Raw genomic sequence first — 72,089 nt, forward strand, 5'->3', positions numbered from 1 at the left:
CAGAGAACATCTTAAAGGACAGCTGTCATCCCGCCCATTCCCTGTTCTATCTCCTCCCATCCAAAAAACGTTACCAGAGCATCAAATCTCACACCACCCGTTTCAGTAATAGTTTTTATGCTCAAGCAATCAGGATGCTTAACGAAGAGATGGAAGCGAGACGTAGGTAGTCATGTGCAATATACGCAGTTTTTAAACTGTACACTGTTACACTGTATGGTTGTTTTGTTGTTTTTGGGTTGTCCTGGGTGACCTGTTGTTGTCTTGTTTTTTTGTGTGTAATAAGGCTGAGAGTGCTCTTGGCACAAGCATTTCATTGTATGTCTATACCTGTATGGATATGCATTTGACTAATAAACCTGAACCTGAACCTGATAAGACAAAAAAAAAAAGTATAAGACAAGGGTCTTCAACAGGGCGTCCGGGACCCCTAGGGGGTCCTTGGAGTTACTGCAGGGCGTCTTCCAAATCTTTGTGTAAAATCTCCTTTTTAGCCAGATTCTTAACCAGATTCTGAGAAGAACGTTCGCCGAAAATAGCAGATCTATAAGCACACAACGCCTCGCAGTGAGCTTGTAGATCGGCTATTTTCAGCAAAGAGGTTTGGTATAGAGGGGAGAAGTATTGACGAGTGGTTAAATATCTGAAAACACAAATTGACAAGAATCCAAAATACACTGATGACTGTGCTGTCAAACAATGAAACGATATAAAATCTATGACTAAGGTTGTGGGGTGGGGGTCCCTGCTTCATCTCTCTCTCAGCTAAGGGGTCCTTGGCCTGAAAACATTGAAGAACCATGGTATAAGAGAAAGAGACTCACTTTTTCAAGTGTCATGCCTGAAGAGGCTTTATTAAGCTCTAACATTACACCTAGACAACATGATACCTCTCCTCCGTCACCAGGTACAATACAAGCCCTGCAGCGCCCTCCGCTGGACCACTGTGAAACAACAGGCGGCCGCACAAGAGTGCATGTAAAGATTTTTGTAAACACATATAATACATCCATAAATGGCACATATTACACCAGCAACAGGTGGAACGCGAGTAGGTATAGCAGCCATTTTGGGGTTTGGGGATGGGGAGATGGGGGGGGGGGGAAGGTTCATGAGCCAGAAAGGTCGAGATCCACAAATCCACTGGTTCTCAACTTCAGGTCCAGGTATTCCAGCAGACTACCTTTACTGGTCTATAACTCTGAGTGTACAAATGGAGCCAAATAAAATGAAATAAGCACTGAGTATTTTATAGTGTGGATTGAGGTCTAGTATAAGTTAGGGCATTCACGAATAGTGATATTTAGTAGTATTCGAATAGTCGAATATTCTAAAGGACTGGCCAAACTGTCAAATTTTAAGTAAGCAAGAGGCGAACATTGTGAAAATAGCAGATCTACATGCTCACAACACCTCGCATTGCGAGGCGTTGTGAGCATGTAGATCTGCTATTTTCACAATATTTATTTGCAGAACCCCGAGTCACATTAAATGTAATACCTACAATTCCAAGTGCTTGTCAGGGTGGGGGTCCCCAATTCAAATATGTTTATTTTGGGGGTCACAGCCTAAAAAGGTTTGAGAACCTCTGGTATAGAGCATTAACAAATTCATCCACCAGGGCCATTGACAACTCATTCTTATGACTTCCTATCTAGCCAAGCCTTAAAAACTAAAAAAAATAAGCTAATATTCGACTTCGGTGAACAACGTTGAATAGTGACTTTGATATTCTAATATTTGGTGAATGCCCTAGTATAATTTCATTGATTCTCCACCTTTTTGAGCGGTGCTAGCTGCTCCCATACGAGACTTTGTGCGTGCCGTGTGTCCATTTTCCCTTTTCTGATTGGTCAATATAATGGATTAGAGGATTGGTCAAGCTTCACCTGACATCACAATATATATATATATAATTAAATATAAATACTGTAGGTAAACCGGAACTCTTCGGGAACAGTACGTTCTAGTGTGACGTGAGCACCGCTCACTTCACATTGGTGTGATTTTCTATTTCAGTTTAATATGTATTATAGGTCCATGGATCCCCATTTGATACCATATTTTAACTAATTTAATTGAGTGTGTACAAACAGAACCAAATGGTACCCTTGGTTGTATTTCTATATCTACACTCTCAAGTAGGGCTGTCACAATTATTACATAATCGTCTAATCGCAATTATTTGACGCAATCGCAATTATTTTGTCATAATTGTCATAATCGTTTCCATGTTGAAAAATTATCATATTTTCAAATATTTTCAAAAATAGTGGAAATAGCAGATCTACAAGCTCACAACACGTCGCATCGCTACGCGTTGTGAGCTTGTAGATCAGCTATTTCCACTATCAATGTTCTTTTTCAAGTATAAAGTTGTCAAATATGTCAGTCATTTCTTTGTATAATAGGTTATGTGTCATATCTACCAGCAACTTCAAAGCCTACAAGCCAAACAGAAATGTAATTGTCAACGACAAAAACACAATTAAATTGTTAATCGCAATTATTTGAGTGACAATTAATCGTCATGTAAAATGTCATTATCGCGACAGCCCTACTCTCAAGAGTTACAGACCTGTAAGGGTCCATTTGGAACACCTGGTGGGTCCCCAGACCCGCTTGTTGAGAACCCCTGCACTAATAATCCAACCAAGGAAATAGGAGGTAGGGACATCACGTGACAACGGGGATACGCCATGTCCAGCCATGAAGCTCACCATGGGTGCCAGTATCGCGAGACTATCCACCGTTTCCTGTCTGTGAACCAAATCTCGCGATACTTCGGAGACAGAAACGATTATTATTTACTGTTATTATTATTATTTAATTATGCACTGTGCACATCGAAAAGCAAGTGATTGTAAAAATACCTTTGATATATTTTCTTTTATATTCCTGAACAGATTATATGACAAAGGTCTCAGTCGTTCATAAATAGTGTTTCTTCCAGGTTTGTTCATGAGCTGATCTAGCCGGCTCCATCATTCTGGCACCCATAGGAGCGTCATGGCCGGTCCCGGCGGTCACGTGGTTTCCCTTCCTTATATTTTAACTTCCTTGAATTCAACGGTTCCTCACGAGTCAACGGTTCCTCACGAGTCCAGCGAGGGGACAAGGTGTTGGAGGACCCCTCCCACCAGATACAGACTCCCAGTCACCAGGACGGAGATGTGCGGCGCGGCGCTCACAGCCTTGGCCCAGTCTGTGGAGGAGTGCTCTGATGGGATCCCAGGAGCCAGGAGGACCGGGTCTCTTCCCTGGCCGATCCACTGGAGGGCGCTGAGGATGCACGGAAAGACCAGGCTGCGAGTCCTGGAGTTGGCCACCGGATGGCGCTGATGGTGATGACGATGGTTGGGTTGGTCTATTAGCTGAGGAGCTTCTTCTGGCCCATTCAGACTCTGCCAGCTGTTCTGGTTGTCGAGGCAACGGGCTAACACTTGCTCCGCGGGCGTGCTCGAGTTGCTCTGAACTGTGGGAGAGCTCGCTAATGAGGGAAGGGCATGAGAAACACGTGAGACGTCGCTCTCGTTGTCGTTGGAACAGCAGTTAACCCATTTAGGCCTATTATTGAATGCTTTAACCAGTGAAAAATAGCAGATATACAAGCTCACAGCGCGGCACCGAGTGCCGCGCTGCGAGCTTGTAGATCTGCTATTTTTGAAAAAGAAATTGTGTGCAAATCTTTGAATATATGCATTTTCAAAGCAAACGTTTGTAACTTAAATTTTGCTTCTGGGTGGTCCCTGGAACTAAATATTTTGAGATGGGTGTCCGTGGCCAAATAAATATCATTTTGGGGGTCCTTCACATGAAAAGGTTTGAGAACCACTGACATAGTAGTCTCTCAAGAACAGATTAACTGAGCTCCAGTTAAGTGAAAAGGACCTTTTCTTTGACGATGGCTAGCCAGATTGCTGACATAGAAACATAGGGTTTTCAAAAAATCTTAGAAGGATTCAAAAGACACTTATAGAATCGGGTCAAGATTCAAATTTTCACGATTTTTCAAAAATAGCAGATCTACAAGCTCGCAGCGCGGCACTCGGTGCCGTGCTGTGAGCTTGTATATCTGCTATTTTTCAATAGTTAAAGCATAAAATAATGATACACAATAATGTGTACCCGTTCTGTTAAAAATGGCACTTTTCATTGCTGTTCCATTTGCACGAGTTGTTTCTACGTCAAATTTTTATTGTTGTAATTGTAATTCAGTCAAGGACAAAGAATGAAAGTGTTGGTTTATTTATTTTTCCAATGTCTTTAACCATTTGAAAGCTAGCAGCCCCTATTCTGGGGGGGGAACATAGGCCAGAAATAGCTGATCTACAAGGTCACAACAAGTTGCGGTAAGGATGCGTTGTGAGCTTGTAGATCAGCCATTTCTGGTGCAGAGATTTGGTATAGAAGGAAACAATAGCAGACCAAGTAATGAATACAGAGCCAACTAAGTTCCGTTTTACTAAGCATATAGGGTTTAAGTGGTTAAACAATGATGTAAAGAAAATAAATTCTACTTTAAGTTCTACTTTAATAGCAGATCTACAAGCTCATTAAGGTATCAAAATGCAATGCATTGTTAGGCGTGTAGATTGTTTTCACTATTCATCATCATATGACGAAGTTTTGTAGGGTCCATTTTTAGCCCAAGGAATGTTTTTTCATGCAAAACAAATGCTTTCAATGGATTCAGAATCATCAAAAACCCCTAGATAGACCCCTCACATGCTACTTAAGGAAGATTTTTTGGGGGGTCTTTTTTCCCTGTATGGTAAGTGAATTAGAGCCACCAGATCCCATGGGAAAAGTGCTTGGATCCGTCAATTGTTGAATTCAGCGAACAAAAATACCCCTAGGTGCAAATTTTCACGCTTTCTGCCGGAAGTGAACACATTATCCTATTTTTGTTACATATTTCTCCCACTATTTGGTTGCTCTCAGGTGTTGCCTGCTGAAAATAGCCGATATACAAGCTCATAACGCGTCAACGCGTTGTGAGCTTGTAGATCTGCTATTTTCAGCACACAATCAAGTGTAAAATCAGTCATTACGATGCCATCAAGGCCTGCCAAAATACAAGTATATAAGTTTTAGGGCTGTGAAAATGTGCCAAAAATAGCATTCGAATATTCGGCCGAAAATCCACCGTTGATTCGAATAAATTCGAATATTCGAAAATATCGAATAATTCGAAGCATTCGCAATTCGAAGCTGTTTATTCTAATCTTTTTTTTTTCTTTTTTTTTTAAGAAACCTTTTTCTTTAATTATTTATTTTATTTGCATTGTTATATTGCTGTTGGTGTACTGACATATTAACGTGTTTATTATTGTGATGTGCTATCTGCTTATTGTAAATCGCTTTGGATTAAAAGCATCTGCTAAAATGCCTAAACTGTAAACTGTAGAGACAGTCGCGGTCGTGCAGCCAGGTCCGCGTTGGTCAGGGACGTGCCGTGCAAAGAATGTTAAGAGAGGCAGGGGCTGACATTTCTAAAAGGGCATTTTGGCGGACAATTCTCTCTTAAAAGGGCAGGGGCTCAAGCCCCGTTTGATGTCTGTGTGCACGCAGCTGCCAGCATAGCATCGTCGTTGCGAAGCGTCACACTCACACTCACAGCAGCAGCCTGTGATGGAGTTGGAACAGCCACGACATGAAACGAGCAATTATAATCACACCAATGGAGTATGTTTTGGTTTGAACCAAATTAGGTAGTCTACAACTTCTACAAGAGTGTGACGGAGGGAGTTTTACCGTGGCTGCGTGCGGGGAGAATAACTCGTGAGAGAAGAAATCCATGCTTTGTGTTTTTCGGTGGAGAAGTCTCGTTGTCCGGCTTCCCGTCACTACCAAATGCGTCGCCCGTTTCAGATAGACTCGTTAATCATTCTGAATCAAGTTTAAAAGCACTGCAAGGCGAGTGCATCTCTCCACCGTCGACGGAATGGAGAGAGCTCCCCTCCCCTGCGCGGAGCGGACGACGGCCATGCAGTGACAGTGTGAATGGAAAGTTAAGCAGCTGGAGGTTTATTCTTCGCCGTATGACGGTGTTGCTAAATAGGCACCCTTAATGTACAAGCCCACAGCGTATTGGATCAGCGACGCATTGTGGACTTGTAGATCAGCCCACTTTTGCAGCAGCTAATGGAGACTTCTGCCTTGCGAGACCAGGGACCTTTTAACGTTCCATGCGCCCAGAATCTCGCGAGAAGTGCGGTAGATTTTTTTTAATTAAATATAAATTAATTCGAAGCTCAAGATTTTACTTTCGAATATTCTTTTATTGTTAACATTCGAACGAATATTCGAATAAAGAATATTCTTTCACACCCCTAATAAGTTTAAGTGGTTAACATGACCTTACCTGTGATGTTTGTATTCTGTTCAGTTATATTGGGGCAGAAAACGGCATAGTCAAACTGGCAAGGCTGCAACATACAGAAAAACAGACAGATTTTGTAAAACAAATTATTGTCAAACATAAAAAAACACTATTACATTTTACCTTCAGCAGAAGGTAGAGAAGATGGAATATACTGTGTGTGTGTGTGTGTGTGTGTGTGTGTGTGTGTGTGTGTGTGTGTGTGTTCAGCTGTACAATGTATCAGCTAGTACAATACCGATACAGATTTTGCTTCCACTTCTCTGGTCATTCAACCTACTACTACTCTCTCCAAAGGCGTATTCACCAAGCCATCTTTGTTCCTTCACTGATGTCTTTATTCACGTGTGTTGTTGTTGTGTTATATCTGCCTTGAGGCAAAACTACATGTCCTATTGACCATATTCTGTTGTGAGCCATCAGACTTGGTTATGGCCGCTGTGAGACTGTGGTCAATTAGTGATCATACATTCATTGATTGACATATGCTGAACTTGAACGCTCACCACTAGAAGTTTGAGCAAGGCAGCGGAGTCCCTGTCTCCTGTTGTGTTGAACAGCAGAACTCTAATACCACCACTCCTGTTTGAGAGAGAATGAGAGAGAGAGAGAGAGAGAGAGAGAGAGAGAGAGACAAGGTGAATGAGTGAGAGAGAGAGACAAGGTGAATGAGTGAGTGAGGGACGTTTGATTTCGTCAACTAAAACTATGACGAAAAATGTTAGTCGACTGTGTTTTTTTCACTGACGAAAACTAAATAAAAACGAAATAAAAACTAAGCTGTGATGACTAAAGTTAAGAATAAATATATTGACACTTTCATAAATAAAATAAAAACTAGACTAAAACGTTAGGGAGGGACTAGTGGAGAAGAGAGTCATTTTATGTTTGGTTGCTCTCAGCACACAACCAAGTGTAAAATCAGTCATTATGATGCCATCAAGGCCTGCCAAAATACATTTTAGTTGACTAAATCATTCTGTAACTAAATGCACTGCGACGCGTTATGAGCTTGTAGATCTGCTATTTTCAGCACACAACCAAGTGTAAAATCAGTCATTTTTTATTTATTTTGCCATCAAGGCCTGCCAAAATACATTTCAGTTGACCAAATCAACTGTAGATTTAGTCGCCTAAAAACGTATGATATTTAGTCGACTAAAATTAGACTAAAACTAAAACTTTTCAGTTGACTAAATTATGACTAAAATTAAATTAAAATGTTATTCAAAAGACTATAAAACGAAATCAAAATTTGCTGTCAAAAACAACATCGGTGAGGGAGAGGAAGAGGGGAGATAGAACTCAAAAGAAAAGACATGAAAAGATATGCATTGTCATTGTCATCAGATAATTAGCATATTTGAGTCAATATGCTAATTATCTCGTTAATTATGCACAATACAAACATTTACATGGCAGAAATGGATTCTACAGGACAAAATACATTAGAATCAACTGAGAAAAGTTTGGTATACCCTTTTATCGAAAGATTGTAGGGTTAGACCTGTCTAATACACATTAAAACATAATGTAAGGTAATGTTAACGGCATCAGCTTACAACTGGGCAAAAAATAATTATAATGACTTTGTCAAAACTAGATGTTTGTCTTTGTGGAATGAAATCTCATAATAAGTTTGAGTCATCGTTGTCTTGACATCCAACCGTTAATATAATGAGAAGGTTGTATAATCGCAAACAATAAACTGTTGGCTTGTGCTATACCATAAGATATTATTCAATGACCACAGCTCACCAGTGTCAATCCTCAAGATATAGTATAAGCTCACATATATTATTGCTGAATTAAATGTATCCAAAAAGAGGACTAAAGAAGCGGGGCATGGAGTGGACAATCAAATTGTTACAGTTGAGCAAGCAAGAAAAATAAACTTTACATTGATTTATCCTGAAAGTGCCTGAATCTATTTATAATGTCTTGCTTGATTCAGTATAGGAAGGGGGCGTGTGTGATACAATTTACTGAATCAATCAACTTAAAATTGTCTGGGGTGCTCCCAAAAGCCAGAGTAGACATTAACCCATTTAGGCCTAGAATTATTGAATGCTTGTAGATCTGCTATTTTTGAAAAAGTCGTGAAAATGTGTGCAAATCTTTGAATATATGTATTTTCAAAGCGAACGTTTGTAACTCAAATTTTGCTTCTTGGTGGTCCCTGGAACTAAATATTTTGAGATGGGGGTCCGTGGCCAAATAAGTATCATTTTGAGGGTCCTTCACATGAAAAGGTTTGAGAACCACTGACATAGTAGTCTCTCAAGAACAGACTAACTGAGCTCCAGTTAAGTGAAAAGGACCTTTTCTTTGACGATGTCTGGCCAGATTGCTGACATAGAAACATAGCTTTTTCAAAAAGTCTTAGAAGGATTCAAAAGACACTAGAATCTGGTCAAAATTCAAATTTTCACGATTTTTCAAAAATAGCAGATATACAAGCTCACAGTGCGGCACCGATAGTTAAAACATAAAATAATTATACACTATACAGTGTACCCGTTCTAAATGGGTAAATGACCCCAAACATGTTTGAAAGTGGTGAACACACTGTATGGACTACAGGTGATAGCCAGCAGATGGCGATGTTCTGCACCTGAATGAGAGGAAATAACTTTTGTTTTTCTCAATACCAGAATGCAAAGAATGACTTGCATCCTTGGAAAGAATGTTAAAAATGAAATGAATATAAAATATCGAAATACTGAATCAAGCAACAAACCGTCCGGTGTGCTCACAAAAGCCTGAATAGACGTTGAAATGTCCCCAAACAAAGTGAAATATCCCTTTAAAGGTGATACACCATGAAATTTCACTTTTCCTATTTTAAAACCTTTTTTTGGGGTCCCACTAGCACCTTCTATCCTCACAAAGTCCCATTTCTGACTGTTGTGTCTTTCTCTGGTTTTGAGAAGGCAAAGGTTAAAAGTATCCCACGGGTTCTTAAAACAGGCTGTCCAGATTTGCTGCCGATTGTGACGTCATCATCGGCCGTTTTTGAAGATTTTTTTTTTTTTTCAAAAAAAAGTTTTTTTTCAAAAGATTTTTTTTTTTTCAAAAAAAAATTTTTTTTTCAAAAAGATTTTGGGAGGGTGGCGCAGTTCAGGCCAAAGGTGTTACTGCAGCTGAAATGCTCTGAGAGCCATTCAAAAATGAGAGAGGCTCTCTATTCAGGAGTGGTAATTTAGCCTCAAACCTTTTGAAAAACGTTTTTGGGACATAAACAATATGACATATACTTTTTAAATGCATGGTGTATCACCTTTAAGACCAAAAAAAGGACAATCAGACTTCTGTAAACTAGGGTGTGTGTCTCTGCACATATACAGTATGAAACAGAGCTGTTACCTTTAAATGCATTTTGAGAAAATATAATGCTGTTATTTGTTCCAAAAGCTTTATACCCTGTATATATATAAAATGTCACAATGCGACATAGCTCTGTTTACACAATGCTGTACCCTCTCCTAATGTATATATGTTCCCCATTTTCAACAGTTTTTATTTTATTTGTGACACTTGCTTTGGCAATGTAAACGTATGTTTTCTCATGCCAATAAACAGGGTTCCCACACATTTTTACCAATTCATTTCCAAACCTTTTCCAGAATATTTAACCCAATTTCCAGGACTATATAACAATAATTCAGCTCAATAACAGGTCGCTTACTCCTATGCGCAATGCCCAAAGACAGGTAGTGTAGTGTTTTCAGGCCGTGACCCCCGAAATAACCATGTTTTAACTGGGGACCCGGCACCCTGACGAGCACTAAGAGTTGAGGAATTATTTATAACACGGTTCTATTGTGAAAATTGCGTTGCGAGGCGTTGTGAGCATGTAGACCTGCTATTTTCACAATTTCTGTCTCTAATATTTGACAATTTGGCCCATGTTTAATTTGTCATTTCAGAGGTATTAACAAAATCAATAACCAAAGACAATGCATAGCTATTTTTCCCAGGACCTTCCAGGACCCTTGATACATTCCAAAACGTTTCCAGTACTGGAAAAATATTTTTCTAATTTCAAAATATTTCCGGGAATTCCATGACCGTGGGAACCCTGCAATAAAGCTCCTTTGAATTGAAATTGTGTCTCACCTCGACAGGTCCCCCCGCTGCGTCTCCTGTGTGAACCACCGGGCACAGGCCTGGATACTGTCTGTGGTGTGAGCCCCGTCTATGTAGTAGGTCACGGGGCCGTGCCTCACCGTCTGACTCCGGCCAAGCCACTCTGTCTCCTGCAGTCCTTGGAGAGGAGGAGAGAGGAGATCATGAACAGAGGGGAACGACGTCATAAAAAGGGGAGAGAGGAGCAATACAGCAGGGGTAACATGCCAGGATAGCGGGAATGTATGCAGGTAAGGTGGGCAGAGGGGAGAAAGGATGAAATTAGAAGAGGAAGAGTAAGAAGGATAAGAAAAATCACACCCAATGTGAAGTGAGCGTGGTCGTGCTTGCATAACGTCTTCAATTGGTAATTGTCTCCACCAGGCCCGAAGGCATGGGGGAGAGTATGTTTTCCCCTTCGTCCGTCCGTCCGTCCGTCCGTCCGTGCGTGCGTCCGTCCGTCCGTGTGTCCTCGCAGTTTGTGTGCACCTAATCTCAGTCGCCGTTGGCCCGGTCGCTGCCAAAGTGAACACACACATTCCCTGGATGCCAATCTAGAACCTCTGCCCTAAATTTTTCAAATGGGCCTTTTCTAGCGCAACCTAGTGCACATTTCTGTGCACTACTCTTACAGATTTTGTCCAAAAATCTTACAAATCGGAAGGCAGTATCTCGACATCTCGATCAGTCCGATTTCGCATATTCCATCCTGATTGGCTAAGATTGGCTTCCAAAGTTTGTAGGATTGAGCCGTTTTGAACAAAATGCCTCAAATCCCAAACGCAAAGTGCAATTATCATGAAATCGCGCACACACGTTCCCACTAGGTCGAGGAAGAAATGCCACTTCAAATTTTTTAAATCAGCCTCATGGTGGCGCTATAACAGGCCGATTTGTGGTTTTACCTATAACTCCACCGATCAGTTTTAAACTTTGTAAGCGCACTCCTTAGAGGCCAAAGAAACACCCTTTCCCTGCATTTTTCACATCAGCCTTTTATAGCGCCACCAGGAGGCCAACTTATGTAAAACACAATTTTTCCTATTATTCCTTGAGATTTTATCCAAAAATCATGCAAATCGGTACACAGTATCTCTATAGTCATGTGATCAAGTCCGATCTGTCTGATATTTCATATTCCATCCTAATTGGCTAATATTGGCTTCCAAAGTTTGCAGGATTGCTCCGTTTTTGAACAAAATGCTTCAAATCATCAACTCAGCTTGCGATTACCGTGAAATTTGCCACACATATTCCCACTATGTCAAGGAACAAATGCTACCCTTTTCACGTTGGCCTGTTATAGCGCCACCAGCAGGTAGACTTTAGCAAAACACATTTTTGGAACACAATGCCTCAAATCATGCATGCAGTGTCCGATTGCCATGAAAGGTCTAAGGTAAAGAACATATGCCAGCCTTTTTACATTGGCCTATTATACAGTAGCACCACCAGGACGCCTGGCCTGGTGGAGACCTGTGCTCGGAAGAGCACTGCTTCTAGTTGGTGATGTGATACAGGCTACACACACACGCATATTGCTATGGCAAAACGCTGAGGAAAACACATTGCTATGGCAAAGCGCTGAGGAAAAAGACTAGGATATAAGTCTAGGATGTAATTGGTGATGTAATATGGCTACACACACACACACACACACACACACATATTGCTATGGCAAAACGCTGAGGAAAACACATTGCTATGGCAAAACAGTGAGGAAAAGTGGCTACAGATAATGGCTACAGATAATTGGTGATGTAATATGATGTAATTTGGCTACGCACACACACATATTGCTATGGCAAAACGCTGAGGAAAACACATTGCTAAGGCATAACGCTGAAGAAAGGTGGCTACAGACACACGCACAGCCACTCTTAGGAGCGGTTTACCACCGCTCAAAAAGGTGAGGAGGGGGCATAAGGAAGGAAAGAACTGAAAAAGATTGACAGAGGAGAGAGAAGGGAGAGTGGAGAGACACTTTAATCAGGTACTTTTTTTATCCACAGTGGTTTTACCAGCTGTGTTCCCCCCGCCTTAGGACACAGTTATGTATGGCTGCTAGTATTTTCCATGGCAAACAGTAAACTCTGAATGGAGACATGTGCCAGGTTATAAAGCTCCTATTCACCTTTCTGCATCGTCGAGCTGAGCTGGAACGCAGTTGCCTGGGAGCCCAGTCTCTGCTCTGGTGTTGGTGGCGAGTATAATCCTTCTGCAAGGAACAGAATCGGTGAGCCTGAGCATCTCAACTATTAATATTTATAGTACCTTTTATAAAAATATCGCAAATGTATCAAAATACACGACTATGAGATCAATATGTAAAACCATTCACAAGCAACCTAAAAGGGCAACCAAGGAGCGCATAGGGAATATTAAATTATCAAGATGTTTTCAACAACATGCCATTCAAACAAAGCTCTAAACATTACACAACTAAATAAAAGGTTTCCCTGAAAGTCATGCGCTGTATTAATACAGCAGGATGTCAAGCAGCAGCGATAGCACTTCAATTGTTTCAGACCTGTATATCGTCGTTGTCGGGCGGAAACCTCGTATCTCCAAGTTTCAAATTTGTACGTTCTTTCGCAAAGTAAAGCCCTGCTTCATCATACAAGGCCGTTGCACTAAAGTAGTGAAAACAGCAGATCTACAAGCACACAACGCCGTTGTGTGCTTGTAGATCGTCTGTTTTTACTAGTTTAAATAATTTTTTAAATGATAAACGCAAAACGAACGGTTTTGGACATAAAAGGTTTTCACCCGACAATGATGATATACTAAGTCAGCTAATTATATCTTTGTATTGATATTATATAGATATGATACTATATATTATGTATTGATAAAAATAAATAAATGCTGCTATTTGTTCCAAAAGCTTCATACCTTGTATATACTGTACTCTGTTTACGCAATGCTGTACCCCCTCCAACTCTAAATATGTTCCCCATTTTCAACTGTTTTTATTATGCTTTGACACTTGCTTTGGCAATGTAAATGTATGTTTTCCCATGCCAATAAAGCAACTTTGAATTGATATAGTCGCTGTATTTGGCATTTTGCCAAGGGGTGATTCAAGGTCACACTAGGGCTGTCACAATTATTACAAAATCGTCTAATCGTGATTATTTTACATAATCGTGATTATCTTTCATAATCGTCATAATCGTTTCCATGTCAAAAATAGTGGAAATAGCAGATCTACAAGCTCACAACGCGTCGCGATGCGACGCGTTGTGAGCTTGTAGATCGGCTATTTCCACTATCAATGTTCTTTTTTAAGTATAAAGTTGTCAAATATGTCAGTAATTTCTTTGTATATTTAGGTTATGTGTCATATCTGCCATGTGTAACTTCAAAGCCTAAAAGCCAAACAGGAATGTAATTGTCAACGTCAAAAACACAATTAAATCGTTAAATCGCCAATTATTTGAGTGACAATTAATCGTCATGTAAAATGTCACATGGTGACAGCCTTGACTCCACCTCTCTGCTCCGCCTCCTGGCGCAGTAACCAGCTGTGGCTGAGCTGCAGGGCCAGTGAAGCGTTCCCGTGCTGGTGCTGTCCGGCCAGGCCCAGACAGAGAGGCGGGCCTTTAGATTCATATTCCTCCAGCTCTGGACACACCCACAGAGGACACTACAAACACATAGAAAAAGCAAACAACGCGTTTGTTAGTTACGAATTAAGAGATTAGCTTTAGGCAGCCCATAAACTGGAACTGCAGGTTCTTACATCGCTGATGGAATTAGGTGTGAGAATGCGTTGTCTAGAGTTTATGGTTATCGTACACATAATTGTCAGGTAGTTTTGCTTGTCTTGTGTTAAGACTGTACATATTCTCCACAGTTGTAGTTTGCTGTATGGTTATTGTTTAGTGCAGTGTTTCTTAAATGGGGGTACGTGTACCCCTAGGGGTACGCAGGGATACTGCAGGGCGTACAGTATGTGAGAAAAACTAGAAAATGGGAATAATCATGTGTTTTACTTTTATGGTTAATGATAAAACATTGACAGAGTTTGTTTGAACTGTACATTTCTAAACCAAATTACATCAATAACTTGACCAGTATTAACTGTTGGAACTGGATGGAAAGCAATGTTTATTTGCCATGCTGTTTAATTTTGAACATTGGCATTGGAACTGGATCTTTGATGTCAATTTTGCTGTAGTCAGGGGAAGGGGTACTTGGCTTCGGAAATCAGTATAAGGGTAGCCTAGTTCCAGACCCTGAATCGCTAGCCACACCCCTTTAAATTTTTTGTTTTAACGAAATGTCAATTCAGGCTGAGTGTCAGGCTAGTGTAAGGGGGTACTGCAGCCAAAAAAGATTGAGAACCACTGGTTTAGTGGATGTTCTGGTCATGTGTGTCAAAGCAAGCCTCAGTTCTCTATATTTGTATGGCCAAAGGTTATGATCTCTGATGTCTGTTACCGTTTGCATTTTAAATTTCAATTAAATGTAATGACAGTCATATCCATAGCTCACGACGCAAATGAGAACAGCCTCTTTATCCATAAAACAATGAATGAACTGGAGTTCTTTCAGTTCATATATACACAGTACAGACAGGCTTGCTGGAGCTCAACAGCCTTGCTGAAATCAAGAGTGAAGACATCTCACCCCGATCTCTTGAGCCCTGTCCTGCAGAACACTCAGAGGGCTTGATGGCTGCCTGACAGTGAAGGCTGGGACACCAGGCTAGAGACACAGACAGGGTATCAGAAGAAATATTCTATTTTCTATCAAATATTTTAGAAAAGTTGACAAAATGATTCTATATATGTTATCATATCTCTGCTGTCGGGCCGAAACCTCCAAACTCCAAAATGTTCATTTTCGGGAAAATGAGCTCAAGTGGAGTTAGGAGGTTTTGTTTTTTACTACTTTTCATTGGTTGAATATTATTTTAACCAACACACAGACGTAAAGGGTGTTCAATAGCACATATTTATGAAAAAAAGAGAGGGCCAATCGGGTGGAGTTAGCTGGTTTAGCAGAAAGTGTGGAGTTAGGAGGTTTTGTCCCAAGCACTTTTTACTACTTTCCATTGGTTCGATATTATTTCAACCAACACTCAGATGTAAAGGGTGTTCAATAGCCCTGATTCATGCCAAAAAATCTAAAACCTCCAAAATGGAGTTAAGAGGTTTTGGCCAGACAGTGACGATATACTTTAGAAAAGTGGGGGAAAAGAATATTCCATATTTTGAATCACGTACTTTGAATATGCCAGCCTTCTGCCAAGCGATCTTCTCCACGGTGTGTCCAAGCAAACCGGCGTGGTCGATGCCTAGAGACGAGATGCCACACACCCAGGGCTTCCTGTGAACCAAGGACATTGTTGACCGACCTTCAGAAGGCCTACGGATCCCATCCTCCAAATGCATTTCAATGGCCGCCAAGTCCTACCTGACAATGTTTGTGCAGTCATACTGGCCTCCGATCCCCACTTCAATGACCGCTAAATCCACCTGTCACACAGAGGCATGTCAGTGAGTGGGGTTCGGCCCCTCGGGGCGGAGGGCTCCGTCGTTGTAGCGATACGATATGTTGGTACACGGCTGTGGGAGGTATGCGTGGTATGCTGCTGCACGGGGCAGTGGTTCTCAAACATTTTCATTTCAAGGACCCTTTCTTGATGAAGGTCCGAGTGACCGAAATACATTTTTTGTTAAGTGAAAACAATGTGCGGGACACCCCCTTTTTTCTGCTATTCAATTTCAAGGACCCCCAAATACTGTATATGTATTAGGCCACAGAGCCCCATTTGAAAGGATTTTGCGCCAGAGAGCCCCCATAAAAGAGGATTTGTCAATATTTGTCAACAATCTTTAAAAATACCCGATCTATAAATTCACATATTGCAACGCGATGTGAGCTTGGCTTGTAGTTCGACTATTATCAAACAGCCAAAGAAATAAAATAGAGGTTAAGGGTTTAAATTGTCCCTGTTTTTGCCGGTGGCACCCAAGCAGGACCCCTCCAATTTGAAAACCAGTCGTTTAGGGACAGTGGAGTGTTTGTTGAGTGCATGCGTGCGTGTGTGTGTGTGTGCGTGCAACTGAATCCTCACCCTTTCCAGGAGAAAAACGTGGAAGGCCAACAACGTGAGGAACTGGAAATAGAAAGGCATGCTTCCTCCATGGTCCTCCTGTTGAACCATAGCAACACTGGTTAACCACCTTTAACCGGCAGCAGTTCCCTTTTGGGGGCATTATAGGCTAAAAACATTTTTCATAACTCTTCCCAAATAGTGAAAATAGACGATCTACAAGCAAATCTGCCAAAGCAAAAAGAAAAAGAAAAAAAAGATAAGAACAAAAGAAACGAAAACCAAATAGCTTTGGGCAGGCTAGTTATGCTCAATATCTCAAAAATACACTACCGGTATATGCAGATGGAAACTTGTAAATTGATTGATTGATTGAAGAATTTATTAGAAGTTTGCAATAGAAAACAAGTACAGTTTCATGACAATACAAATCACTGGTACAAGGTCAACTAAAAGGAGATCCTAGAAAGCCGAGGCTTATTTCCACAGGAACCACACAAGGTCAACTAAAAGGAGATCCTAGAAAGCTGAGACTTTACTTATTTCCACAGGAACCACACTTTAAGTATCTCATATAACAGTGAAAGACAGACTGAGATTAGCTGCTGCTGGGGGGATAGGAAAATACACATAAGTATTGCATAACATCTTGATAACATAAATTGACAGTAGATAACAGATATTAAAGTGAGTGGATCAACTCTACTGTGAACCATGGCTGTATAATGCTGTACAGTACGTACAGTATAGCCTACCGTATTGTAAGGCTTGGACTGTCTTTTGACTCATACAGTACGTGTATGTGATGTCTTGCATTCTATCTGCCTGTACGTGCATGTGTGCAATGGTTATGTGTAAATGTTTTCAACGTTTTTGTCCCTAAATAAAAAGATTCCTGTACATTCACAGCACTGGATAAATACAGTAAATCATGATTTTGATAACTGGTGTCTATAAAACCTACCTTTGTCACAGCTAACTGCTCATAGACTTCCCAGAAGTATTTGGTGAAAAGGTCTTGGCTGATCGGCTGTCCATTTATGCGTATTCTCTCTCTGACATGAACCAGGTGTGGAGAGCTGTGGGATAAACAGATCTGGGTTAAACAGTGTTTACAAATGTTTCCTAGCGTTAATACTCTTCCAGATGTAGTGCAGTCCAATCCATATCAGCAAGTTTAACCCATTTAGAACGGGTACACATTTTGTGTATCATTATTTTATGATTTAACTATTGAAAAATAGCAGATATACAAGCTCACAGCGCGGCACCGAGTGCAGCGCTGCGAGCTTGTAGATCTGCTATTTTTGAAAAATTGTGAAAATTAGAATTTTTACCCGATTCTATAAGTGTCTTTTGAATCCTTCTAAGTTTTTTTGAAAACCTATGTTTCCATGTCAGCAATCTGGCCAGCCATCGTCAAAGAAAAGGTCCTTTTCACTAAACTGGAGCTCAGTTAAGCTGGCAATACACTACAAGATAATCGGGCCCGACTGAATCGGGTAGAATTAAACACTACAGGATCATTTTTTCAGATTATTTTACCAGATAATCTAAACGGGCTCAGACTAGCCGTTTTGAACAGTCGGGCGCTCCGCACGCTACAGGAGGATTCTATCCCGATTGAGTCGGGCTCGAACATAGCAATAATAAATAATATAATGAATACAAGATGCCACGGGGGCTGTTCTGAGAGCTGTGCTTTGCAACACGCACGCACACGCACATACAAACACATGACGTTATCCACTGACTCAACACACAACACCGCCTCACGCAACGGAAAGAAAAAAGCTTCAATATGGAAGTTGTGTCCTATTTTGATGATACTATGAGTTCACTTTGACACGTTTCATGTACATCCAACTCTGACATCCCCTCTCCTGCGTTAAAGTGCTGCTCCGTCCTTCTCATGGTGCCTGATTTATGATTAGTCGTATGACTGTGTAGCGCACCCAGAACAAGATCTCCAAGACCAAATTGTGTCTGTTCCGTGTAACGTTGTAGGTTTGTAGATCAGGATGAGCGTGTACTTCTTTGACGGGATTTATGGTTCTTTGAAGTCGAGCCGGATCTCTGGGATCCGTTCCTTTCAAAGAGCCGTTCAAAAGACTGGCTCATTAGTTACTTTGTAGATTTTGATTATAATTACAAATAACTTCAACCCTATATAGGTCTACATTTATTTCTGCCATATAGGTAGGCCTACATACCTGCCATTTGAAAATTGCTCACAATGCACGCATTGTGAGCTTGTAGATCGGCTATTTTCAAAAGATTTTTCTACATTTTGTTCATTGGGAAATCTGTGAAACAGGACATTCTGCCTAATTTCTACTATTGCCTATTGGTACTCTCTGTAGGCTACTTTAATTAAATGTTGAATGATACCAATACGTTTGTACTTTTCCTCAAGTATATTAACATTCCAAAAACCTCTACTTGTGGCAGAGTATTTCCACATTGATTGCAGTAGGCTATTTTCCCACCACTGTTCATTAGAAAGGAACGGCTCCCTACTGCGAACCGGATCCCATCGTTCATTTCAAAGAGCCGTTCAAAATACTCGATTCGTTCGCGAACGTCCCACCTACTTGCAAGGGATGTGTGCTGGTCGCAGTCTTTCTTCTCTTTGTTTGATATGCGCTGCCGTTGAGTTTTAATTTAAATCCTAATCATTCATGATACAACCTGATGGACGGACGGACGCTATGAAAAGTGTGTCTGTGTGCGGGCGCGCGTGTGTGTGTGTGAGTGAGTGAGTGAGAGGCAGAGGGAGAGGTGGAGAGAAAAAAAAAAGAGATGGATCTGTCACTCAGTCAGATGTATGCTCAGAGACTTGCGTCTATCAGCGGCTGCTGTACCTATTTTCTCTCAGTCCCCTGCTGCTCTTCCAGTCTTCCAGACCAGTACTGGTCCAGGAAAATATCAAACATGTTTGAAAAGAGTCGGGCTACCCCCGATCGTCCTCCGAGCCACTCGGCTGGGCTCCGAGTGGATCTGTGAGACCTCACGCTAGACGACGTTCATGCCCGATTGTCGGGCCCGTTTCAGTCGGTGGCAGCCCGATTGTCGGGAGGGTAATTAAATAGCCCGATTATCGGCTAGTGTGCGGCCAGCTTTAGTCTGTACTTGAGAGACTACTATGTCAGTGGTGCTCAAACCTTTTCATGTGAAGGACCCCCAAAATGATATGTATTTGGCCACGGACCTCCATCTCAAAATATCTAGTTCCCGGGACCCCCCAGAAGCAAAATTTTAGTTACAAACGTTTGCTTTGAAAATACATATATTCACAGATTTGCACACATTTTCATGACTTTTTCAAAAATAGCAGATCTACAAGCTCGCAGCGCGGCACTCGGTGCCGCGCTGTGAGCTTGTATATCTGCTATTTTTCACTAGTTAAAGCATTCAATAATTCTAGGCCTAAATGGGTTAAACAATGACAGGAAGATTATTAGTTCATTTAGCGGCAATCTGGCAAGCCATCATCAAAGGAAGGGGAACGCCCACTTGGGTTGTCCCTCTTCCTTTCCTAGAAGCCCAAGCTATCATGACTCTGTCTCGAGAGAATGATTTAGCAGTAGCACACTTTCCAGAATTGCCTGGATGCTGGAAACTCAATACATCTGGACAAATGCTTAAGAAGATGTAAAGAAGAGAGTACACTTGTCAAACAATAGAACAGTGGTCCCTTAGTTCATTTCCAGCGCCAACCTAGACAATTCAAACCATTTCATTTTTTTTAAATGAGCATGGGGAATAATTTGATGCAGGTGAACAATAACCTGTTGCACGAGGTCGTTTCACACACTAAACAATGTCAGCCGAGCGTGCCAGTTTACCATCCTCTAATACAGGGGTCTTCAACAGGGGGTCCGGGACCCCTAGGGGGTCCCCAGAGTTACTACAGGGGGTCCTCCAAATCTTTGAGTGATAGAAACATTTTTTTCCTCCTTTTTTATATTAACCACTTGAAACCTAGCATCCATATTCTGAGAACTTTAGCCAAAAATAGCAGATCTACAAGCTCACAACGCCTCGCAGCGCGAGGCGTTGTGAGCTTGTAGATCGGCTAAGAGCAGATCGGCTAAGAGCAGACTAAGTACAGAGTGAAAGCTCAAGTTTATATGTATTGACAAGTGGTTAAATATCTGAAAACACAAATTGACATGAATCCAAAATACACTGATGATTGTGCTGTCAAAAGATGAAACAATATGGAATCTATGAAAAGGTTGTGGGGGTCCCTGCTTCATCTCTCTCTCAACTAAGGGGTCCTTGGCCTGAAAACGTTGAACACCCCTGCTCTAATATGTATTGTAGAGGATCAGGTCTGACTAATGCAGGAATTGGTACAAAGTGGCCAGACAGGCAATCAGGCATTTTATAAAGCGTTTTTTGTATCTCTGAGGGATAAAGTTAAAAGAAATCTGTGGAAATGGTGGAACATTTGTGCACAATCCCAATGCAAACTCAACACTCTGCTTTCTTCATTCTAGAAGTCTTGGCTGAGAAACACATTTGTGTAATAACACACCCTCTATATTCACATGACTTTGGCCCAAGCAATGCTTTCCCGGTTTTAATGGTTAAAAACAAATGTTTGCACAAAGTGGACATCAGATTGGTGTAATATTACCAGCCTCTCAGAGCATACAGATAAACTCTTGCCATGTGATTATCTTTACAATAGTCCATGTGACTCCACAAACAACAACAGAGGTTAATCATTGACATACTGTATACAGACAGCCAATGCCAAGTGGGGCAAAGTGCGACATCATAACAGGTTGAAGCCGTTTGCTCTAAATTGTCACAAACCTTGTGTTTATTAATCTGCATTATGATTGACATTTTATGGATGTATAATTATTAATAAGAAACACGAAATAAAACTGCTTGCACATCGGGCTGCCGTTTTTAAAAATATTGAATGCAACCAGTGAGTGTGTCCTGGTGACGTTTTCAGACACATGGATGTTTATACATGGTTGTATAATAAGTCTTGGGAGAACTATCATGTTGAAACAGAATCAACGTTTTGAACTGAATTAGCACATTTCAAAAGGGAATTATTTTATTATAACAATACCTGTAAAATCCAGTTCGAAGCCCATGATTCCTGAGGATTCTCTCCGTGAATGCACAGGTTGATCCCTGGAAGAAGAAGAAGAAGAAAGCATACTTAAATGATATATAGGTAGGTATAAAAAATATTTAAACCTTTGGTAATCTCACCTGTAATTTAGATCATTTAAAAAGGAAAGGTGGTGGAAAGATACTTTTACTTTACTGGAGTATTTTCCAATTATCAGTATTTTTACTTCCACTCCACAACATCTCAGAGACAAATATTGCACTTTTTACTCCATTAAAATTATTTGAAAACTTTAATTACTCTGTAGATTTTGATTATTATTATTACAAAACATACATTAACCACTTAATCCCTCTATTCATTCAGCCATTTGAAAATGTTCAAAAGATTGCTATACATTTGAAAACTTGAAATGGGTATTTTTACTTTTGGTACTTTAAGTACATTTTGATGCCAATACTTTTGTACTTTTACTCAAGTAAATTTTAAATTCCACACTTTTACAGAGGATTTCTACATTGCATTATTGAGTATTGATACCTTTACTTGAAGTCAAACATTTGAGTACTTTTGCCACTACTGGTTATATGAAAGACACCACATCTTTCTAAATGAGGGCCTTCTGGCTGATAATGTGATAACCAGCTGTCCTACTGTAGAGCCTACCTTCCCTTTGGTTCCTGTCACGTGGATTATGTTTAGCTTGTCCAGCTCCTGCACCTACAATGGTAAAGATATATATTAATAGCCAGGCTATATCAGTTTGTTTTGACATAAACACTTCCAATGGTAGAAAATCAAAATAATAACAGAAATCTCATCATCACTACTAACTCTGTACAGGATTTAAAGTTTAATTCGGGTCAAGGGAAGGGGCGGGGAAAAGAGATTCTGATTCGTGGCTGTAACTGTAACCAACTTCGCGTGCTTGTCATCGCGTGCATGTTTCACATATCTGTTGTAGCCTACTGTACACAAACACATACTCACTTTGAGGCCTGTTCGAGAGAGAAACGTGTACATATCCAGGAGCTGGCATTCTGGACTGTCTTGTTTTCTACGCAAACGTTCCAAAACATTACTCTGCAAGGAGTTCAGGACCCGAAGAGCTCCCTGCAGTGACAGACATAAACAGAAATACACGCACACGTAGCCTACAATATCATCAACCCAAATAACAAGCATGTGAAACTGTTTCCCCTCCCATATCCTCGACCACAAATGTAACACTGCAACATATAAAGCCTGTTAGCACGTTTGGATGTGTCATAGAAAACAGAATACGCACGTGAAAACCTTTGATCTTCGAGATGACAGGTAAACCTAGTGCGGGAGGCATGTTCGCTCGTGGCTCTCCGTTTACATGGCAGCAGCAGCCGCGTTACATTTGAATTTCACGCACGGACGGGCTGACCACAGTGAAAAGAAAAGAAATGCTCATCACTGGTTGCAGAAGAACCGTTGCTAAATGAGCAGATCGTCGGTTAGATTAACAACTCGTGAGATCGGACGGTTAACCAACCGGCAACCGCTCACTATATCCGCCGATTCTGACTGTACGCACTCAACTCACCAGTTGACTAGACTGTGCCGGGGTCAAGTTGCTTTGCAAGTTGCTGGTCCGGTCTGGGTCTATGCCGGATACGGAAACGTTTCTTGCGTGTATGTGCGCGTGCAAATAACCGGATGCAGTAGACGGGCTTTAGACCGGATCACACTGGTTGATTTTGATTCGCAATAGAAACCAGGCTTCCCACGGGTGCTGCGAAAAGCCTACGGTCTTTGGGAGAAGCGAGGTTACAGCAGTTGACGTAACGTTGTTGCGAGATTGCATTCTGCATGAATGAGTGGTGTTGTCGTGTCACAGGCCTGGAGGCGATATCAATAACGTTACAACATTTTATTTACATTTTAATTCCAACATTTAATTGAAGCGTAGGCTATATTGGCCAGGGTGGCTAAATAAATGCGATTTGCTTGCGAAAAAGACAAATCCTGTTAATTGTACTACTTTATTATTTATTTATTTATTTATTATTATAGGCTATTGTACAAAATATAAACACAGAAAAATTACAAAATATCAGGACAAAACGTAGTTAAACTAGAAAAATAAATAACTTAAAAAATATAATAATACATAAATAAATACAAGTAAAAGTGAAATTAGAAGGTTGACAGAGTTTAGGCAACAGCATATATCACACAATCTTCTGGTTTTGATAGGGTTTTACCCAGCAACAAGCAAGTATGCGCAATAGTCAGTCCTCCTTATACAACAGCCTTTAAAATAAAGCCAGTAAGCTACAGTAGGCTCCGCTCAAATTAAAATAGACAAATACTTGCCTCGTAATCCATTTGTGTGCTGTAACTGTAAATAATGTTCAAGGTAGGTTGGCTGGGTGACAAAAAGTTTGGACTTTATTCTTACCTCTCAGAGATGACCCCTCTCTGTGTAATGATTGGTCAAGCTTGTATTGACCCAAGGAAATTATAGATTTTTCAAGATAACAAAGTCTGCACATTTAAGAGCATTTCTCTGTGCATTTGTCTGTGGGATGCAATGTTAAATTTCACCTTATCAAAATGTGTCCCTAAATTAACGTAATAAATAATGCTTAGACAGATAATCTAACTATTATTGAACAGCCAACAACTTAAAATCCAACAACTGTTAACGTACCATATAGATATATCATATAATAGATATAAATAAATCTACAAGCTCACAACATGTTGCAAAGCGAACTTGTCGATCAGCTATTTTCAAACTAGCATGTAAGGCTTATGGGGTTAATAATGCTTACAAATGAAATGACACACAAGCACATATCCTCAGGCCTTGAGACCATCTTTGACACTATATTCTGTGTTGCAAATAATATAATAAATGTGTTTAAAAATCACTCAAACTAATATAATGAATGGCTTCAAATGAAACAGGAATGTTTGCTCTTTCCTCTTACCAACTGCTAAAAGATTACCATAAGAGCAATGGAATGGTGTTGAATGTTCAGCTACATTATGTGATTCAGTCACAAATAGAGCTACAGTATACAGACAAACATTGCTGCCCTCTAGTGGCTGAAATAATTTCTACCACAAACATGCAGCAACCTTCCAGCTTTATAGGAATTTCACAAAATGACATACCTGTTAGTAGTTGGCCTTTGTTCTTTATTGTTGGAAAGATAGCTATGGACATTAACCCGTTCAGGTCTAGAATTATTGAATGCTTTAACCAGTGAAAAATAGCAGATATACAAGCTCACAGTGCGGCTGCGAGCTTGTAGATCTGCTATTTTTGAAAAAGTCGTGAGAATGTGTGCAAATCTTAGTTTGAGTATGTACCGGTAGTTTCAAAGCGAACGTTTGTAACTCAAATTTTGCTTCTGGGGGGGTCCCTGGAACAAAAAATGTTGAGATGGGGGTCCGTGACCAAATACATATCATTTTGGGGGTCCTTCACATGAAAAGGTTTGAGAACCACTATAGTCTCTCAAGAACAGACTAACTGAGCTCCAGTTAAGTGAAAAGGACCTTTTCTTTGACGATGACTGGCCAGATTGCTGACATAGAAACATAGGGTTTTTCAAAAAATGGATTCAAAAGACACTTATAGAATCGGGTCAAAATTCTAATTTTGACGATTTAAAAAAAATAGCAGATCTACAAGCTCGCAGCGCGGCACTCGGTGCCGAGCTGTGAGCTTGTATATCTGCTATTTTTCAATAGTTAAAGCATAAAATAATGATACTCAATAATGTGTACCCGTTCTAAATGGTATAATAAATGACGTCGTCCAATATGAAACAATAAAGAGATGAGTTCATGTTGGCGTGTCTAAGTGTTTTTGGTACCTCCCTGACATTTTAAAATGATTGACAGCTTGGACAACACCCTGTAATCCATCAAATCACAATAATTGTCAACAGCTAAATTATATGTAATACAAATACCAGGTAGGTTTTTTATGACGGTGTAAGAATGCTTTTGATAGAGTGAGAATAGACGAGGATACTTTTACTGTGAAACATAACAAAAGTGCCCGCAGGCATTTTCCTCGTGTAAAACGCAGGTGACAATTAAGTTAAACCAATCTTCTCCTTCTGAGTATTTTTGAATGGAGCAAAATATACAAACTACACAGGCTTAAAATATGTAAAATCTGATTACAAAAACAATGTATACAATATGAAACATGGTTACGTCAACCAAGTATATGCCTATATCTCATAGAAAAGCACTCCTAAGTGGATCTTATTTATGATATGACACGATACATTATGATACGATACAATATTATATTGTAACTCAAACGTTGCACTCATAAAGCTGCCTTCATAGCAATGAAAAATCAAACACATAAACAAAGCAGCAAATGCTGTATCAAATCACAACCACATACCACCACATTAAACATATTATTATTACACGACCATCCATCCATCTTCAACCGATTATCCGGAATCGGGTCGCAGGGGTAACAGTTCCAACTGAGACTTCCAGAGTTCCTTATCCTGAGCAACTTCCTCCACTCCCTCTGGGAGTATACCGAGGCGTTCCAGTGGGACGTGCATCGAGGACCTTCCTAGAAAGGCGCTCGGGAGGCATCCGTATTCCGTACTAGATGCCCGAACCACCTAAGCTGACTCCTTTCCAAGTGTAGAAGCAGCGGTTCTACTCCAAGTCTCTCTCAGGTGACTGAACTCCTCACCCTATCTCTAAGGGAGATACCCGCCACCCTTCTGAGAAAACTCATTTCGGCAGACCTTATACTTTCGGTCATGACCCACACTTCATGACCATAGGTGAGAGTAGGAACGAAGACTGCTCGGTAAACAGAGAGCTTTGCCTTCCGGCTCAACTCTTTTTTTCTTCACCGTTTAAGTATTACACAACCAGTGGTGACAAAAACACCACGAAGCTATTGCACAACCCCTGTAGACTCAAGCAACAGTATTTAATTCATTTGAATTGAGGTACAAATTCATTAAAACAAATATTCCATTAATATTTGTGTGCTCTATATCAGTGTTTCTCAACCACTGTGCCTGCCTGCCTGGGGACCTTTGGTGTGCGCCTGAGAAGGGACAAGTGTGCCCCTTGAAACTGCTTGAAAGCCAGTATTGTATTTATCATTTTAAAAATGATTTAAAGGAGTAGTTCACCCCCAAAATGACTTTTTTTCTGTTGATTACTCAGGCCATGGAGAGTAGAGTTCAATAATATTTTTTGTTTTTTGTCACATTCCTAAGACAAAATTTTGATTCGAGTATATTTACCCCCATTGATTCCGGATGGTGACCCGTTTCAAAACGGGTCACCATCCGGAATCAATGGGGGTAAATTTATTGTTATCACATTTTTGTCTTAGGAATGTGACAAAAACCAAAAAATATTATTGAACTCTACTCTCCATGGCCTGAGTAATCAATAGAAAAAAAGTCATTTTGGGGGTGAACTACTCCTTTAAACTAGTGAAAACAGCCAATCTACAAGCACACAACGCCTCGCGGTGCGAGGCGTTGTGTGCTTGTAGATCTGCCGTTTTCACTACTGTTGTGCGACGGCCTTGTATGACGAAGCAGGGCCTTACTTTGCGAAGAACCATACACAATTGAAACTTTCTTGGGACATGGAAAGTGTGCCCGTGCAGAAAAAAGGTTGAGAAACACCGCTCTATATTGTCTGTATACTGAATTGATACTGTAGAGTTTAACCATTGCCTTCTTTATGAGGGTTTTCCTCTAACGGCATGGCGAGAGCGCTACCTTTGAGAAGTCAGACAAACGGAGGACAATAAATGTGTTGCCCATAAGCGACGGTGTCTTATTAACGTTCAAATGTGCAATCTCTGTAACTACTTAAACCAAATATGCAGTAATTGCATATCAAAAAATGCCACATCAACGGATGCTAGTGGTTCGCTTAAGTTTTATGGGACCTCATTTTCACCAGAGAGGCTTTCTCTCGTAGTTGTATTATTTATTGGGACCCCTGAATGGTAAACAGGAATCACATATTGCTATTTTAGGGCTTATAGAAATGCTCGGAGGCTAGACCGGGGAAGCCAAATGCATACCATCTGCTGCAATGCATGCACTTTGATTACTGTGTTTGCCTTAAATTTAGGCCTAGAATTATTGAATGCTTTAACCAGTGAAAAATAGCAGATATACAAGCTCACAGCGTGGCACTCTGCGAGCTTGTAGATCTGCTATTCTTGAAAAAGTCGTGAAAATGTGTGCAAATCTTTGAATGTACGGTATGTATTTTCAAAGCGAACGTTTGTAACTCAAATTTTGCTTCTGGGTGGTCCCTAAAACTAAATATTTTGAGATGGGGCTCTGTGGGCAAAATACATATCAGTTTGGGGGTCCTTCACCACTGACGTAGTAGTCTCTCAAGAACAGACAAACTGAGCTCCAGTTAAGTGAAAAGGACCTTTTCTTTGACGATGGCTGGCCAGATTGTTGACATAGAAACATAGGGTTTTTCAAAAAACCTTAGAAGGATTCAAAAGACACTTATAGAATCGGGCAAAAATTCGAATTTTCACAATTTTTCAAAAATAGCAGATCTACAAGCTCGCAGCGCGGCACTCGGTGACCCCTCCCCAAGACCAACAGTAGGGGTTGGCAGTTAAAGCATGAAAAGGAGGGTCCTCCTTAATCTTCCTTGTCATGCTCACCTCACCGCTACTCATCAGTTAAGTGTGAGGCTCAGAGTAGGTGTAAGCCATTTACCATGAGAGGGAGTGGGTTGTTGGCTGATTTACCACTGATTCAGGGTTGTGGCACGAGGCGAAGCCGAGTGCCAACAACCCACGACCCTTGAATGGTAAATTGCTTTTCTACCACTTCTACCATATAAATGAAAGAAAACACAATTATAACTTGCAAGGTTATTTAGTTACAATCATTAATTGTTTCAGTGGGCGGGGTCCATGAGCCAACTCAAGGTTGTTGACTGATATACCACTGTTTTAAGCCAATCAGAATCCAGTATCTGAACATGTGACCTCAAAATGTGGTAGAAGACAGAGTACAGCATCTTGCAATGGGCCTGGTGCACAAGATACACTACAGCACTACGATACCCATGTACCTGACAAAATACTTTGAAAACGTCAAGGATGTCTTACAACACCAGAGGCAGCGCCACAGATCACGTTCACCCCAGAGTCAACTCAAACAAAGGGTCAAACTCGTTCTCCTGCTATACCACCAAAATGTGGAACGCCTTACCGAAGGCCTTAAAGGAGTGCCAATCCCTAACATCCTTTAAAATCGCCCTGAAAAACCACTTACAGGCGGCAGCCGCTCGTAACTGGTAAACATAAACCTAACCTAGCCCACAGTTTTTTTTCCTGACAATATCTACTGCATAGTACTGTGTTCTATCCGTCTGTCATTCAATGTTGTATGAGATACATAAAAGGTTTCCTGTGTAAATAAGCCGAAAAGCTTACTAGGATCTCCTTTTAGTTGACTTTGTACCAGTGAACTGTACCGTCAAGCTGTTCCTTTTCCTATGCAAACTTCTAATAAAGTTTTCAATCAATCAATCAATCAATCAATCAATCAATCAAAAAGGGACTATAGAACATGAGGGGGAATTGGTCTAATTACTATATTGTTGTGGAGTTAAATGTAAAAAGCCATAATATCTCACTCAATGAAACAATTAATTGCTGCATTACAATATTTATCGCCCACTTGATTACAGTTGCCTAGTAAGTAACGGATCAGAAGAAAAATCATATCCCAAGTTCACTGTTCAGGACAGGTTAAGGGTTTTCTGTGGTGCTTTTCATTTTTGATGATATCCATAACTAATGTTACATTATAGAAGACTGCTCTGTAGTGTTATATTAGGGCTGTCACGATTATGACATTTTACATGACGATTAATTGTCACTCAAATAATTGCGATTAACGATTTAATTGTGTTTTTGTCATTGACAATCACATTTCTGTTTGGCTTTTAGGCTTTTTAGTTGCACATATATGACATATGACATATAACCTAAATATACAAAGAAATTACATATTTGACAACTTCATACTTAAAAAATAACATTGATAGTGGAAATAGCCGATCTACAAGCTCACAACGCGTCGCGATGCGACGCGTTGTGAGCTTGTAGATCTGCTATTTCCACTATTTCTGAAAATGTTTGTAAATGTATGAACATTTTTTCAACATTCACGATTATGACGATTATGACAAAATATTTGCGATTATGTCGAATAATTGCGATTAGACCATTATGTAATAATTGTGACAGCCCTAGTTAAGTAACCAGCATTTTGTGGTTGTATTTTATAAACCTTACTCACACAGAAACGGGAGTAATGGCACCACCCTGGGGCAGGGTCGAAAGAAACCTGTCCATTGTGTTCCCTCGTATAGGGGTCAGACTGACTGACCTTGAGACGTGTAAAGCTCTTTGAGCAGTGTTTATTTGGTGCTTTTAAAGATATCCTGCATGTGCTTTAAGGTGGAAAGAAGTCTTTCACAACACACAGGCCTACAAGCACACAGGGGCGTCAATGGGGTATGGCAGGGTTATGCAGCTGCCATACCCTGGGTCCAGGGGGGAAAATAAAAGTTACTTTTAAATATAAATTCACAAATGTCTCTTTGTCTATCTGTTCTGGTTATTATGTTGTTAAATTACAGTAAAATAACTACAAATGATGCAAAATTTAAAAAAATGTTCACTTTAACAAGGTATTATAATTAATAATAAATATATTCTCCACACCACACTTGTATTCTCCCCATCTTGACAAAATGGTATATTCCCAGGTTCTGCAGGTCAGCTGCACAGGTGCAATTCATTATTGTTAATTGTGGCACGTTTACTAACATGCCAAGTTTAGTTGCACTTGAACAACCGTTCCAGGCTGCCATATTACAGCCCAAGAAACCGTAGAAACTGGGGAAAAAATAGAATGTACTTCTTAAAATAAATGTATCATGCCTGTTGCTAAGGTATGGCAACATGACTGGTGTCTTGCACGCGCACGACACCAGTCATGTTGCCATACCTTTGCTTTTTCTGAACTGACGCCCCTGCAAGCACACACACAAACACGCACACAAGCGCACGCACGCACACACACACCCCTAAGCTAAGGCTGCATGCCAGAAGCTTTAATGACCATACTGTAGCCCAGTACGGAGCCCCTAACTTCCTCATTACAGGATGTTCATCAGCACATACAGTAGGTGAAAAAGAAGCCAGTATGACTGTTCAAATGCAGTAACCCAAGCCCCCAGAACCACGCTAGAACGTTGAAGCAGCCTTAAGCGGGGTGAACTACAGTACAAGCACGAGCAAAAGAGCGCGCCGCTGGGGTCTGCCATAGGGTTCAATAGACGTAGTTCGACGTTTGTGACGTTTGTGACATTTGTGACGTTCGTGACGTAAGAAACATTGGCCGATAGCTATGGGCCAATTCCCCCACGATGCACCTGGATTCCCCCACAATGCACCTGGATTCAGCTACTATCGGCAGTCTTCCGGGTGCTTCAAACGCCACTGGGCAACTTGCATTGAAATGAATAGCTGGGGGCGGGACTGGTCCGCCCTCTATTAATTTGGCAGTAACACAGCGATTCTCGACCCTGGGGCGAACCATGGTGATTTATTCGTTTTTTAAAAGTGTGTGTTTTTTTTTTACAACTGATTGATCATACCATCTTACCACTTTCTTTTTGCAAGGGGAGGGTTGACATGTCCTACTCACAATACACTTCCACAACACACCTGGCTGTTTTCTAGGATAAGACACCAGATCTGGACAGGGCTGTGGACTTGCATGGAACTTATTTACAGCGGGATCATACACATAGTTCCATGGTGGGTGGGTGTGATCGATTCAACAAATCATACATTTGCAAAAGTAACAAAGTACTAGTAGACTTTTACACACAGGATACCGCATGTTGGAGAATGCTAGCATGGTAGTACGGTGAGCAGCTCAGTGGCTTTAGGGTCAGAGTATCTGCCCTGAGATTGGGAGGTTGGGGTTTCAATAATAATCAAACGGTGATCTTCCACCAGTGTATGCTGGCAGCCAAGATATCCGGAGCAGTCACAATGCTAATTTGATCAACATACTGCTTTATTCAGCAAGAAAGTCTATTCTCAAGCTTTGGAGCTATTTTCTCAAGCTATTTTCATTTAATTTCAAATGCATTTAAATGTTTTTAACTTGATGAACTTAAATACAAATACAGTCGACATAAAAAAAAAGACTAGTACTATTAAGCAATTGAAGTAATTAAAGCAGGTCATGTTTGCAGGTTTGGAATTGTAACAGCTGAAATCAATAATATATCAGTATTCTGATATTAACCTGCTGGCCACATACAGTGAAGGTGAGGGCTGCATGTTGCCCATGTATGCTCTAGGCTGAGCTTCACAGTGTACCCTATTGAAGGAAAAATACTCTGGTGACCTACTGTAATATGCAATCATGTCAAACCGGGGGTGTACTTGTCTATTTTGTCTCTTTGATTTATTTTCATTTTACTGTTGATGTTTAATGTAATGTCTGTATTTTGTGGTACTTGCTATTGTTTTTGTGAACTTTGTAATGTTAAAGCAGCTATGCTTTCGACACACATTATACTCTGCAATGAATGTAAGCTAGCAGAACCTCAATAAACAAATATAAAAAAGGAAAAGAAAAAGAAAACAATGATCTGCAACTTTAACTAAAAAGAGTTGAATCTCGTGCTGAGCCTCATAGTAACAGACCGCCCAGTTTGCCTGCACCCCCAAGTGATTCACTAACAGAGATCCTGCTTTGTTTTTAGGCATTGCGGTCATACAAAAACAGGTTCAAATTGTACAGTTTTTTAGAAATGGAATACAGATGACGAAAGGCATGTACTGTATTCTCCATAGATGGTGTGTTTAGATGTCGGGAAACTTTGAACAAAGGCAGATAGAAACATCAGCGGGATGGGGATTTCTTGAGAATGAGCAGACAATAAGATCAAGAATGTTTCCTTTTTTTCCCCGACTGTGGTAGGATGGTCCTGGCTGTCACAGAGACCAGAGTTCTTCAACAGGGAGTCCGGGACCCCTAAGGGGTCCCCAGAGTTACTACAGGGGGTCCTCCAAATCTTTGTGTAATAGAAATCTTTTTCTCCTTTTGTATATTAACCACTTGAACACTAGTGTCCATATCGGAGAACTTTAGGCAAAAATAGCAGATCTACAAGCTCACAACGCCTCACGCTATGAGGCGTTGTGAGCTTGTAGATTTATAATAACTAGCCCTTACCCGTTCAAAGATATGAGCTCCGAAATGATGTGCAGTGTGTGGGTTATGGGATGTGCACTGTGCACACAGTATATGAGGGATGGAAAGTAACTTTAACTGGTGCTTGCATGCTAATATGTAGGAGCATCAATGTAAGAAATAACCGTTCCATTTAACGGCTACAGAGATGCTGTGTACCGATCTGCATGATTTTTGGACAACATCTGTAACAGGGCCAGAACCCCCCCCCCCCCCCCCCCCCCCCCCGCCCGCCGTGTGTGTGTGTGTGTGTGTGTGTGTGTGTGTGTGTGGGGGGGGGTTTGTGTGTGATTGTGCATGGCCTGAACAACAGCGCCCCTCCCTTAACATGTGTGGTCACAAAAGGTACTGTAGGCTAAATAGATATAGATACACCATAAAAATGCAAATATACAGCATACGATTTGCGAAAGTGACAAACGGGCTTCACAGTTATGTCAGGTGTGTTCATATGCTTATGGTGATGCGATTTCAGATCAATTGCTCCAGCCACTGATGAGAAACGCGGTTTCAGACAGACAGACAGACACTCAGACAGACAGACATTCCGAAAATTATATGTTAGATATATATTTTTTTTTGTTTGTTTTAGGAATACAAAAAAAACTAAAAATACATTATTGAACTCAAGTCTCCATGGAGTGAGTAATCAATAGAAATACAGTCATTTTGGGGGTGAACTACTCCTTTAACATACATAGGCCTACAGAAAGAAACACAACAAGACAAAAAGGAACACATGACACACAAAAAAAGGACACGTGGGTGGGATTGATGACCATCAGAAAGCATGCAGGGATAGTTAAGAGTCTATTAGTAAGAGTTGCACCATAGCAGCCATATATCCAGATCAAATATTCAACTATTGTCAAGCAATAGGGCTGTCACGATTATTTGCACGGCGCAGTGCAGCTTAGAAGTTGCACATGGCAATCATGACACAACTTAAATATACAAAGAAATTACTGACATTTGAAAATGTTATACTTTAAAAAGAACATTGATAGTGGAAATAGCCGATCTACAAGCTCACAACGCGTCGCATATTAACATTTCTCAACATGGAAACAATTATGACGATTATGCAAAATAATTGCGATTAACTCAAATAATTGCGATTAGACGATTATGTAATAATTGTGACAGCTCTATCGAGCAATGCCAGGAATGGCATCCACGTCTTTTTGGAACTTAGCTTGTGTATTGTGTCCATCATGAGGAATTTGTTCCAATTGAGCAATGGACAGGGCAGGGCATCATGTTGAGCCATTTCTTGACACAAGTTTATTTTTGGTGGCTCTCATCAGAGCAACCAAATATTGCTAAACAGCAATCTTGCTTTTTCTTTTTTTTAACAAAAAATAAAACAAACACATACAGCTCAGGTTCTTAAATTAACTATAATGTTTGCATTTTCACATATTTGGTTCATAGGGGTATACAGCATTCAGTGGAACTATAAGTTAGCACATTGTCAAATATCAGAGGCAGAAATTGTGAAAATAGCCGACCTACATGCTCACAGCGCCTCGCAACGCGAGGCGTTGTGAGCATGTAGATCTGCTATTTTCACAATTGAACCGTGTTATACAAAATGTAATGCCTCAACTCTCAACTATTTATTTTACAAAAAATAAAACTACGAGGTTCTTAACTATTTGCATGTTCACATATTTGGTTCATAGGGGTTTACAGCATTCAGCGGAACAATAAGTTAGCATAGAGTTGCATATAGTTAGTTACAAGTGGTAATTGTCGGTTTTAGGGTAATACGACAAACCGTATATTAATCATAAGCATGACAGTGACAACCTCTTTGAGCTTTATGCCAGGTTCAGTGGTTTTTCCCAGATTCTAGAGCTTTCTCAGGAATACGTTATCTCAATTTCTCTAGAATAGCAGGATCAGATACTGTATCAGAGATCTCCACAGCTGAATAGAGAGAGATTCCAGTTAACCTCATATCTCTTTGAGTTTTATACCCAACAGGTTCAGTGGTTTCTCTCGAATTCCGGGCAGCCATAGCTGAATGGTTAGTGAGCCTGCCTAGGACTCCGCAGATCCCAGGTACGATTCCAGCTCTCGGCGATGTGTCGAAGTGTCCTTGACCAAGACACCTAATCCCCTAACTGCTTCCCCTTCTGCGCCCCTCTGGGTTAAACTGAAGTTCCCCAGTGGGATACGATAGGTCGCTATTATTATAGCTACCCCAGGGGGTCCCCACATTATTTTGGGGGGGGTCCCCAGATGATGAACTTTAATGTGCAACATTGTTTTCTCACTCAACAGTAAACAAACCAACATAAAGTTTAAGTGTATTGAGGGTATCTGCACATTTCCAAAATGACAATTTAAGGACTTTTTAATACATAAATTAAACATTGGCCAATTTGTCAAACATTAGAGGCAGAAATTGTGAAAATAGCCGATCTACATGCTCACAGTGCCTCGCAACGTGAGGTGTTGTGAGCATGCAGGTCTGCTATTTTCACAATAGAACCGTGTTATACAAAATGTAATGCCTCAACTCTTAGTGCTCATGATTATTTGGGGGTTGCGGCCTGAAAAGGCTGAGAACCACTGGTATAGACGGATATTCATCTCCAACCCAGGTCATTATTGCTTTCCTAGCTAACATTACAATGAATTGAATTATTTATTTATGCACCAGACCTTCACAGAATCTGGGATACTTCCTGGTAAACATACAAGGGGATTGGTGACCAATTGTTGCCCAATGACCTTGCTCATTTCTTTTCATATTGCCTTCCAGAACAACTGAATTTTATACAAATTCTTAATTCCAAAGTGTGCACAGTTAAAGTATGCCATGTGGCCTATGGGCCTGTTTCTGTAGCGTGAGGCAGCTTGATGTAAAAGTACACCCACTGGACAGGACGCTAGTATGTTCAGGGACATACCCCAATCCAACCCTTGATGCTAAGTGCCAGGCATGGAGGCACTGGGTCAAATTTGTATTGTCTTTATATGACTGGGAATCGAACCCTGGCCTCCCAATCTCATAGAAGCCACTGAGCCGGTGTTTAGGTGGAATTAAATGTCAATTGTCGAGCCCAGAAACAAACCGCTTAAGTGGAAGCGACTATAGGCATCCAATAAACAATAAAGCTGTGCACTTTATTGTATTATTAGCTTCAACATGATATAGCAAAGAAAGGTTAGCTTTCATTCAAATGTCAGTCTACACTTATAATACTACTACGGTACACACAAACACTCAGACACAAATACATAGTTGTGTGTGTCACGCCCATGTGTTTGTGTGTACAGCCTAATGTGGGTGTGTAAGACATCTTGTCGGTCATGATTGAGACAGGCACGGTGCAGCTTAAAAAGCGCACTTCATCCAAAATACCCTCCTCCCCAACCAAACAAACAAACAAACAAACAAACAAACACATATTTTTCCTGGAATGCTATTCATCCAGATTATTTGAGTATGGTTTGTCCAGGCTTGTACAGTAGGTGTTTACAAATATGAGATGTTTTAGCGGATGCTCTTATCCAGAGCAGGGACATGCTGGGCCCCTGATTCAGCCCGGGAAAAAGAGTTGGAGAGGCCCTCATTGTGCGCTATAGAGAGGTCTCTCTCTATAGCGCTGCTGCTGCAACTCAAAGATTTGCCATTTCAGATCATGACAAGTGACAAGCCAGTGGCCCAGTTACTGTACATGATTTATATTTCGTCGTTGTCGAGTGGAAACCTTGTATGTCCAAAACTGTTTGTTTTGTATTTATCATTTAAAAAATGATTTAAACTAGTGAAAACAGCCGATCTACAAGCACACAACGCCTCGCACCGGGAGGCGTTGTGTGCTTGTAGATCTGCTGTTTTCACTACTTTTGTGCAACGGCCTTGTATGATGAAGCAGGGCTTTACTTTGCGAAAAAATTTATAAATTTGAAACTTGGAGATACCGGCCATTCGGGAGTTGTCCCGCTTTTCCCAATGGCCAGCACGTCCCTGATCCAGAGTGACTTACAAAGTTCAAGGTGTAGTCGCAGCACCATAAACCAATAACAGGGTTGTGGTGTACTGTAATAGAGTATTAAGAAAACAGGTATGTGCTACAACCCGGATAGCAAGTACACATCAAAGAGAGAGAGAGAGAGAGAGAGATGTGGTGAAAGCAACCGGTTCGTTATGTTACATCTCCTTTCGAGTGGAGTTGGAAAACAGACTGTTTTTTTCTTTTTCTTTTCGGTCCAACCGGTCAGATAGGAAGAAAACCATGTAAGTGGCATTGCGGGCTTGTACTGTAGATCATTGTGAGATTGTAGATAATAATGAGCCTATGTAGGCGGTTAACAATCTCTAACTGAATACTTTTGTACCTTTTACCTCCTAAACCTATCCATCTCTAACATAATGCCAAAGAAAACAAAAGGCCTGCATGACAGAAATACCAAAAACTGCAGACCATTCCATCATTTGATTAGACAATCTACATGCTTGTAAATGTCTGTTTCCTGTTTGCTTTTAGCCCAAAATCGAATTGCCTTCATGGATTAATAAAACGGAATCAAATTCAATTGAAGTGAGTTAAATTGAATTGAAAACTGCAGATAGTGGTACCGTACACAAGCTAAAGGTATATGCCATTCACGTACACCCAAATAATAAGTCAGATTTTGTAGCCCCCATCCTGCACTTTTCAACAAAGCCTTGCATTCCTCACTCACTTAACAACTTCAGTCAAAACAGAACCTGACATTTACAGTACTAAGACATGCCAAAACAGATTTTTCGGGCTATGGCTTTATGCAAATCTGTTCGCCCCTAGCCACAAATGTGAGACTGTTGATGTCATGCATTGTTCAGTGGTATGCCTGTAAACACTCGTTCTTTTTTTCCCTTTTTTTGTAAGATATTTTTGGGGGGATTTTATGCCTCCATTAGTCCATTTACAGCTTAGTGTAGATTGACAGGAAAAAGGGAGAGAGAGACGGGGATAATTTGATAATATTTGGAATTTATTTGGACACTTGAAAGAATATTTAGCATCATTTGGAACTTGAAGTACAAATGTGTCAAATAATGTGACACAGGGGCAGAAAGAAAAACTAAAAACCCTATAAAAGTTGATAGAAGTGTTTACCAAACTTTCCTCAGTGGATCCTTATGTAATTTCTCCTGTAGAATGCATTTCTGCAAAGTATATTGTTGTATTGTGCATAACTAATGAGATAATTAGCACATTTTGTCCAATATGCTAATTATCTCTTTAATTAAGCACGCCACATAAAAATATATATCGGAAATGGGTTCTACAGGGAAAATTACATAAGAATCAACTGAGAAGAGTTTGGTACAACCTTTAATCAGGTTTTTACAGCTATCTCCATGTCTATCATGTTGGGATAATGTGAGATAGTGTCTCACTTTACCCCGAAGCAATTGTCTCACTTTACCCCACAGCCACATTTTGGGAAAAGTGATATATTTTATCAATTCAGGGTAATATTCATCTAACATCTATCACATGGATTTATAAGTTGGTAGTTAATCAACATGTTTGTGAAAAAAAACATGTTTTCTACAGCACTATCAGGTTTCTCTCTTCATGGCAAGTGGGAAATTCAAAGGGCTTGAAAATATAATGGTCACATGACCAAAATGTGTTCCATTGCCAAGATAAATGGAGTGTCTCAGTTTACCCGGTGTCTCAGTTTACCCCGCTCTCCCCTACTGCAGTGTTTCTCAACCTTTTTTCTGCATGGGCACACTTTTCATGTCCCAAGAATCCATGGGCACACCAACATAATACGGGGGTGTAAATATCGTCACTGTCGGGAAGAAACCTTGTATCTCCAAGTTTCAAATTTGTACGTTTCTTCACAAAGTAAAGCCCTGCTTCATCATACAAGGCTGTCGCACAACAGTAGTGAAAACAGCCGATCTACAAGCACACAATGCCTCGCACGCGAGGCGTTGTGTGCTTGTAGATCGGCTGTTTAAATCACTAGTTTAAATCATTTTTTAAATGATAAATACTGGCTTTCAAGCCGTTTCAAGGGGCACACTTGACCCTTCTCAGGGGCACACCAAAGGTCCCCAGGCAGGCACAGTGGTTGAGAAACACTGCTCTACTGCAGTGCAGAGATTCCCAAACCTATTCATGCCATTACACACCTGTGGAGGTACCTTTGGCTCCCATCCCACCAAGTATTTTGTAGTATGAGTGAGATAATTTACATGTATCCATGTACGGTATATTGTTTATTATCAATATATGATTCCCTCTCTGTGGAATTCACATCCAATCCACTTCAAAGCTGCCCCCTCGCTCTCGTCTTTTAAAAACTGCCCTCAAAACCCACCTCTTCAGACGTACTTTCCCCCAGCCCCCCTGCTTTTGTTGTTTTGCCGTTCTATTTTTAAATTGGCGACCTATTTTTAGTTTGTACTTAGTTCTTTTATTTCTAAGCCTCAATAAAGTTTTCTTAATAGGTTTGTTTGTGTCAAGCATCTTTAATGTTCAGAGAATCACTATGCAATCAGATGTCGTATTAGTGCGGTTGCCCCTGCAGGGTAACCAGACTATAGTACTTGTCCGACTCTATTCCATCCATCCATCCATCCATCCATCCATCCATCCATCCATCCATCCATCCATCTTTCCCTTCCTGCAGTGTTAATTTTGGCAGCAAATTTTTGATTTAGTTTTAGTTGCAGTCTTTTGAATAAAATTTAGTTTTAGTCATATTTTAGTCATCTGAAATGTTTTAGTTTTAGTCTAGTTTTAGTCGACTAGATATCATAATATTTTAGTCGACTAAATGTACAGTTTATTTTGTCGACAAAAGATTTTTGGCGGGCCTTGGTGTCGTAAAGGCTGATTTTACACACTTGGTTGCACTCTGAAAATAACCAATCTACAAGACAGAACTGAATGTTAGATTGTATTCAAATGTCAGTGAAATGTCAGTGAAAAAAAACTGTCTACACATTAAAAAAAGACCACACACAAACACGTGTGCGCACACACACGCCATAAAAACATAGTTGTGTCACACCCGATACTCTGTATTTGTGCGGTCAGAAAATATGCCTGCATTCTTGAGACAGGCATAGTGCAGCTTAAAAGCATCCTCAGACCTAAGGCGTCCTTCAGACATTACAGTCAAGTCTTTGCTATTTGACTTTGTGACCCTGCCCAGCAACACCTGAGGCGTTCAACAAAGCCTTGCATACCTTCAGTCTGATCTTTTAAGACCTTTCTTTGACTCTGACATTGTGCACAACTATGCCGGGCGCCTCAGCCAGTTATTCCACTGACCATTTGCTCCTGGAGAGTAATAAGACTTCTTCCATCTTGTGTTGCTGTTGTCTCTTGTATATCTGCCCTTAATTCTCCCTTTTGCAAATCCCGCCCCATTCTGCCCTGTTACTATGATGGGACATTTGACCCTGGGCAGATTGTTTTTATAGTAGTTTTATTTTTTTATAGCCTCATTACAGCTACAGTATATAAAGTACCAAAGGAAAAACATCTAGGTGATATTAATAAAAAGGGAAGACAAAGGTACAGTAGTTACATTGCAAAACAGGGGGTTTACCCGAAAATATATGTTTTAATTTGTTTAATCCCAGTGGGACAGAATCCTCTTTGCAGATTCTTTTATAGTGGTAGTGGATGGGATTTTTTCTTCTTCATAGCCTCATTACAGCTATATAAAGTACCAAAAAAAACACATCTACGTGATATTAATAAAAAGGGAAGAAAAAGGTACAGTAATTACATAGCAAAACAGTAGTTTTCCCCCGAAAATAAATGTTTTAATTAGTTTAATCCTCTGGATCAGAGATAGAATAGAAATAGAAAGAGAAGCGCATTGCATCTTGGGTAGGAAGAGGACAGAACTATAATGTTTCTCCTCACATAATAGGCTGGCTTTTCGTAATTCTGCCCATTTAAAATATATGTACCCAATCGTGACTCTTAGACCATTGATAAGGTCCATGTGAACTAGTTTGTTGAAGCTTATTCATTACAATGATCGCAAACGCTATGGTCGCGAGCGGCCTGGCCGTGCTCCGCAGTGCGGACAGCCGGTGAAAGACGGCTGCCACTTTCTCCGACTGCAGAACTCCACCCCCGCTTGCAAAAAGTTAATGTATTTTTCTGGTTGGCCAGTCAGGGAGTCTCAGGGACCAATCAGAAGGCTGACAAACGGTGAATTGTTTCCTGTCTCTCTAGTCCAGGGGTTTTCAAAGTGGGTGACGGGGCACCCTGGGGTGCCGCGACGGCAGTCCAGGGGTGCCGCGAGATAATTTGATAATATTTGGAATTTATTGGGACCCTTGAAAAAATATTATTTAGTATAATTTTAAACTTTAAGTTATTTTCAGTCAGTTCTAACCAAAATGGCTATTATCTCAATGTTTTCCTCGCAACATAATCACTAAAATATCGTCACTGTCGGGCAGAAACCTCTTATCTCCAAGTTTCAAATGTGTACGTCTTTTGCCCTGCTTCATCATACAAAACCGTCGCACAAAACTAGTGAAAACAGCCGATCTACAAGCACACAGCGCCTCGCATTGCAGATCAGCTGTTTTCACTAGTTTAGTACATTTTTTAGATGATAAATACAAAACGAACGGTTTTGGACATACAAGGTTTCCACCAGACAACGACGATGTGCTATAAATATAAGGTGCTGGGAGTTAAAATTATAATGTTAGGGGTGCCTCGGATTAAACAAATATTTATGGGGTGCCCTGAGACAAAAAGGTTTGGGAACCCCTGCTCTATAATACTCTCCTATCTGAAACACGTGCATATAATGGCAAAAGAAATAACATCAGGCTCCTGAACCGGTACCTAATTTCAGGAGTTTAAAGGAGTAGTTCACCCCCAAAATTATAATTTTTTCTATTGATTAGTCATGCCATGGGGACTTGAGTTCAATCATATTTGTTTGTATTCGTCGCATTCAAAAGAATTGATTATAGTAAATGTACCCCCATTGATTCTGATTGGGGACCCAAATACAAGGCCCTGGATGGGGACCCAAATGCATTTTGGTGAGAATCAATGGGGGTATATTTACTTGACCCTTGACCCTAAATGTACCCCCATTGATTCTGATTCAAATCAATTTACTATAATCAATGTTTTTGTCTTAGGAATGTGACGAATACTAAATATTCTCAAGTCTCCATGACATGACTAATCAATAGAAGAAGAAAAAAATCATTTTGGGGGTGAACTACTCCTTTAAGGTCATGAAATCTAATTGGCTTAACTACTCTCCCAGATGACATTGACCACACCAAGCCAACATCAAAACCTGACCGCAGCATCCCTATTCTGGGCACAATACGTGAAAATTCAGATAAAATGGCAGATCTACAAGTTTAAAAGTTGTAGATTGTGAACTTGCAGAGTTAGGGCACACCAGTTAACAAAATACTCTACACATAGGGTTTTAGTTCTTTTTTTTTTTTACCTTTTATCTACTGACATGTAGTTTTTAGACTGCTGTAAGTGCTAACTGATAGTGTCCATAAAGAAATGACACTACTACTACACTAAAGATAATTCACATCTCTTTAAATGTACTCTAAAGACCTGAGTGCCATTGGTCTTAAAGACGCCGCCTCCCTCCCTTCAAAACCCCGGTAAAAAACCCACCTCTTCAGGATAGCCTTTATGTCCCCCAAACCATACTTAGTCTAACCCAGGGGTTCCCAAACTTTTTTGTCTCAGGGCACCCCATAAATACATATTTTTTAATCCGAGGCACCCCTACATTATAATTTTCACTCCCAGCACCTTATATTTATAGCATATCGTCGTTGTCGGGTGGAAACCTTGTATGACCAAAACCGTTCGTTTTGTATTTATCATCTATAAAATGTACTAAACTAGTGAAAACAGCAGATCTACAGGCACGTGTGCTTGTAGATCGGCTGTTTTCACTAGTTTTGTGCGACAGAGGTTTCTGCCTGACAGTGACGATATTTTAGTGATTATGTTGCGAGGAAAACGTTGAGATAAAAGCCATTTTGGTTAGAACTGACTGAAAATTATACTAAATATTTCTTCAAGTGTCCAAATAAATTCCAAATATTATCAAATGATGTCACGGCACCCCTGGACTGCCATCGCGGCACCCCAGGGTGCCCCGTCACCCACTTTGAAAACCCCTGGTCTAACCCACCATTATGAAACTTCTAAGCCCAATATTGTACAAGCTGGCGTGTGAGTATGCATAAAAGATACACACAAACACATAGACAGACAGACAGACAGACAGACAGACAGACAGACAGACAGACAGACAGACAGACAGACAGACAGACAGACAGAGAGACAGACAGACAGATAAAAAGACAAAAAGACAGACAGACAGACAGACAACTGCATATGGATTTTGAGTGTACTGGCTTCTACAGCAAATAATCACATCAAATAGATTAAAGGAGTAGTTCACCCCCAAAATGACTTTGTTTCTATCGATTACTCACCCCATGGAGACTTCAGTTCAATACTATCTTTTGGTTTTAGTCGCATTTCTAAGCCTATAATTCCATTATAATAAATTTACCCCCACTGATTCCCGGATGGAGACCCAAATGCATTTGGGTCTCCATCCGGAATCAGTGGGCCAATAAAGAGCCTCCTCAAATCATTGCCTTCGGAATGCGACAAACACTAAATAAATATTATTGAACTCAAGTCTCCATGACATGACTAATCAATAGAAGAAAAACAAAAGAAAGAAAGTCATTTTAGGGGTGAACTACTCCTTTAAAGTAAGAAGAAACAAAAATCCTAATTTGTTTTTTTTTTTTTTTTTTTACATTCACAATTTTGAAAACATGAACCTATCCACGGCTTTCCAACGCCCCATAGTGCATTGCGCAGACGTTGTACCGAGCTTCCGGCGCCGCAGCCGAGTGTGATTTACAAGCTCACAACGGGCTGCATCTGCGACGCAACGTGAGCTTGTGTGTCTGCTGTTAAACCGGAAGTGTGGTCCAAATAATCTCCAGTAAACTCCCGCGGAAAGAGGTGGAACCTATACAACATGTGGATTCTAAGGTTGTCTTACTTTGGGCAAGCCCAGCTGAAGAAGTCGTGCCATTGCACTATAACATTCAGCACAACACAGTAGCCTAGTGCAATTTCTAAATTGCAGAGTAAGCATAATCATCATTGCACACAGATTATACAAGCCTTTTGCTAGATTTTACAGTAAACATAAGCATGCATTAAGGCCCTGAAGATACAGCCGTTTTAACGGTTGGCTAATGAGTACCATGTGCTTTTGAAGTCTTCTGCTTGTCTGGGTTTCATTCAGGCCCCCAACTTGTTAAAAGTGGTGGTAACTGCAGCTAAACACTGTTGGACAGCAGGAAGGAATGAACACTGGCGCTTTATGGACAAGTGTTCGCCAGAGCCTGTTTCGCAGGCCCATGACATGCTCCCAGGGACCCCCACACTTTATGTGCTTTATGTCTGCCGCACGGTTTCTCTATGCCTAAATTGCTCTAATTGATCCCCGGTACTTGACATTGTCAAAGGTGTTATTGCGCGTACACATTATTGTGTATTATTATTTTATGCTTTAACTACTGAAAAATAGCAAATATACAAGCTCACAGCGAGGCACCGAGTGCCGCGCTGCGAGCTTGTAGATCTTCTATTTTAGAAAAATCGAGAAAATTAGAATTTTGACCCGATTCTATAAGTGTCTTTTGAATCCTTCTAAGGTTTTTTGGAAAAAGCCTATGTTTCTATATCAGCAATCTGGCCAGCCGTCGTCAAAGAAAAGGTCCTTTTTTCACTTAACTGGAGCTCAGTTTGTCTGTTCTTGAGAGACTACTATGTCAGTGGTTCTCAAACCTTTTCATGTGAAATTATATGTATTTAGCCACGGACCCCCATCTCAAAATATTTAGTTCCAGGGACCCCCCAGAAGCAAAATTTGAGTTACAAACGTTCGCTTTGAAAATACATAATATTCAAAGATTTGCACACATTTTCACGACTTTTTCAAAAACAGCAGATCTGCAAGCTTGCAGCGCGGCACTCGGTGCCGAGCTGTGAGCTTGTATATCTGCTATTTTTCACTGGTTAAAGCATTTGTTAATTCTAGGCCTAAATGGGTTAATCTTTTAGGTAATCCAGGGAGGTAACTCGATTGGGCAGGAGTCTTGCCCAGTATCAGTGGATTTACAGTTAAGCACGGTGAAGCTGGGCAAACCTATAGCAGTAACACAGTATAGTTCTGTGTTACAGCAAGTTGAACAACAACAGAGAGATTCCGTGACATATCAAGCCGCAGTCTTCAAACCTCCTCCCCACAAGCCAATTTACTCCAAACAAAATGATGCCAAAATTGCTTTGTTTTGTTGAAATCGGATCAGAAGTCTGAAAGCCAAAAGTGCAACTCTTTCGTGATTTTAGACGGGAATGAAAATCTATATCCTTTAACTATGCAGCAGGTTTAACACCAGATTGAAGAAGAATGGCATCACATTAACCCCCGGCCAAAACGTTGCGAGTGTAGGCTACTGGATAAAGGTGCAGCTTAAGTGACTTAACATTTAGATGTGCACTTGCCAGTGAACTTAATGTAATGAAACTTGATGCTGCACAATGTGCACATTGTGGCCACTGGGAGCTACTCTAAATTAGGCTGCACCATATTTTCAAACACCCAAACCGAAACCCTTTAACCACTCTTAAACCCTCTTTCAAAATCACGAACAATACGACACACTGTGAGCTCGTAGTTCAGCTATTTTTATTGTTTTTTTAGCCTTGCATTTGTCGCCAGGTTGGAAGACAATTATTGTAGCACTTAGCCAGCACACCTAGTGACTGCACCTTTCAACAGAACAAAACATGATAAACATCTAAATATGCTGTATATTCTTTCTCGTGTCCTGTCTGGATGTTTGTGTGTTGGTGTTGTATGTGTAAGGCTGAAGGGTGCTCAAAGCACAATGAATTTCATTGTATTTATACATTGCTTTGTATTTACAGGGTTCCCACACATTTTTACCAATGGATTTCCAAAACCTTTCCAGAATATTTAACCCAATTTCCAGGACTTCTATTCAACAATAATTCAATTTTCACGTGTGTCAGTGTCACTCCCTGTCTCTCTCCCCATTTCCTGTCAGTCTACTATCCTATCAAATAAAGGCATAAAAAGCCCCCCCCCCCCCCCCCAAAAAAAAAAAAGAAATTAAGTGGTTAAATACGTATCGGAAAACACAAATTGACATGAATCCAGAACACACTGATGATCGTTGCTGTCAAACAATATATGGAATCTATGAAAAGGTTGTGGGTGTCCCTGCTTCATCTCTCTCTCAACTAAGGGGTCCTCGGCCTGAAAATGTTGAAGACCCCTGGTCTAGATAGATTGATAATGACTGGGGGAAGACACTAAAGCCTGCTTTATGGAGACACAAAGAGTCTCCTCAAATTATTGGTTTAGGAATGCAACAAAACAAAAAGAATAAATATCCATAGGGGTGCACCGATATATCGGCCACACATCAGTATCGGCCGATGTTTGCCGTTATCGGTCAATATCGGTATCGGCAAATAAAGCTGACATTAACCGATGGCAGTAGCCGATATTTATCTGTTGTTGATAAGCATACATTTTGTGTTGGCTATGTCGGTGTGTTGGTTATTTGCAGCCTACCAAGAGAGTAGATTCTGAACAGTTATTGTGGGCTCGCCTATAAGGCGAGCACACTTTAGATATTGTCATTATTTATCTACCAGAGCAGTCAACAGTTCTCCTCAAAACTTAGGTTCCTTTCTACTCCTACATACTTAGACAGAAAATGAAAATAAAAACATCAATGTGTTCAGCTTACAGTGGCGAAGTGTGCTATTATTTTTTACAGCAATCGGCCAAATGGTGGCGCTGTAGGAAGCCTTCGAAAGTGCGAACTTTGAACAGATAGAGCTCATGCTGTGTTTGAGGTACAGCCATGAAACCTGTATACACGTATGCATCTCCTCATGCCGAACAACTTTTACGCTCTAACTTTTGACCTCTGACCTTTAGATCCCCCAGAATTTTGAATTATATGAAAAACAGTAAAAATCTATCTCCTCCTGGGATTTTTGCATAACGCGCACAAAACCTTTTTCACATGAACTTTGGACCAATACGGTCAAACTAGTCTCGGCGGATTTCTTTTAAAGTGAAATATAATTTTTTAATAATTCAATCGATATTGCGGTTTTATGCAAATTATTCTTCGGCCTCTAAATCATACATGCAAAGTTACACGTTCATGGCATTTGGCAAAGATGTAGAGGGTTAGTCAAAGTATCACTGAAACCAATTTTATTCCAATCGGCCACAGGGGGGCGCTGTAGGAAGCCTTCAAAAGTGCGAACTTTGAACAGGTAGAGCTCATGCTCTGTTATAAGTACAGCCATGAAACCTGTATACACGTATGTGTCTCCTCATGCCGAACAACTTTTACGCTCTGACTTTTGACCTCTGACCTTTAGATCCCCCAAAATTTGGAATTATATGAAAAACAGTCAAAATCTATCTCCTCCTGGGATGTTTGCGTGACGCGCACAAAACTTTTTTCACAGGAACTTTGGACCAATACGGTCAAACTAGTCTCGGCGGATTTCTTTTAAAGTGAAATATAATTTTTTTATAATTCAATCAATATTGCAGTTTTATGCAAATTATTCTTCAGCCTCTAAATCATGCATGCAAAGTTACACGTTCATGGCATTTGGCAAGGATGTAGAGGGTTAGTCAAAGTATCACTAAAACCAATTTTATTCCAATCGGCCAAAGGGGGGCGCTATACAAAGCGTTTGAAAATTCAAATTTCAAACGGGCATAAGTCATGACTCGTTTCATTTGAAGACACGCAACTTGCTTACACGCGTGCTTTGACTCAAGCGGAAGACATCTGTGTCTTTGTTAAGTAAGCTCCGCCCTTACATTTTCCGCCATTTTGAGCAGTTTGTAAAACGCTTAAACACGCTTTTATTCTGGAATTTTCGCGTCATGTGCACAAAACCTTTTTTACATGAACTTTGGACCAATATCTAAAGATCTGTCAGATCGGATTTCTTTAAAATTGAAACATGCTTTTTTAAATAAATTCAATGAATATTGCAGTTTTATGCAAATTATTCTTCTGCCTCTAAATCATACATGCAAAGTAACATGTTCATGGCATTTGGCAAAGATGTAGAGTGTTAGTCCAAATATCACTAAAACCAATCTTACCCCAATTGGCCAAAGGGGGGCGCTATATCATTTTGAGCAGTTTGTGAAACGCTTATACCCGTTAGGATTTTTTTTTGCAATTTGCATGAAACATTCTACACACAATCTAAGGACCTTTATCTAATATGCCTATGAAGTGCACACACACACAAAAAAAAATAATAATAATTAATATAGCTGCAAGCAGCGATAAAGTGGCCAAAGCCAAAAACACCTCAAATCATGAACACAGCCTGCAATGTGCGTGAAATCTTGCAAGCACATTCCCAATAGGTCAAGGAACAGATACCACCCTTCTTACATTGGCCTGTTATAGCGCCACCAGCGGGTCAACTTTTGCACAACACATTTTTGGAACAAAATGGACCAATCTTTGACGTCAGTAACGTCAAAGAGAGCACTGCCTGCGATCTTGACGTTTTGTACTTTTATAGCCATTGTTTTCCGGCTTGAAGCGAGACCACAATTGTTTCGAAGGAACAATATTTTTCTAGTTTCTTATAATGTTGATTTATTTGTTTCCCTGTCGCAAAAGTGGAAATAATACACCAAAAACGAAATAAACTAATATCGGTATCAGTATCGGCTATCGGCTAAATTGTTATTTTAAACATCGGTATCGGCCAATCATTTCCATATCGGTGCATCCCTAATATCCATTCCATGAACTCAAGTCTCCATGGGCTGAGTAATCAATAAAAAAGTCATTTTGGGGATCCATTTAAGCCCTCTTTCAAAATAGCTAAAGACAAGCTCACAATACGACACATTGTGAGCTTGTAGATTGGCTATTTTTGACAATTGTTTAGAAAATAATGTTAGCCTGGCATTTGATATCAGGATGGAGGTCAATCTATTATTTATTTTGTCTCTTAGTCAGCGCACCATCCACTTAGCCAGCACACCGCTTCCAACATCTAAAGTGCTAAAGTGCTCAAGTATTTTAATAGTGTTGAGAAACAGGACAATTTGGTTGTGAAATTTGAAAGGCTGGTTTTATGTTATTTTACACATATCTGTCAGGGCTTTGGGACACCCAGCCCGAAACAGGATGTCTGGTGGTGACCGTGCTCCAAAACGTCCTCTTTGGTATGCAAAGCAACAAAAGATGTAAGAGGCGCAGTGTAATAATTACAAGCTAGGAGGGTGTGTGCGTCTGTCTCCTCCTCCATGTAAAAGTCCAGGAAACAGAGGTGTAGCTGATGTATATAAGTGCTGACTCTGAAACAGCTAGAGCAACTCCATCTTCACAAGGACCTACCTTCAGACATTTTGGTTCAGTTTCCCACCAGGTGAGTACTGTCGGGGGCTTACTATAGAGCAGTGGTTCTCAAACTTTGACATTTGAAGGTCTCCCCTTAACTTTGACAGTGTACAAATGGAACCAAATGGTGACGGGTCCATTTGGTTCCATTTGTACACTGTCAAAGTTACAGACTTGTAAGGGTACATTTAGACCCCCATAAAGGAACCTAGAGAGTCCCTGAAATCCACTTTGAGAACCAATGCTATAGAGCACAAAGAAGGGAGTTTGCATGCTGGTCTGTAGATTAATATTGAATCATTTGAATAGAGTGCTTCGTTTTGTATCACCTTTAATTTAGTTTATTTTTATTTCATCTATCATCTCAAAGGATATACTGTTGCACCTTATTAAATTAATTACATTTATATTATACATGAAACGTTAGACTATACATACATTATATGCTTTAACCTGTTAAAGTTGTTGAACAATTTCTGAGGTGTTCTGGGTAGTTATTTGCAGACTGTCCTTTTAGCCATATGTGCTCCTCCTGTGTATGTTAACTGTTTATACAGTATGTTATTTTATTTTATTTCAAATGTTGTATTTGTTTTCATTCCAGGCAACCCAAGACATTAGACACAATGGCAGGTTGGTTCACAGCTACATTTACAGTAAATTACAGTTAGATCCATTTTGTATCCATTAGTAACTCTGAGAGTGTACAAATGCAACCAAATGCACCCTTACGGGTCCATTGCATCTGTGTACTCTCAGAGTTAAATGACCACTGAGGATTTTACAAGGCAAGTAACCTGAACTCCATCAAGGAGGAATTTGTGTTTCTCTATTGTTATTTCCAAGGAGAATTCTGCTTGTTGGTTCTGGCAATTAACCCTACTCCCACATACAGTGTCTGTTCATTTTAGAGATGCTTCTATTAGCCTCAGAACAGTGGTTTTAAAACGCCTTGTGCCCAAGGAGCACCGATAGGCAAGCAAAAATCTCAAGGAACACTTGTTATTCATAGTGGGAAATACTCACGGTTTGGGAACCACTGCCCTAGATAGAATTTTAATGACTGGAGGGAAAAAAAAGTGTAAAGTACCTTCTTTGATTTAGAATTCTTTTCAATCAAGTTCATTTGGTACCCTGGCAACAATTGTTCCATCCCTCTACATTAGCCCTGGTTAGTTATTCCAAGTTATTTCCATGATCATGCTAGGATGACAGGAATGTTTTATAGTTCTGATTCTTGTACTAATAATACTACCACTTACTTATAATGTTTAAGCTACGTAAAAAATGTTAAAAATGTAGTTTGAAGTTACAATGGTGTGTATGTGGAGAGGCCCTGAGCCTGGGGAGGCAGACCCATGCAAGGCAGAGTTTTTTTTTAAGTGGAATATCCCTTTAATTAAACATGGCATTGACGTAGCTGCTGTCTCTTGCTTGTAGCAGAGGAGGGTGCTTCAACAAAACATTCAAAGGACAGAGACTCTTCTGGTTGAGTTTGGCCAAAACGTCCTCCCTAACAGAAGGTTATGCCTCAGGGATAATTGGAGGGCAACACCTGCCACAGATGGAAATGCGAGGAACGTTCTTAAATATTTTAAATAGTTTGTCACACACAACTATAAAAAATTAACGGGCTATGGCTGAGGCGAGGCTCAGAAGCCTCCCACAAGAAGGACTTTGCATACTTTCTCTCGCTCGGAGCATTGATACGGTACACCGCTAATTAACATCTAAAAGCAGGCTACAATTATTATAAACCTGTTCTGGTGTTGTTTGTTGGGGCATTAGAGAATAAAAACACTATTATGAATCATTCTGAAATCATTCCGACTATTGTGTTTTCTTCTTTTTGGTCTACAGATGATAGCTTTAAGAAAGTGTTCCTCGACAGCCACAATGCATTCAGGAAGAATCATTCTACTCCTCCACTGACCATGAGCACCGAGTTGAACAATGCTTGCCAGGAATGGGCCAACCACTTGCTATCAATTAACCAATTGTCGCACAGCACGACAAATGACGGCGAGAATGTCTTCTATGCATCCAGTAGTGACCAGATTAAGCTGTCCGGTAAGATAGTCATAGACACCATGCATCATAGTCATACAGTAGCATATCTCCTTAATAGTCCCAGTGCCCAAATACCTCATTTGCCTCAATGTTTAAGATGCATTAACTTAAAGTACAATAAATAAACATATCGTCACTGTCGGGTAGAAACCTTGTATCTCCAAGTTTCAAATTGTTATGTTTTTTTCACAAGGTAAAGCCCTGCTTCATCATACAAGGCCGTCACACAAAGGTAGTGAAAACAGCAGATCTACAAGCACACAACACCTCGCGGTGCGAGGCATTGTGTGCTTGTAGATCGGCTGTTTTCACTAGTTTAAATCATTTTTAAAATGATAAATGCAAAACGAAGAGTTTTGGACATACAAAGTTTCCACCCGACAACGACGATATAAGACTGTGATACACACACTATACTAGAGAGTCCATGAAATGTATACATTAAGCCAAGAGTTTTCAACAGGGGGTCCGGGACCCCTAGGGGGTCCCCAGAGTTACTACAGGGGGTCCTCCAAATCTTTGTGTGATAGAAAGAAAAAAAGGAAATCTCCTTTTTAGCTATATTCTTAACCAGATTCTGAGATCTACAAGCTCACAACCCCTCTTGCTGCGAGGCGTTGTGAGCTTGTAGATCGGCTATTTTCGGAAAAAGGTTTTGGTGTAGAGGGGAGAAGTATTGACGGTTCAAGTGGTTAAATATCTGAAAACACAAATTGACATGAATCCAAAATACACTAATGACTGTGCTGTCAAACAATGAAACAATATGGAATCTAGGTTGTGGGGGGTCCCTGCTTCATCTCTCTCTCTCAACTAAGGGGTCCTTGGCCTGAAAACGTTGAAGACCCCTGCATTAAGTAGTCTGCCTCTTGTTGTATATTGTGTTGTAATGTAACTTTCCCCACACTGTGTGACATAGGGAGTGAGGCTGTTGACAGCTGGTACGGTGAGATCAAGGACTATGACTGGTCCAAACCTGGCTTTGGCTCCAACACTGGTAAATCCAACAACTCCACTCACCTTGGGGGTGGGCGATATGGTGATAATTATCGTGGAGACGATACAATGTCTCCACGATATGCCTTTTCAGAGGTATCGTATATATCGTGATACAATTGAGGGAGCCTTGCGAAAAATCCTGTTTAATCGTTAACACAGAGATTCATTGCAGAATTCATTTAAACCTGCATTTTGGTCTAAAGCCGTAGTTCTCAAAATTTAAAATGTCAAGGTCTCCGCTTAACTCTGACAGTACACAAATGAAACGGGTCCATTTGGTTTCATTTGTGTACTGTCAGAGTTATACATACTTGTAAAGTTCAATTTAGACCTCCCAAAAGGAAACCAGAGAGTCTAGTTTTTGTCAAGTAACTTGACAAATAACCATAAAAACCAAGGTGAAAAAGAATCGTGATAAGATCGTGTATCGTGATACAGCTTGGGAAAATATCGTGATATTGTATTTTTCCATATCGCCCACCCCTAACTCACCCATGCTGACCCAACTAATGCACACCTTTGTAGAAACACATTTTATGTGTCCAGGCACCAGGTGCATCTTTGTGTATGTGGTGGAATGTGAATAATTATGTCTTAGGTATGTCCATTGTATGTGTCTGTACAGGCATGTGTATGTACGTGTGCATTTGCATATCTTTGTGTGTTCAAGTGTGTATCTGTCGGTGTCTAAGGAGTATGTCTGTCTGTGCATCCTGCATAGTTCTGTGTGTTTATGCGTTATGTGTGTGTGTGTGTATATACACACCATTGTTTTTAGCAGAAATCCTGTATATTGAAAACAGTTATACTTTAATATACATAAAGCTTGTGAGACCCACAAACAAACTTTTCAACCAGCATCCCTATTTTGGCATGTTATTATGGGCAAATATTTGCAAAGACATAAAAGAAACAGAAAATACAAAAATACAAGCATCGCATTGTGACGTATCTCTACTTTAGTGTACCACTGGCATGCCCTAAGTAACAAGACATCTTGTGAAATAAAATGTCGTCAACCAATCATCAGGGACGATGATACACGAAAGAAGAAGACAGCAAAGTATAAAATTGGGCACTAATTTAATATAGAGATACAAGGTTTCTGCCCAACAAGAAGATATGTTGGTATCTATCTATCTATACCTGTCTTGTGTGTACACTCTTGTGCACGCATCTGTGTGTGTGTGTGTGTGTGTGTGTGTGTGTGTGTGTGTGTGTGTGTGTGTGTGCGCGTGTGTGCGTGCGTGCGTGCGTGTGTGTGTGTGTGTGTGTGTGTGTGTGTGTGTGTGTGAAATACCCATATTAACGAGCTGACCATAAAGAGACTGACGCATGCTGTCTGTCTGTGGTGGCTCCGTATAGGTCATTTCACTCAGGTGGTGTGGAAGGATTCCAAGGAGCTGGGTGTGGGCTACGCCACCAATGGCAAGACGGCCTTCGTGGTGGGCCAGTACAGGCCCGCAGGCAACATGTTGCCGGAGGCAAACTTTGAGAAGAACGTTCTCCCCAAAGGTAAGATACAGCACTGTATCACTGGCACCATCTACTGGCCAAATGTTTTAACAAGTTTCTGCATTTAAAGGGGGTGTACCAGCAGTGGTGGTAAAAGTCCTCCGATATTTTTACTTAAATAAACGTATCAATACTGCAATGTAGAAATACTCTGTTACAAGTGAGTACAAGTCCAGAATTCTAAATATACTTGAGTAAAAGTTCAAAAGTATTGGCATCAAAATATACTTTAAAGGAGTAGTTCACCCCCAAACTTTTCTATTGATTACTCATGCCATGGAGACTTGAGTTCAATAATATTTTTTTGTATTTGTCGCATTCCTCAGAAAAGAAAAAAAAAAAATCTTTTAGTAAATGTACCCCCATTGATTCCGGATGGGGACCCAAATGCATTTAGGTCCCCATCCGGAATCAATGGTGGTACATTTATTGTAATCCGATTTGTGTATTGGGAATGCAACAAAAAAACAAAAAATATTATTGAACTCAAGTCTCCATGGCGTGAGTAATCAATAGAAAATAAGTCATTTTATTATCTCTACTCTATATTGTTATCAGAATATAGAGCTATTTATTACTTCTTTTAACAAAGAATTAACACGTACGCCCCCTTTAATGTCATTAACATTAAAAGGATCCCTGGCTAAAAAGCCAAATATGCCTTAATACATTATAATTGCTCTCTATAACTTTATTTTATTTCTTTTAGCCCGTCGAAAGTTGATGATATCGTTTGTGGTCCAGCAAATAAACAATCGCACTTAACCTAAACAAAACTAACATCCAACTTATCCAATATCCAATACTTCCTACTGTTAATATGAGTTTTAAATATGTTTTTATTGGCACATGCAGATACATTCCATAGGGCTGGACCCCACATGGACAAACGACATCGTCAACTTGCGACGGGTGTTGTCCGCCTTGAGAAAAAGATTAGCTATTTCTAAAATATCCATTTTGTTTTAGAGGGCAATTATAATGTATTAAGGCAAAAGGCTAATTAGCCAAGGATCCTTAAGGCATGGGTCTTCAACAGGGGTCCGGGACCCCTAGGGAGTCCTCAGAGTTACTACAGGGGGTCCTCCAAGACTTTGAGTGATAGAAACATTTTTTTCTTCTTTTTTATATTAACCACTTGAACCCTAGTGTCCATATTCTGAGAACTTTAGCCAAAAAATTGCAGATCTACAAGCTCACAACGCCTCGCGCTGCGAGGCGTTGTGAGCTTGTAGATCGGCTATTTTTGGCAAAGAGCTTTGGTGTGGAGGAGAAAAAGAGCAGAGTGAAAGGTTAAGTTTATTAAGTAATGACGGTTCAAGTGGTTAAATATCTGAAAACACCAATTGACATGAATCCAAAATACACTGACGATTGTGCTGTCAAACGATGAAACTATATGGAATCTATGATAAGGTAGTGGGGGTCCCTGCTTCATCTCCCTCTCAACAAAGGGGTCCTTGGCCTGAAAACGTTGAAGACCCCTGTTTTAAGGTGTACCTTGAGCTTTAATAGTCAAGCATTTCCTAGCAAACAGGCAGACGTATACCTCATGTGGTTTTGTTGTTACATTCCAGTGTAAAGGCTGTGCATTTTACAGCTGACGGCAACAACGACACCCCAACAACAACGTCCGGTACTTCCAGTGATGGGAAGGGAAAGAGCAAAACGCGCTGCGTGTTACTTTAAACAACCTGGAGAACCAGGAGATGCTCTCTCTCTCACCACAGTCTCTCTTCTCATCATGTCTTACTCTTTTCGTCCTGTCTTTTTTTGTTTTGTTCATGTGTTCTGTAAATCTGATGTTTTTTCATGTCTAATGCATTTTTTGGGAAAGCTTGGCACAATAAAAAATCATACAGCGATGTGTTCAAGTTGAGTTCTTGGATGTTTGTGAAAACCGTTCCTCAAGCTAATTTCATGCCAAATACAAGTAATATTTGAGTAAACTCTCTGCTGATCTGTCTGCAAACATTAAGCTCACTGGAGACATAACATAACATGTTGTACAGCCTACCTTGTCTTCAGTTGCTAAGTTAGCTCTTACAGAATTACAATAACGAGTATAATACAGCACCTTCTTTACAGTCAATATATCAAGGACACAGAAGATTGACATCAATGATTCACCATCCATGCTGCTGCTTACACAGTATGGTAACTAAATAATGACAGTGAGCCTGACTGTCTATGAAAATGATCTGAAGGGACAACAGCCAGCAGGTGGCAGCATAAACCTGCATAAAACAATGAGCTTGTCTGAAGGGCGTGTACTAGTCACATGTGGGGGCAGGAACAAAGCCACCATAGAGTTATATATAAAGGTTTAGACCTACTGTAAAGTTTTAGCGTACAATTTAGGCTTTTAGGCATTTAGCAGACGTTCCAATCCAGAGTGACTTACAGTAAGGAAAACATGAGGTACTTCACATCAAATGCATAGAAATAGTAATCAAGGGTCATAGGTAAACCTATCATCATTCAGTCTAATATCAATTGACCTAATTGATATGTTGGCCTACATTGAATACGCCTCACTTAGCACAGACCCACGTCTCATTTAGCACAACCCAATCTTTGACAGACTTTTGTAAAATACATTATTTTGGGGGGTTTCCAATGCTGTTATCAATGATGACCACTAGTCAACAAATGACAGGGCAAATGGTCTGGTAAGGAGGGCGCAAAGAAATACATTCTAAATAACTTAACATGAACAAGCAACCTAAGGATACTGTGCAAGGATGTTGATGTAGAATACTGGATGGAATAGCAGAGGCGTCAATTGGGTATGGCAAGCTATGGCAGCTGCCATACCTTTAGCAACAGGGGGAAATAATAAAATGTACTTTTCATCGTGCCTGTTGCTAAGGTATGGCAACATGACTGGTGTCTTGCACGCACGCGAGGGCGCACGTGCAAGACACCAGTCATGTTGCCATACCTTAGCTTTTGCTGAACTGACGCCACAGTGGAATAGAATAGAATAGAATAGAATAGAATAGAATAGAATAGAATAGAATCTGTGTCCTTCTCTAATTTAAACAGCCTCTGTTTAATTCGGGTGACAGGGCAGCCTAATGCCTGGCAGACTGTGCCATAACTGAAAGATCTCTTTTATTAGTCCATGTGCCATAGTGAGTCACACATTGTGTGCCCCTCTGGATGTGTGTCACCTAAATGCCTAACAGCCTGCCAAATTGAAAGCAAGAAATGAATGATTGCTCTACAAAAGTACGATTTACAATTTAGGCTTTTAGCAGATGCTCTTAATCCAGAGCGATTTACAGTAAGCAAGGACAATACAAGGTAATACAACAAATGCATAACAATAGTAATCTAGGGTCATAGGTAAACCAAGAATCATCATAACAGTAGAATATCCTAAACAATCTATAAGCTGTATTGAAACTACACACACTATAGCAGTGGTTCTCAAACTTGGGGTATTTTGTGGGGTCCCCACATGATTAGCTTAATGTAATTTATTTTTCTCACTCAGTGGTAAACAAACCAACATACAGGGTATCTGCACATTTATAAAGTGACAATTTAAGGACGTTCAAGACCGGTTTAATACCAAACTGGCCAAACTGTCAAATATTAAGTAAGCAAGAGGCAAACATTGTTTATCTGTGGAACCGGGTCACATTAAATGTAATACCTACAATTCCAAGTGCTTGTCAGGGTGGCGGTCCCCCAGTGCAAATATGTTTATTTTGGGGGTCGCGTCCTAAAAAGGTTTGAGAACCCCTGCACTAGAGGATGCCTGCATGGTCAGGATGCCAGTAATTCCCGATCTTTCCTGGATCAGGGTCCACTTGAAAATCTCGCCCACATCTGACCACACCTCACAGCAGCTGAATATAAGTGGGCATTTTCAGAGAATTTTATCTGAAATTATCAGTCAATTGATCTGGATAAGTGGAACTAACGTAGCAAGATCCAACTTATCGCTATGACAATGAAAACGCAGTATAAAAAGGTTTTAAAGAATGAATACCATGACCTTTCTTTTTTACATTAATGTTATACCAGTAAGGCTCCCTAATCGGGAGATAAGCGACCGTAGGTCACTTATCTCCACAAATAGGGCAAAAATGTGTTTTGCCAAAATCTTCCTGATCCATGTTGATGACATGAGTGTAGACATACTGTGTAGTGATTTTCGTGATTTTAGGGCAAAATCTGTAGGAGCAGTGTCCAAAAATGTGTTTTTAAAAATCGGCCTGGAGGTGGCGCTATATGGGACAGATTCATGTTGATGGGATGAGTGTAGACATACTGTGTACCGATTTGCGTGATTTTAGGGCGAAAATTGTAGGAGCAGTGTCCAAAAATGTGTTTTGCAAGAATCGGCCTCATGGTGGCGCTAGAAGAGGGCCATGTGAGAAATGAGGGGTGGGGTCTCCGCGCCGGCAAGGCGGACGAATAGGTACCGGCCCCGGCTGTCCCGGTCGCTCCTAGCCGGAGTTACGGCATTTTATGTGAGCTGCAGTGTAGGGGGTCCTCCACTAGGGGCGCCACCACTTTTGCATCCGTTCTGGAGCACCAGGAGTCGGTGGTCCCCGGGAATTCCCTGTGAGCAGCCCCGTTGTGGTGGTCATTTGGTCATGTTTGCGCATTTGGTCATTTTTTACATCTGGGGGTCCCCCAGGGACCTGGGGGTCCCTGGAGCTCCGGGGGTCCTTGGAGGTTGTAGTTTGGCAGCCAAGGAACGTGTGTGCAAAATTTGGCATGGATCGGGGCAACGGTTGCGGAGATATAAGCAGGGAAAAAGTGTGACGTGTGAGGTGTGACAGACAGACTGACGGACTGACGGAGTTACTGACACTTTGTGGTGGTTTTGATAGTAAAGTGCGACCTACGGTCGCAATTATCGCCAAAACCTGTTTTGCAACTTGGGGGCCACTTGCAGTATCCTCATGCCCCACCAGAGGGCCCGACCCCTTGGGAATCCAGCTAAATCCAGCTACAACAATGATGTCATGTCGTGAACATTGCGTCATGTTTGTTTTTCATAAATCTGATCATGGTGACCTAAGAAGTCACGTTAAGAATTCTCCACACCTCATCGTTCATATTGTACAGATTTACCACCACTGCAGTGGAATGATCTTCCCACCCTGGAGTCAACTCTACCTTCCATTGTGGCGTGAAAACACATCTCAACAAAGAATCTATACCTCTCTCTCCCATGAATCACATGTCCTTCGGACATATCCACCTTCTGTCAGGGACGTGCTGGCCATTGGGAAAAGCGGGACAACTCCCGAACGGCCGGTTCATTCCCGGCCAGTCCAGGCCGGCCATTAGGAAAAAAGAATATATAAAATGTCAGCCTTTGTTCCATTTTGGGGGCTGGGCGTCACTGTCGGGCAGAAACCTCGTATCTCCAAGTTTCAAATTTGTACATTTTTTCGCGAAGCAAAGTCCTGCTTCATCCTACAAGGCCGTCGCACAAAAGTAGTGAAAACAGCAGATCTACAAGCACACAACGCCTCGCGGTGCGAGGCGTTGTGTGCTTGTAGATCGGCTGTTTTCACTAGTTTAAATCATTTTTAAAATGATAAATACAAAACAAACGGTTTTGGACATACAAGGTTTCCACCCGACAAAGACGAAATATAACTCATGTAATTGGCCCACTGGCTTGTCACTTTGTCACAAATCTTTGAGTAGCAGCAGCGCTATAGAGAGAGATCTCTCTCTATAGCACGCAATGAGGGCCTCTCCAACTCTTTTTCCTGGGCTGAATCAGGGGCCCAGCACGTCCCTGCCTTCTGTAGTTGTTCTTTAATGCTCCTATACCTCATCCTTGATTGATGCTGCGTCAATCACGTGTGATGTCATCATAGGCCTATCAGAGGCAGAGCTCAAGTTCCATCCAGACAGACCATCGTGGGAAGCCTAAATAAAGGTAACAAACAAACACCACCACTAACCATATTCACTGCAGATGGACCTACTGTACCGTACTGTACTGTACTGTACAGTATACTGAAACTGAAACTTGCCAGGCGTGTTATGGCTCATACTTTAGATCAGGGCTCTTCAACAGGGGGTCCGGGATCCCTAGGGGGTCCTCAGAGTTACTACAGGGGGTCCTCCAAATCTTTGTGTGATATAAAACCTTTTCTCCTTTTTAACCACTTGAATCCTAGCGTCCGTATTTTGAGAACTTTAGCCAAAAATAGCAGATCTACAAGCTCACAACGCCTGCGCTGCGAGGCGTTGTGAGCTTGTATATCGGCTATTTTCGGCAAAGAGGTTTGGTGTAGAGGGGAAAAAGAATGTCAAGTTTAAATATCTGAAAACACAAATTGCCATGAATCCAAAATACACTGATGATTGTGCTGTCAAACAATGAAACATTATGGAATCTATGAACAGGTTGTGGGGGTCCCCGCTTCATCTCTCCCTCAACTAAGGGGTCCTTGGCCTGAAAACGTTGAAGACCCCTGCTATAGATTTTAATAAATATACATGTTGTTTAATAAACGGTGTGCAATGTGATTTATGGAGCATGAATGTTCTCCCTTGCAAATATATACATATATAAGTAAACAATCCTAATTTTTAGGCAGAATCACATCTAACTGTTAATTTACCGAATGTCTGTCCTCCGTCTGACCGTCTGTCTGCATGCTGACATCACTGATACTAAACAGTGTCGCCACCATGGTAACAATGCCCAACTGACATCACTGACTGACATCACTTCAGTGCCCAAATTTGGAGATGACATCACAGACTGGCCTGGACACGGAACACCATATATGGGCATAAAAGAGTGCCAGCCAGCCAGACGGATACAACGGGTATTGCACAACTGGACATCAATGGTGACTATTCTGCCCAACGGGCACCCGTCTGGGTTCTCTAACATTACTGAGACTCCTACATTCAATACCTCATCGCACACCCCCGGGCACAGGACTAGTAATATTAAAGGAGTAGTTCACCCAAAGTTAGTTTGATGACCGGCAGAGTCTCTTAGTCTCCTATTGACCGATGACCTGTCATCAATTTATCGGCTCAGGAATGCAACAAAAACAAAATAAATCTCCATGAGATTTCGTGGGGTGTGTAGTTGATGGAAAACTAGAAAGATGCAATTGGAAATTGCGAGTGTGGTTGCTGACGGTCAGGGGCGTCACAACAAATTCTGGGCCCTGGGTACAAGGATTCACTGCTCAAACCTTCTCATGTGAAGGACCCCCAAAATGGTATGTATTTGGCCACGGAACCCCATCTCAAAATATTTAGTTCCAGGGACCCCCCAGAAGCAAAATTTGAGTTACAAACGTTCGCTTTGAAAATACATATATTCAAAGATTTGCATACATTTTCACGACTTTTCAAAAATAGCAGATCTACAAGCTCGCAGCGCGGCACTCGGTGCCGCGCTGTGAGCTTGTATATCTGCTATTTTCCAATAGCTAAAGTATAAAATAATTAAGGCCCCTCCACCACCTTGGGCCCTGGTAACTCAGTCCCACTTTCCTACCCCTTGTGACGCCCCTGCTGACGGTTGCTGACTATATTCTACAGTAAGCCAACTGTCAAGTGAAGCTCAACCAATTGATTCCCTATTGATTCCCACTCCCATTGATTCCCTATTGATTCCCTATCCCTGCCATTTCCAATGGCAGCGGAAAAGTTACCCTAGTAATAAATAAAGTTTCAGCGGAAAAGTTACCCTAGAAGTCTATAAAGTTTCCCTACGACTACTATAATGTGTCGCCCTGTTAGGTGTGGTGGAATTCAGATCAATCAATAATCATGAGAAAATGAGGAGACAAGACAATTATATGAGGTGGTGGTGTGGTCAAGTACAGCTATCACTCTGGGCAGTGGTAAAGGAGTTCTGCCCAGAAGAATGGTCAGACACTAGAGTTACATTGGGACTCCTGAGGAGGACAGAGTTTGTTTGTTGTGTGATTTGGAGGAAATTGAAAATGAGGTTCATTTCTTGTTTTATTGTCCATTGTATGATGAATTAAGACATAGATTATTTGGTAAAATGTCATCTATTTGTGTTAACTTTTTTTGGTTGGATGATTATGAAAGACTGGGAAAAAAGACAAAGTGTTTTGTATGTGTGAAGAACAGTCTTTTTGTTTATACCTGTATGGTACCAATGAAATGATTTATATGTATGTGTCCTGTAAGTCCATGTGGGCTGGGCACCTTTTTGGTGCACGACACGAAAATAAATAAATCTATCTATCTATCTATACTGTGTGAGCTTCAAGGCCTCTGGAACGAGCTGTACCATAACAAGATAGGCTTTACCAAAACAATAGTTACTGAGGCCTACTGAAGGCCTCTCTACTCCTAACTATCAAGTATTAGTATCATCATACAGACCTAGATATTAATATAATCAATGAATACATGATCTACTCTATAACGTCACACATAATCAATCATGATAACCTCTAATCTACGACGGGCAACCACACTAATAGGTACTTTTTCGGGGTGAACTACTCCTTTAATAATATACAGTATGTATCCAAGTCACAAGACATCATACGTAACCAATGGAAGGTCAAAGGGCAAGGCTCCCACAACTACACCCTCTTTAGCCATAGCTATGCTAGACTTGAGTCTGCATTATGAGGGGCTGTGTGTATTTGTAATGCAATATCCTGTCATGGCTGTGTGTGTCCCAGTGGTGGACTTCCCCCCAGCCACAGCTGAGTATCATCCTCAGTAATGCTCCATAGACGTGGCTGCGCATAGCCCGCTGATGACTTGTCTGGCCGCATTAACATCAGCTGCGCTTCCTGACTCAAATCTTTGGAGATCGGCCATGCGGGGCAGCGAGGCAGGGCTCTTAAAGGCACGCACGCATAGCAAATCACTGGGAAAGGAAATCAATGGAGGGGTTTGCATTCTCTCCCTCTGTATTATTCAGTAGGACCTCTCCTTCCCCCACTGCAGGCAGCTGAATTGTATAGACTATATATCTTCAACAATAACCTGGTCATGGGTGTAACCCAGATTCACACAAACACTAGAACGCGCCGCTATTATGCTTTGGGAAAGGCTTTGATCATCTGCAGTAATCTGTAGGCTATGTGTGCTGCTGCTGAAGTCACTGGCTGTTTGAAGAGCTTATGGGCACAGAGAGTAGCACGCAGAACATCTTGCTAGCTGAATGCTAGCGCTGTGGGGAGTTGGTAACATGATATGTGGTCGAATCAGTGCTTCCTCTGAGCAGACGTACAGTACATGAGGCCAGCTGTTCCTGCCTGACACCTGTCTGTAACCCCCCCCAACACACATACTGTACACACACACACACACACACACTAGGGATGGAGCGATAAGCGATATTATCGTTTATCGCGATAAAAAACACTCATGATAATCGTATCGTGGTGATTTAATATATTGTGATATCGTCCTCCGTCATGCACTGGGATAAATTCACCCTTTATTTGCCGAGCTGCATACCCGGTACTATTTAAACCCTCTATAATTGGTAAAAGGTACTTATAATATATGTACTTGATACAGTCTTTTTTTTTTTCACTCAATCAAATGTCTTTAGCAAAAAATAGCCGATCTACAAGCTCACAACGCGTCACGTTGCGACGCGTTGTGAGCTTGTAGATCGGCTATTTTTTGGCAAATGTTCCGCCCCAGGATAATGGATTTTGAGTATTGTGATATTATCGTAAATCGCGATTTCTTTTGTCACAATAATCGTGATATGACATTTTCATATCGTCCCATCCCTAACACACACACACACACACACACACACACACACACACGCACACACACACACACACACACACGCGCGCGCGCACACACACACTCCCAGCTCAACCTGCTGTGCATATCGCAGCACAAGGCAGATAACCCTTTTCCTAATTTTGTCAGGAATCAATACTCCATTGTGTTCTGTATTTCAAATTTGAATATGTAAATAGATACAGCACCATGCACTTCTTCTTCCCTCATCTCTCATGCCTGTGGTATATTATCAGTTGCTGCGAGCTATTATGAGAACATTGTGTCCTGTGTGTTGTTTGATGTTGTTGTTTGCACGATTATTTGTGCTATTTGTAGGTGGTTATATTTTTCAGAGGACATGGCGGCCGGTGTATAGGTTTATAATATGCAAGATGAATGAGAAGAATTGGAATGTGATAAAGACACAACACCACATAATCTTTCTGTCCAAGTGCTGTAAGACAAATAATGAAAAAGATACTTTTTTAATGGACATGCTCTTTTGATAATAAAAGGATGGCCATATGCTGCTGTCAAGCTTATACAGCATCCACGACCTCAATGAGCTGTATAGCACAATCAATAGCAGCAGCTGAAGCCAGCCAGGGCGTGGCTGGCACATGTCTGATTATTTTCCATCCAAATTCTACCGTCTGCAGCTTTATAACCTGCTTTCGAATTTGCTTCCAAATGAGATATCTGACATTTGCAAATGCAATATTCATTCTTGTAGGCCTATTATCTGACATGAAATTAAGTTCTGCATAAATATTAAATTAAAGTAAAAAAAAAAAATGAGGCATCTTAAGGTCTTGGTTGACAAAATAAAATAACAGACAGCTGATGAATATGTGCGAGGCGTTGTGTGCTTGTAGATCGGCTGTTTTCACTAGTTTAAATCATTTTTAAAATGATAAATACAAAACAAACGGTTTTGGACATACAAGGTTTCCACCCGACAACAACGAAATATAACTCATGTAATTGGCCCACTGGCTTGTCACTTGTCATGATCTGAAATGGCAAATTTTTTAGATTTTTTGCAATGAGGGCCTCTCCAATTATTTTTCCCGGGCTGAATCAGGGGCCCAGCATGTCCCTGGGTAGGAGCATCAGTAGCCATGAGCTGGCAACTGAAAGGTGGGGGAGGGGCGGTGGGCGGTGGCCTGATGCTGCAGTGTGCTGAAAGATGCTGAGTCAAAGGAAGCCATGTTGCCTCCAAAGAGCCCTCAAAAAGATACATGCTTGTCACTCTAAGTGCACAGTCTAGTTATTCCCAATGCCTGTTATGAAAAACTGCTTAATCATTAGGCGCCCTTGAAGAAGAAGCTTGGTCAGCAATTCCTTTCTCGTGCTAATGAGACGAGGGGACCTTTTGTTAAAAATGCAGATGTACTGTTGAGCTCCATCTGACCTGCGATCATGTCTACCTGGGTCATCGTCACCCCCAAACCTTTTAAGACTCTGCATTCTCTCCACTAAAAAAATATATATGAATACTTGATCGTCTATGCCACACACCGGTCGCAAACTGCAGAGGAACTAAATCTGTGGAGATCAAAGAGAAACAGCCCTGGCTGTCTGCCACAGTGCATTAGAGACACACCCTAGTAGCTGTCTCATACTGCATCCTCAGATTGGAGGATTATACTTCATGTACTAACATACGAGTAGTATGTTCATTTTGTTCATTTTCAACCTTCATTTAGCTATTTATGCCTACTATTTCCTATTCTCTTTATATGTATTGTAAATACCGGTAGCTTTTTTTAAATGTTAGTAAAGCCCTTTGTTGTATGCTCTATCCAGAAATAGTTTCTATCTGCAAAATGTTATGCAATGTGACTTACAGTGAGGGAGAAGAGAGTAAGGGTTTGGCATTCGCTTGGCTGTCGGAGACACACTGGACGTAGTGAGGATCAGACCTTATGGTTATGAGACGACCTCGACAACAATGAGGCCATTCTTCCCTCTCCACTCCAATCTGAAAAAAAGAAGTCATTGTTAGAAATACTTTACCACGGAACAGCACACTATTAGAGTGTTCATAATGGGGAGAAAGAGACCTCTATGACCGAACACTACTGGTGGCATCCAAACTGCTTCGTAGTACAGGCATTTTTTATATGGGAGGGCGGAGAGAAAATAAGCCCTTTAAATCTCACATTGCTGGTGTCATTCTCTGCACTTGCTCATCTTTATATCCAGGGCTATACAACGTTTCTAGTATCTATAGTTATTTACATATTTCTTGACATATTTTGATAACTTTGTAAATATATTTACATTGTGTTGCTGGCCATTAAAATGCACCAACCTCACTAGGTCAAGTGCAATATATATATATACTAAACTGACTGACTTTTCTGACTTTGAGATACACAGTGCATGAAAGATGAAATGGAATGGTAGCTAGTGCTACTAACTCATCATATCTACTGTTGTCTTTTGCATTCCCTCACATAACCCAGTCATAGTACTGAATGGGAGAGGGGCGTTGCATGTTCCACATTACACTGTGTACATGGTAGGCTACAGTACATGAACCTGACCTAGATATGATGAACAGAGCGGGAGCACTGACATTCCTGAGAAAGCACCCATGCCCAGGGGCTGTGTGAATATCACGGCCTACCTACTGTACCTACCAGGCGCCATTGCCAATGTGACAAGAAACTTTCATTTTTACTTTACTATTCATTTACTCACATTTCCAGAAAAGCATTTAATCCCTAGTAACCCTTGACGAACTAATCTGGATGAAAATGCATGGTATGTTATGTATGGCTTTACTGTAGTAAAGTCAAGACAGGGGTTGGTAAGTAGAAAAGCCCTGTCTGATGCATGGAGGCCCCACTGGTCCTCATGTTAGAAACAGAGCCAGGGTCCATGGCTTTCCTCTCTCTATCCTCAGATGGAAAGAGAGATACAGGCAGCTGCAGCAACTGAGGACCTGCAGGGGTGCTGCCTTGGAGTCACACACATTCTCCCCTGGCATTCAGATTAACTATTAATACGCATCCCAACTTATTAATGTTGTCAACCACCCCTTTTTTGTGTGTGCATGATTGAGCATGCATGCAGATAAACACAAACTGCATTCTCATGTTTTCTTTTCCTCCTTATTATCTGACTCAAGGGACAGCAACATAATAGCCATTAATAGGCCTTAGTTAGTTGGCTGTTGTCCCATTTTCTACCCAGGGAAATGGGATGATAGTACGAATCTTTTGTAAATGGTAAAAGTGTACCTTTTGCAAATAGTCCTTAGTTAGTTGGCTGTTGTCCCATTTTCTACCCAGGGAAGATGGGATAATGATAGTACGAATCTTTTGTAAAAGGTAAAAGTGTATACCTTTTGCTTCAAACAGATGTAGTAGACTGATAAGGGAGCGGTTTGTGGGCTATGTAGGTTACAGGAGTTCTCTCCGCATTCATTCCCTCCTTTGCTCAGCCGGCTCAAAATACAGCCCTAGAGAGAAACATCATATATATTTACGCAGTGCTCCTGTGTGGTGGTATTATATGATCATTCTGGGCTTAACAGTAGTGTTTTGTTACATCTTTTGTCAGAGGGCACTGTGGCTCTGAGCATTTAAGGTGGCTTGTGATTGTTGGTGTATAGGAATTTACCCAGAGGAAAGCAGAATCCATGATTGAGCCCTCATCTATTGCTCTTTTGTTTCTCAAGCCACAAATGAGATCAAGGTGATACAAAAAGGAGATCTCAGGTATTGCTCCTGTTTCTCCTCTATTTCTGGGGAGCAACATGCCTCAGATGGAAGCTCTGATGAGCTATACAGGAGAGCTCAATAATGTCTCAAATATTGCTCAATTCATCTGGATTGTTGCGTCTCAAACTTAGCTCCAAGTGATATAAAAAATAGCTTTCAATATAATCTCATTTAAAGCTCAATTAAGGCTTTTTGTTACATCTCAGGTCTGTCTCAGAATGACCACTGTTGAGCTGTAAAAGAGCTCTCAAGATTATCTCATTTAAGTCACATTAAAGACTCAGATTGGCCAGTATATAGCTATACACGATGCAGTCTTCAATCATTCTCATTTGATCATGCATTTGTGTTTAATGCTCATTTTAATTCACTTGCTTTATTTATAGCATATTCAGAAAATGTCTCAAGTATATATCATTCTAGCTAGTACAAGCTCTCGAATGATACCAACAATTAGATAAATTATGTCTCAATTTTATCACATACAGAACCAATCTCATGCCAATTTAAGAATGTTAAAAGCAATGTATCAGATAGTTTATTAAGATAAAGTATAGAACTTACAGAAACGTTATCTAATGAAAACTAAGGGTCTGCATCAATAGAATGCTAATTTGGGGGATAACCATTATAAGTTAGTTACATTTTAAGATATTATTACTACTACATGAGTTTCAACAATTTATGCAGCATGACTAAAACTTCAACTTTGCCCTACATTTGTCACATGCCTTTTATAGCGCCACCAGCAGGCCGACTTACGTAATACATATTTTCTTATATTACTCCTTCAAATTTCACACAAATCGCTAGTCATGTGATCAAGACTGATCAGTTAGATCTTTCTTAGTCTTATCCCGTCACGTAAAAATGCTTTAGTCGATTTCTAACCCTTCTAAAAGAGCTAGCTCGGGTTCTAGGGGACGCACAGACACATGGCAAAAAGATTCTTGATCAGCTCGCTGAGACGAACGCGTTGATGTATGACCCCTAGAGGGCTAACCCTAATTCTAACTTTAGGGGCCGTTCTCTCGGCACAGGAGTGTCGTATAGAGGAGTTACACACACACACACACACACACACACACACACACACACACATACACATGTTCGTCTCTGCGAGCTGAACACGCCAGTATAAGGTTCATCCCACACAGACACTCCTGTGAGGAGATAGCTTTCTCTGGCCTGGCATTCAATGTGCTCTAACGTTTATAGACTCTATGACCCTTAGTCAAATTGGAGATCCCAGGGAAGAAAGGTCGTAGGAGGATAACCAAGACATCCACACGTTCGTCTCGGAGAGCTCTACAACATATCTCGGAACCAAGGTCTGATGTCGCATCGTCTTTGACTTATAACGCGAAATAGCTGACCCTAGGGTTAGCTATTTCGTGTTATAAGTCCGAAACCATCATGTGTCAAGGGCGCATCTTTTAGTATGTTGAATAGCTCACCGAGACGAACACGTGGAGGTGTGTTTTATTTCTGTGCGACATTCCTAGGATTAAACTAGGGTTAGCCTCCTTTGAATTACTATAAAATCACGATAGGATATTAGGGTTACTGAATGTCGACCTGAGGCTTAAAATGACATGCAGACATGAGAAAAAAATATATCGGAGCACCTACCAACTCGTAATACCCAAAACACACCAGGAAGTGGCAGTTTTGAGACACTTCCTGTTTGCGCATTGGAATAAAACCTGCATATTCTGACTCAGCGCATGTGATTTAGGGGGGGTAGCCAGAATCCTGGAGCAGAACAATACCAGTAAGACTCCCTAACCAGGAGATAAGCACATGTATGATCGGCTACTTTTGACTTTTTGGCAGTGGCGCCAGGGGGTCCCTGGGGGTCCCTGGAGCTCCAGGGGTCTCTGGAGGGGTGGAGCTTGTGGATTGGCAGGCAAGGAGTGTGTGTGCAAAGTTTGGCATGGATAGGGGCAACGGTTGTGGAGAAGGGCAAAAGTGTGGTGTGCCGTGATGTGGACGGACGGACGGACAGACGGACAGACGGACAGGCAGACAGACTGCCAGTGAAGGTTTTGATAGTAACTGCGACCTAACGGTCGCAAAAATGGCCTCTCAAAAATGTTACCAATGCCATTGTAAGCTTGTAGATCTGCTCTTTTCAAAGATTCTGCATAATGAGTACTTTCTACTTTTGCACTTTAAATACATTTTCATACCAACAGTTTTGTACTTTAAGTAAATTTAGAATGATTTGTTACAGAGTATTTCTACATGCAGTATTGACAAAAATAGTATTTTTTCCAATGATGTATAGGCCTAACACTTTATAGTATGTTTATTATAATTATAATAGTTATAACTGAGATACCTTGTAAGGTAGGGAAGGGGGCTACAACATATATTGTATATTTATGTATAAAATTGTGTAAAATCACATTGTGCATTCAATACTGCTATAATAATAATGCTATTAAAATATATATTTTTTCTTTTTTTTCTTTCTTAAAATAAATTATATATTTATATATATCCTATATATTTCCCCCCCCCTTTTTTAGGGGACCCCCTGCAGTATCCCCGCGGACCCCCTAGGGGTCGCGGACCCCCTGTTGAAGACCCCTGATCTGATCTGATCAGATCTAATCTTTAGATAAGTGTACAGTAGTTCATGAAAAACAATGCATTATTGCTTCAGCAGCAGTCAGTCAAAGGGTTAATTGCCCAAACAACAACTGGGAAGGATGAGAACAGTGACATCACATATTGCTTTGATCTAGCAGGAAACAGAGCTCTGTAGGAGGCGGGGCATATCCTTATTATTATACTTTCTCAGAGGAAACATTTGCTGCTCATTTGCTGCTCATCTATTGCTCCTCAAGACAGAGAGGAGCTATTGGAACGACTTGGAACTGGTTTGAACCAGTCTGGGCTGGCTGCCATTTTGAACCTCAGTCAGTCAGTGCTGAAGAGAAGAACAACCAGGAGTTATATGCTCTCATGGACTTTATCCTTTTTAGGTAGGTGAAACAACATAGCCACTGGATAAAGTAACCTACATGTACTGTATGTTACTTAAGAATGTTGTCTGCAGTGTTTTTGTACAAAGTGTGTATTTTTCTGAAAGGTTCATCCAACCAGTACAACTAAGCTAATGCTAACGCTAGCTAATGCTAACACTAGCTGATGCTAACGTTTTTACAGTAGACTACATCCTAATGGAACTGAATGTTCAAAATGTGTAAGATAAGCTTCCCTTTTGATAGAAGTGGACGTTTTTTTATTTTGTATTAACAGAAGGTGCTTTGCTGTGTATTTGTGCACAGCTTGCAGCCTGTTGTGTGGTATTGTGGCTAACAGAGCCAAAGTTAGCTAGCAGCTGTTCAATACTGTGTGTGTGTGTGTGTGTGTGTGTGTGTGTGTGTGTGTGTGTGTGTGTGTGTGTGGTATTTGTGGCTAATGTTAGCTAGCAATGGTAGTAGAGTATACAAATGGAACCAAATTAACCCTAACAGGTCCATCTGGTTCCATTTGTACAGTTCTAGGGGAGTTATGGATGATGGGGGATCATGGCCATATGCATACTAAAAACAGGGGGTCCTTTAAATAAAAAAACAGTTTGAGAACCAGTTCTTAACTAGAAATACTGTTCATACAAAACAGTGTGGGCTCATATGGGCACAAATATATACCCCTGTGCCCTTAGCCTCATTGGCTAAGGGCCCTGCCTTTGTACTGTTGGTATTTTTTATTTATTTTATATTTTTGAGGAGAATATCCTTGGTCTATCCTATGAAGTTTTGTTATAATATACTGGTCTCAAGCCCACTTGTTGTTATTTATATCCTGTGGCACTTGTTGGTGGTGATGTCACCAAGAACACTGCTTCTCATAATTAATGTAATCAGTGATCCTGTTGACTGTTAACCACTTAAGCCCCCCAAATAATCATATTTGAACTGGGGACCCCCCAAAATAGTCATATTTGAACTGGGGACCCTCCACCCTGACAAGCACTTGGAATGCAGTGAGCTTGTAGATCTGTTATTTTCACAATTGTTGCCTCTTATATCATTTGACAATTTGGGCAACGTTTGACCAGTTTTTATATAATTTGTTTACTTTTAATGTTATAACAGTCTTTTCTTTCCTTTGTTCCCCTGTTCTTTTGAGGTATTAGAAATGTGGTTCTCAACCTTTGGGTCGGGACCCCCAGGGGCGCCCCTAAATTATTTTGGGGGGTCCCCTGATGATTGGCTAATCATTGTTTTCTCAACAGTAAACAAACCAACAAACTTTAAGTGTATAGAGGGTATTTGCACATTTCTAAAGTGACAATTTAAGGACTTTTTAATACCTCTAAAATGACAGACTAAACATTGGGCCAAATGATCAAATATTAGACTCAGAGATTGTGAAAATAGAAGATCTACATGCTCACAAAGCCTCGCAATGCGAGGCGTTGTGAGCATGTAGATCTGCTAGACTTTCACAATAGAA

The 72,089-nt window shown here is 40.7% G+C and overlaps 2 protein-coding genes across 3 annotated transcripts; one reads left to right on the forward strand and one right to left on the reverse strand.

Annotated features, from left to right (window-relative positions):
- Window positions 1-2,318: 2,318 nt before the first annotated feature.
- LOC308296265 (folylpolyglutamate synthase, mitochondrial-like) lies at window positions 2,319-24,050 on the reverse strand. 2 transcript variants are annotated; one of them, XM_080739472.1, is made up of 15 exons: window positions 22,973-24,050; window positions 22,675-22,797; window positions 22,351-22,404; window positions 21,679-21,743; window positions 17,545-17,659; window positions 16,602-16,679; window positions 15,938-15,999; window positions 15,748-15,850; window positions 15,149-15,226; window positions 14,009-14,162; window positions 12,648-12,731; window positions 10,505-10,652; window positions 6,892-6,967; window positions 6,368-6,431; window positions 2,319-3,490 (listed from the first exon to the last, which is right to left on the reverse strand). In XM_080739472.1, exons 1-15 carry the CDS (start codon window positions 23,021-23,023, stop codon window positions 3,096-3,098), a joined length of 1,650 nt encoding a protein of 549 aa, XP_080595598.1. In that variant the 5' UTR covers window positions 23,024-24,050; the 3' UTR covers window positions 2,319-3,095. The 2 variants fall into 2 exon arrangements, with proteins under 2 accessions (XP_080595598.1, XP_080595597.1); XM_080739471.1 differs by having other exon boundaries at window positions 22,675-24,050.
- A 26,121-nt stretch (window positions 24,051-50,171) lies between these two features.
- LOC308295426 (Golgi-associated plant pathogenesis-related protein 1-like) lies at window positions 50,172-55,711 on the forward strand (the record flags this gene model as incomplete). Its single annotated transcript, XM_080738480.1, has 5 exons — window positions 50,172-50,178; window positions 51,406-51,615; window positions 52,535-52,612; window positions 53,980-54,129; window positions 55,707-55,711. The coding sequence occupies 5 exons, from the start codon at window positions 50,172-50,174 to the stop codon at window positions 55,709-55,711; spliced, it is 450 nt and encodes a 149-aa protein (XP_080594606.1).
- Between the last annotated feature and the right edge of the window lie 16,378 nt (window positions 55,712-72,089).

This window comes from Nannobrachium achirus (genome assembly GCF_963921795.1).
Source record: "Nannobrachium achirus genome assembly, chromosome: 12".
Lineage (NCBI taxonomy): Eukaryota > Metazoa > Chordata > Actinopteri > Myctophiformes > Myctophidae > Nannobrachium > Nannobrachium achirus.

Coding starts and splice junctions, on each gene's coding strand:
- LOC308296265 (XM_080739471.1), bottom strand. CDS start 22,869: ATGCTTGTTATTTGGGTTGATGATATTGTAGGCTACGTGTGCGTGTAT. Junction 15,851..15,937: donor GACTGCACAAACATTGTCAG/GTAGGACTTGGC, acceptor CTTGGTTCACAG/GAAGCCCTGGGTGTGTGGCA. Junction 12,732..14,008: donor CCAGGAGGCGGAGCAGAGAG/GTGGAGTCAAGG, acceptor TGTTCCTTGCAG/AAGGATTATACTCGCCACCA.